General features: G+C 39.6%; 2 protein-coding genes and 1 long non-coding RNA gene across 5 annotated transcripts; 2 read left to right on the forward strand and 1 right to left on the reverse strand.

Moving 5' to 3' along the window:
- The first annotated feature begins 18,867 nt into the window (after positions 1 to 18,867).
- LOC105918830 (tubulin beta-4B chain) lies at positions 18,868 to 29,969 on the forward strand. The gene is made up of 5 exons (XM_012853990.3): positions 18,868 to 19,100; positions 27,333 to 27,441; positions 27,535 to 27,645; positions 28,495 to 28,739; positions 28,813 to 29,969. The coding sequence occupies exons 1-5, from the start codon at positions 19,044 to 19,046 to the stop codon at positions 29,623 to 29,625; spliced, it is 1,335 nt and encodes a 444-aa protein (XP_012709444.1). The 5' UTR covers positions 18,868 to 19,043; the 3' UTR covers positions 29,626 to 29,969.
- On the reverse strand, positions 22,799 to 25,927 carry LOC118563182. 2 transcript variants are annotated; one of them, XR_004931079.1, is made up of 3 exons: positions 24,943 to 25,927; positions 24,136 to 24,308; positions 22,799 to 23,971 (listed from the first exon to the last, which is right to left on the reverse strand). It is a non-coding gene; the product is annotated as an uncharacterized LOC118563182 (long non-coding RNA). The 2 variants fall into 2 exon arrangements; XR_004931078.1 differs by having other exon boundaries at positions 22,799 to 24,308.
- Positions 29,970 to 30,067: 98 nt separating the features above from the next.
- On the forward strand, positions 30,068 to 52,440 carry si:dkey-76b14.2 (DENN domain-containing protein 1B). 2 transcript variants are annotated; one of them, XM_021311409.2, is made up of 23 exons: positions 30,068 to 30,796; positions 31,163 to 31,227; positions 36,803 to 36,846; positions 37,366 to 37,415; positions 37,524 to 37,643; positions 38,518 to 38,587; positions 38,672 to 38,752; positions 38,847 to 38,912; positions 39,747 to 39,800; positions 40,660 to 40,770; positions 41,065 to 41,165; positions 43,447 to 43,492; positions 43,592 to 43,693; positions 43,852 to 43,977; positions 44,070 to 44,171; positions 44,905 to 44,995; positions 45,812 to 45,852; positions 45,929 to 45,979; positions 46,070 to 46,117; positions 46,199 to 46,306; positions 46,472 to 46,545; positions 49,754 to 49,973; positions 50,051 to 52,440. In XM_021311409.2, exons 1-23 carry the CDS (start codon positions 30,780 to 30,782, stop codon positions 51,011 to 51,013), a joined length of 2,751 nt encoding a protein of 916 aa, XP_021167084.2. In that variant the 5' UTR covers positions 30,068 to 30,779; the 3' UTR covers positions 51,014 to 52,440. The 2 variants fall into 2 exon arrangements, with proteins under 2 accessions (XP_021167084.2, XP_021167085.2); XM_021311410.2 differs by lacking the exon at positions 38,847 to 38,912.
- The last annotated feature ends 4,573 nt before the right edge of the window (positions 52,441 to 57,013 follow it).

The raw sequence follows: 57,013 nt of genomic DNA on the forward strand, positions 1-57,013 counted from the left end.
AATATTATTTGGTGTATGATTTTAATATCTAAATGGCGTACCACGCACGGAACATCACCATCTTATGAGCAACGCCCCTTGCCGCTAAGGTTGGGCAAACAGTGAGAGAGCGCACGTAGCAACCAGCCATTACACATGCAACAGATACAACTATATGACCGACTTTTCCGCTGCTAAACTTTCACAAGAGGATGTCCAGGCACCCATTTTACTGGTAGAACTGTGGAACAACATACCAGTGTTTCAGCTCAAACGATGGATTGAGTGTCGAGGGCTTAGAAAGCCTGGAAAACGGCCCGAGTTGATAGAAAGGTAAGTCGATGTTTTTCTTTTGCTCGGCGTTCATGGCGTCATCGGCCGTTTTTTTTTCTGTTTGTAGTCACCGTCCAGGAATCGGTATAAATTGTCCGGCCCGTCGAACAATTTAGTCCGGTCCGGTGGCCAAATGCATTATCATTATCCAACGGCTGTATCTCCTCGCTGCATCGACCGGTCTGCACCAGATTTGTTTTGAGTCATGGGGGAGCGCTTCCGAACGCATTCGTGTGAATCGCCTGGTGGACGGGCGAGGAAAATGCGTGACAGCATCTGTGGTGGCGGCCGGCCGGCAGTGCGCGAACCCCGCCGGCCGGCCGGCACCGCAGCGGTGGCCAATAGGCCGGAGCGCGCTTGGCTGCGAGGGCCAATCGACGCCGCTTGCGGCTTTAACATCCTTCATATGCGGCCTATCAGCGTACCTCGAGTCGCTGTTGCACGTTCCATAACAACAATGTTTAAAAACCATGGTTAGGAGACGTCTTAGACTTGGAAAAAGCAGTAGTTTTACAGAGTAAAACCAAGGGTAACTACAGCGAAAGAGTGGAGGAAAACGCATATTTGCCCTACATGTACCACGTGATATGACGTCACGTTCTAAAAATAGCTCGCTCGCGGAACGCCATTATTAGTGCAATGGAATGTTACTCCTTCATGTCATACATCACGTCACGGCATGTTCCTACAACGAACTTGGATCAGTAGTGACTCGACTCGGACTTGACTCGGATGAGTAGTGGACTCGACTCGGACTCGACTCAGATTTTTTTTTTAATGACTTGGACTTGACTCAGTTTTTTTTTTAATGACTTGGACTTGACTCGGACTTGAACACTGGAGACTCGAACCTGGACTCAGACTCGAGGTATAGTGACTTGACTACAACACTGGCGCAGAGTACACCTCGAGTACACGCAGATCTCCACGGAGTGAAGTACACCCGAGTATGTGGGGGCCTTTACATGAATGTACTTCTAGTTTCAACATTACAGTCAGGCAGTCTTGTAGACAGCTCAGGGGTCTGATCAGGTAATGACACAGTGTACTGTAATACTCCTAACATCCATTGAGCAGAGTGGCTTCGTTGCTAACCAAAGTCATACTTACACATTTTATCAGATTTTTGAGTGCATTGTACCACATAAAATTGTTCAGTAATCATATATAAGGTGCACAAGATTATAAGGCGCACCATCAATTTTTGACTTATAGTCCAAAAAATATGGCACCCTGATGTCACTGCAACTGCTCCTCCTGAGCTGCTTTATTGATTTTGCTTTATTGATTCTGATCCACCATAGCTTTTTTTCATTTTAACTTACTCCCCTGTGGTGTGGTTCAGTTTTGGGGTCCTCTGTGTAATTTGTGACAACGCATTTGTGTTTAGCCATTTGGAACCAACATGAGGAGAATTTGTCTTAGCTTTGGCATTGGAAGTCAAATTCCTTCCTTGTACCTACAATCTTGGTGAATAAAGTTGATTCTAAATTACACAACCTTAAAACAACACTTTTCCCTTTAAAGGTTTAACCTGCTTTATATTATCTAACGTATCCCCACTTCCCACCCTTGCTTTGGCAAATAATTAAACAAGGGGGATTACTGTGTGTTAAAAAGTTGAATTAATTGTGCTATTTCAGTGTACTGTATGTTGTTTCTACTTATATTAGTTAAATAGCTTCAGCAACAATTACTTACTTCACTTCTTTCAATTATCTCACAATGCCGACATTTAAAGTGTACCCCCCTTAAAGATTCAAAATTGTGCTTTGATCTGAGTTTTCAGCCTCAATACATTTTCTTGCTAAACAAAGGCGTACTATGCGCAAAAAAGGCCAGCTTAATCAATTCATATTAATCTCACAGGTGGACATGCATGCATACTTACCTGGGAGATGAGGATTCCCCCAACACATTGTCAGATCAAACCACAAAAACATTGCTGTCACGATTTAGGTTTTTGTTTGTTTATTTTGGACTTTTTTTGGATCAGCCTTCACCTCTAAGCCATCATCCAATCAGCTCAGTCTCCCTCTAGCCACCACTCTGCTTTAGATCAGCTCCACCTGTTTCCACTAATTACAGTTGACTATGCTCACCTGTTCACCTGCCTACATATACCCGCCTCAGCCAAATCACCCCTGCCAGAACGTGTCATCTTGTCTCGTGTGATGTGCTTTGACGCTACCAGTTCATGTGTGCTCAGCCAGCTGGACTCTTCTGTTCCCTTCAGAAGAGTCCAGCTGGCTGACTGAAGAAAGTTGCTTGCATGCTGTAGTTCTGCCTGTTTCTCCGTGGGTTCCAGCTGCTCGTTCTAGTGGTTTTCCAGTGCACATTGCTTGTTCTGGTCTGTCACCACCTGCATCTTCTGGTCTCCTGCTCATCCCTGCCTGCCTGCACCTTCAGCCAATACTCATTTGTCAAGTCTGGTTCTGCTTGCCTGGCTCACCTGCCACGAGTCATCCCCTGCAATAAACCTTTTAAATCGTAACTCTGTGTTGTGGAATATCGGGTTCACCAGTGTCATCCATTACAAAAGCCCATTATCATAATTATGGCCATTAGGAAGGTAACAAAACACAAAATTAACATTTAATTCATAACCAAGCTAAAGGCATGATGGAATTTACTGCATGATAAAATGTGCATTTAAGTCGTGTTTGTATTTAGTATGATCCCTGCTGCCTCTCATATATCCTTCCAACATCCACTGCTCCCAGCCTTTAGTTTTGTTATACTTTTTTTTCTTTATCTCAGAAACTGTAGACAAAGACTTTCAAAACATCCCCAGGCGTACAATGTGACTGTCTTCCATCAGATGCTGAGAAAACATCAGGAAATGAGATAATGTTCTTTGTCTTTTAAATTGTACACATGCACACACATCTGTCAGTCACAAACACCAATGCACATCCTTCAACATTTCAATGCTGAGACTTCAAAGTGGCATTCTTACATTATTCAGGCTCATGGACATTAATTATTCACTGTTATTAGTACCCCACAGTAATTTTAAACCAACTGGCTTAAAGCACCTCCAAAATAAGCCATTAAACACACTGTTTTTATTTATTATTTTTTTCTTTTTTTCTTTTTACATATCTAGAGTATTATTGATTTTAATCACCTGATTTTATTTTCCTTCTTAATATCTTCAAACTGCTAATTTTGCTCTCAATTTCTTCTTTGCTTCTTTTAGTGCCAAATATTAATGGCAGCCCTCCTTTTTTATGTTTTAATCTCTTAAACATTTTTCCACAGTGAAAACTGCAACTGATACTTTAAAGATGATGTCTGACTCGGTAGAATGCAGATAGGGGAACATTATAATCGTTATAATCTCAAAAAATGTGGGGTTTGGGCTTTCTTTTCGTGATTTTTTTCACAACTTCACTTTTACCCAAAAAGCTGAAGACACCAGTTTATTTAACTCAGGTCCATTCAGTTTAATTAATCATATTGAAGTGAATTAATATTGCCAACCCTTAGAAATACTTTGTAGGTGATTTTTTTTTATTGATAATTATATTTGTGCATTAGACCCCTGTCTATGTTTTTGGAATGCAATATCAAGAGATCAAAGGATATTAACATATTCACATGATATCGATTCAGGACAATTATTATTTATTTTTTTTAAGAATGTACAAACTGTTCTTAGCACCTTTTTTTTTTCCAAACCTGACCTTCAGGTTCAAATAGATGTTATTAAAGCAAGAGCATTTAAAAAAAAGATTGTAATAATTTAATGGATATATGACATGTCTGTTAGCTCAAAGAAAGTGATTTATTTTCTTTGTAATGAGCTTCTGTTAGCTGTAAAATTTGACATAAGATGTCCTGTATTAATAGATATTAGTATGCTACACTTCCCATATGTATGCAGTGAAGCAGTTAATGATCATATTTTTGCACAGAAAGGACTTGGGGAGAAACGTGCAGAAATACAGTCAATGCACCCCTTACTGAACAGAGAAGTTGTCTACTTAAATGCTCCTTTGTGTTTTTAACCTTTTGAGTTTTCCGCTAAATTTAACAGAAGTCTTAAGGCACCACATTTGAACCCAAAGAGGATAAAATTCTTCTCAACAGACGGCGAATTCTGCCATGGGCCAACCTCTCACCCACCCCAATGTACTCACAGGAGGTCCACCCTCGCTTAGCAGCCGCTCCAAACCGTTGTAAGAGATATCTCCTCATTCACGGGGCAAATGAATATAGGCCCGATTCAGTTTTCCAACTCCTCAGTAGGAAGGTAGCACTTTGCTATTTAAGAAGTTGCTAAAAGTCGTTAAGGAATAACATTTTTGTATTTTGCAATGCACATGACATTTTAATAGATACTGTGAGAAAGGGGTTCCTGTTGTTGGAGCGATAAAAAGGAAGTAAATAGAACCCTTAATACAAATAGGGTTTATCAATTCAATTTAGTTGAATTTAATTCAATTATATTCATATATCCCAAATTCACAACACATGTCATCTCAAGGCACTTTACAAAGTCTAATTCAATCAAATCCTACAGACAGATTGATCAAATGGTTTCCCATCTACGGAAACCCAGCAGATTGCATCGAATCTAGACAAGCATCTCCTCCAGAAAGAGCGTAGAGCCCCAGGGACAGTCGTCTGCATTGTTGATGGCTTTGCAGCAATCCCTCATACTGAGCATACATGTAGCGACAGTGGAGAAGAAAACCCCCCTTTAACAGGAAGGTAAAACCTCCTACAGAACCAGGCTCAGTGTGAATGGTCATCTGACTCAACAAACTGGCAGTTAGAGAAGACAAGAGACATAAATAAGGACAGAAGCACACGTTGATCCAGGAATCCTTTCTATGTTAGAGGGTAAAGGCAGATGATCTGACCTCGCCTGGATGGTGTCACAGCTAACAGAACACCAAACCAGGTGTACTTACTGTGAAGAAAAAAAAAAACACAAAGAGGACATAAAGTTAAAAGTTGAAATAACAACAAATAATGTGAAATTATAACAAATTATGTAAATATTTTACATTATTGTTACTTCAGGCTGTTGATAACACGGAATAATGAATGTCCCGTGTATGTGAGGTATTGCCTCCACAGATTTCAAAGGTGACCCTGAAGGGAGACTTTTGGGAAGATCTTAACTTCACAAAGTGTAAGATAATTGATTTATTTGCAGGCAATAGAGATTTGGAATGTGAAAGGGTTATCTCAATTTATTTTTTAGTTTCATAAATTACTTTCAGCAGATTTCCTGTTATTTTGCCAGAAAAGCTTCTTGATAACTTATTCCGTCCTATTGTTTTCTGTTGGTCCAATTGACACAACCACACAGAGTGGAAACTATGAAGGTTCCTGAAAGAAAATGAACACAGAAACTGCATAATTTTACACAGCTCAATAGTGGTGAGCTACTGATGTAGAAGTAGCAACCCCCATCCTCACACGAAGAAGCAACATGTCGTAGGTCCATGCTATCTAAATATATCACAAGTTTATAATTTTTTTAGAAAAAGGTGTAATAAAGATTATAAATACAGTTGAAGTTTGAAATATCTAGTTATATAGTGGAGAGTCCAGATATTTTTATTTGTCTAAGCCCTACATTAATCATTCAGAATATATTTATGCAATAATATATTGGACAGTGATGAGTAAATATTCACAGCCTGCAGGTTAATGCTGAGGAGGTAATGCAAAGTAACAACAGCGCTGGCAGAACATAAAGAAACATGGCAAATTTATCAGCTTGGCAAACCAGGCCAATGATGTGGAATCTGAGTCATTTTGTGAGTGTGTGCAGCAGTAAAGCTTGAGCTGACGGTCTGAAGTTGCTTTAAGGCATTTGCTCATCAAGCTTTAACATCTTACTTTGTGATTTTAAGCTTTTGGGTGCTTATATCTGTCCATGTTCTGTTTTGTTATGGGAAGTTAATGTCAAGAAGTTTCCTTTACGGGGTGATGAGTGGTAAAGTGGTGTCAAATATTTTAAATTGTAAATAGTTTTTATCTTGTGATATGATTGCCCTTAATGTGCATAGCAGTAAAAGTCCTGCACCTGTTCCTGTCACCCAGGACTGATCACCCAATAGAACATAATAGACAGTTACAATCATTTCTGTTTGCAATTTCCTTCACTCCTTGGAAGGTGTTTAGACTTTAAGAACCATTTTTCTGAACACACACTCTAATCTAAATAACCAGGTTTGAAAAAGTAGACTGAAGAGTTCCAAAAATTATTTTCTGCCATGGATAGAGGTAGCCTTGTCTTGTATCGATGTGTCCTTCAGCCAAAGAGATGTCAGAACGAGGAACCAATATCTGTGCTGAGATGGAGGCACATGCTGGATCCAACTGGCAGTTTCCCAAGTGTCCTTAGTTGATGCTGAAGTGAATGTGGGCAGATTATCTTATTAAAACAATATATTTTTCCTCTTCCAACTCCTCCATTTTTTCAGCAATTCTGCCTCTTTAAAATGACTGTTGGGTCACAAAACCAATACCATCAAAATAATCTTTGTCAGGACATGTGAGAGACATTTATTTGTCTTCTTTGGGACATTTTTTTTTTTTTTTCAAATAATTCAACTCACATCATTAATGTGAATTGAAAACATAATAAAACGTCTTTAATAAATTTCTGGAACTAAAAGGTTTAAAGAGAAAATGTTTAGTCTACAGAAACAAGAAATATTTCTGTCTAGTTAGGTGAGGTGGTCATAAAACTGGAAAAATATACATGCTTTGCAGATCTGTATTGCAATGCTTGAGTAACAAATATTGAGGGATATAGATGTGCTGTCAGTTTGAGATGTGTAACAATGTAGCGTTTTGAAGAGTTCCTCGTACCATTTCTTTTTTATTAAAATGCAAAGATTTAATAGAACACAAGAAATGTATTGTTATTATTATAAAATTATTATAACTTTTTCCTGAAATTCCGATTATTTGGGGTTAAAGCAATGGGTCCTTTCATGAATTAAAAGGATCAAGTGAATAGTTTAAATAGATATCATAAAATAATTGTTTAAATTTTTGCGTGTGTGTGTGTCCTGTCTGGAAATGTGGCAATAAAAATTGTTGTCTTAATGCCAAGAAGAGCCCAACAGTTTTTACTTTCATAAGTAGAGCCTTACTGCTTTCTCAATAGTGTTCCACTTGATTTATATATCCAAGAAGCTTTATTAGATTTTATGCTGGGTCTATTTTATGTTAAATGGACACAGAAATAGGGAGGCAGAATAAGAAAAAAAGATTAGATAAAATGCTAAAAGGGAGAAAAGGTGAAAAAGAAAGAGGATCGAAAAGGGAGAGAGCAATATAACATCCTCTGAGTCTGCTTTTACACCTGCAAAGAGAGATATAAAAAGAACAGCAAAACCAACTGACAAAGTATTACAGGAACAAGCAACCAATGCCTTGATACCATCACTGAAGAATGTACAGTAGTATTTAATATGAAATGTATAAAGTGACAGCTAAAGATAATAATAGGGGTTTTCTGTATAGAAGTATTTCTGTAAGTACCTGAATCCAAGCACATGTAAGTGTTGGTGAGAGTGTGCTTGTGTATGAGAGTGTGCTTGTGTATGTAACTCTATTTCTTTAATTCATGCTGGACCAAAGTTCTATTCATTTCCAGCCGTGCATAAAAAAAAAGTGTCCTAAAAGGGGTAACATTTATTTAAAATCAGGCTTGCGAAATAGTCCATGTGAAAAGAAAAATCAGATACCCCCATTTGTCTTAAACATGATTTTCATGCACTTTGATGGCGAGTGTTCATTTTAACTTTTGGTTGTGTCCTTTAAAAGTGTCTTCCTGATCAGGTCGTTGGGTTTTATGACTCACATTAATGGACCGGAACAAATCTGCCTTCTCTGGCATAAAGTGACAGAGTTCTGCTGTAGAAGTTCAGCTCGCTGTAATGTATTTATTACAAATAACCATGAAATTTATGAGGAGGATAAAACTTAGAGAATGGTGTAGGTTTTTGCCATTAAGCTCTGGGTAGAAAAAAACTCTCCAAGAAGGGCAGAGGAGGACTGCTAATATTGGTCACCATGGGAATGTGGGAGGAAAGCCTGAGGAAATAGGATAACCTTTACTGTAAATGGAGATTTGACGTGAGATTATTTAAATTAATTATCTCACAATAACTTCTTAAAAGGAGGGGGTCCTTCTTTTGCTGAATGTAGTTCTCTAAATAACAGCACCACAGATCTTGCTGTCAACGCAAGATCAGTGGTACTGATCATCAAGCTGTCAACACCATGTGACATTGTCTTATGGTACATTTAATAGTCAATAATGTTAAAACAAATTTAAAAGAACCGTAAGTTTTCATCATTTCACTACAGTAAACTGGTTGTTTTCTTTTGGTAGATATCTTCAAATATCTATAAAATTAAACGTTTCAGAGGGGAACCAGCGGCACTAAAGATACCTATCACCTCCTTGTGGTGAATAGATGTTACTACAGAAATGACAGATCCATTTAGCCTGCATTTGACCCGTACAGTTTAAGATGATTTGATTGGAGAACTAAAATAAAATGCTTTTATGAACATTAACACATAAAAGACAGGGAGCTGAGAACCATACAAACCTTTAGCTTAAAGTCAACGACAGCTGGTGGACAAAAGCTAAATCTACCATGCTTTTCTCATTACTGGATTTCAAATATTATTGAGAAATTGGTCTGTGGTCACCACCTGCAGAATTACTCCTTTATTGGGGGATGTCTTGCTAATTGCCTCCAGTTTCTACCTGTTGTCTGTTTCATTTGCCCAACAACAGGTGAAATTGATTGTCAGTCAGCGCTGCTTCTTAAGTGGGCAGTTTGATTTCACAGAAGTGTGATTGACTTGGAGTTACATTGTGTTGTTTAAGAGTTCCCTTTATATTTTTTGACCAGTATAGTTTGTGGACTGACGAGAGAAAAGTTGAACTGCCCCTGCAGCGTATGTTTGCTGAGGCGTTGCACACCCCCACCTATTGTATAAGAGTGTGTAACATCACAAATTTATTTCTCGGTCATATTCTATTCATTAATCCTGTATCTTTGAAAAATTTGAACAGTGCTTCTTGGGTTATGTTTTGCTTTTGGTATATCCTTCTAAACCAAGTATCCCTGATAAATCCCATGTGTGTATGGCAAGCCATTTTAACATAAATTCGGTTTCGTCTGACTATCCGTAATTACATTCCAGATATCTTAAAATGCATTTTGACTAGACAAAACTACATTTTGACTATCCGGAATGGTAATTTAAGATATCTTTATTTACATTCTGACTAGGAAGAACAATAATTCAAGATATCTTCAATTACATTTTGACTAGTCAAAATCCCTTTCAAGATATCTCAAATTACGTCACCGGATTCATCATTGAAAGCGTCACACATCCGTAGACGTAATTTAAGATATCTCGAACGTAATTATGACTAGTCAGAATTACAATTTAAGATATCTGAAATAAGACATTGCGTGTAAGCCCCTTATTGGCTGTAAGCTGCCCAAAGCTGCCTGAACATTCAATGGCGCTGGCTGTTTTCGACAAAATTGTAAGAAAATGCCACAATATAGAAAGAGCTTTTTAAGTATGGGATATGCAGAGAGGGCGAAAATAGTATACTTGAAGAATGCTTAAGAAATTTGCAAAGAATTTCGGATTTACTTGCTGCCGACGCACACAATGCACTGAAAAACGGCTAGCTGAAAGCGCTACTGTCGACTCATGTCCAGGCTGGAAATAAGGAATATTCCGCAGCCCGGACCAGTTCTGTTAATAACCAGATGCAGTTTTTATACTGTGGTAAAGCATCTGCCTCTTGGGAATTATGGTAAAGCCAGCTAGCTCTTGATTTTCACATGCGAGACGGCACAAAGCATTACAGCACCCTCCTTTAGCTTCTCTGAAAACAAAAGCGCACGCCTCCGGTTCCTGTGTGATGACATATGGCAAGCCGTTTCGTAATTCAAGATATCAGTAACGTCATTTTGACTAGTCAGAATGTCAATTTAAGATATCTTAAATGGAAAAGCTGAATAATTCAAGATATCTCTAATTCATTTAGAGATATCTTAAAAGGAATTTTGACTAGTCAAAATTACAATTCAAGATATCTTAAAAGGAATTTTGACTAGTCAAAATTACAATTCAAGATATCTTAAATTTATTTTTTACTAGTCAAAACTGCATTTCGCCTATCCAAAAATACATTTAAGATATCTTGAATTATGGTGGCATTTGAGATATCTTTAATTAGAATTATGACTAGTCAAAACTCAATTTAAGATATCTTGAATTGTAATTTTGACTAGTCGTAATTTAATTGTAGATATCTGAAATGGGTATTTCAGATAGTCAGTAATTCATTCGAGATATCTTGAATTGACGTCTCCATACAACTCAATGGAAAATCTGATGTCATTTCGACTAGTCAGAATGTAATTAGAGATATCTCGAATAGGTATTTTGACTAGTCAAAATACAATTAGAGATATCTTAAATTGCTAAAACGTCTAGTCATAAAACAATTTGAGATATCTCGAACGTAAGGGCGGTAAAACCGAATTTATGTTAAAACGGCTTGCCATAATGTGTGACCTACATCCCTAACTTTATCAAATATCCTTCTCCTTTCTTGAGAATATAATACACAATGTAATATATGTTCAGAGTTCTCTTTGATACCATACTTATAATTTTTTATCAGTGTTATTTTCCCCCTATTTTAAATAAGGTATTGTTAAGCCCAAAGTGATCTACTTTCATTCTCATTCCTTAGCAAGCAAAACCCCTGAGAGGATTAGGAATGTAGTCCCTTAAATTACGACCTATGTATCCCATCTGCACTTATCCAGTTCTCAAAGTGGATTGTCACTGAAAAGGTACATTTCAAATTCCCATCTCTTTTGATTTCAAGCCCTCTGACGTTGATTACGTTTCCTTCCCTGTATCTCCTTTTACATCTTCCATAGAAAGACTCAGTGGAATCCGTGAGATTATTCCTATCAGCTTTTCTAAGGCTCCAGAAACTTCTACAGGGCAGTTCAAAAAGCCTCTTTTTAAACTGCTTTTAATGCTGTCGTCTTGAGTATTTTTTGCTGTTGTTGTTTGCTGGTAGTGTGAATTAATACTTGTTTGTTATTTAGAAACAAATTCGGCTAATTTTTGCCTCAATTGCTTGAGTCAGTTTGATTGAATGATACAGTCCATCTTCCTGTTTACATTAAATTCTAACTTTCCAGTCTTGTGTTTCATCATTAGGCGAGCATTTGTCATGCATATTTCTTTTGGATTTTTTTTTTTTTTTTTTTTGCTGTTGCTAGCTCTACCAGCATCACTGTCTTCTAATCAGCTCATTGCTCTGGTAGCTTCATCTCTTTCTCACTCTTTTCTGTTTTGCTGATCCGGCTACCATCCAGTCCATCTCATTCTCAATCTGCTACTACGCACAGATGAGCATTTTCCTTCCAAATACGGCACCATGAACAGACTTTTAAATGGTACGTTTATTGCCAAGAAGCATCATCATAATGAAGAAATAATCAACAAAAGTTTAACTTTTTTGTGTGTGTGTGTGAGAGAGTCCTGTCTTGCAGAGCAGCACTAAGAATAGCTTTTTTGAGTGCCAAAGAGGCCCAACACATTTACTTGCGTTGATCTAAGGAAACATTTGCAAGTTGAGCATTACTAATCTTGCCTGCAAGCTTAATTCTCACAGTATTTGTGCGTTCACAAACACATGAAAATCCATCTTGTAAAATAAACATGGCAGAGCAAGGGGATGCACGAGTAGTTGCTGCTATCTGTGTTGTTAGAATCCAGGATTTCATCTTTGAAAGAAGAACAGCAAGAAGTACCAGGGTAACTTGTTGTAGGTTCTCATTGATACCGTGATTGGCTAAAACCAACATTTGGTAGGCGCACACTAGGTGTTGCCTCGTCCAATCAGCTTGGAGAGTTGTGCTGCATGTCCCTCCTTTCCCCTGTCCTCTGTGTTTTCTGAGGTCCAAGGTCAATGCAGCCATCTACCAGGAAGTTTTAGAGCACTCCATGCTCCCTGCTGCTGACCAACTTTATGGTGAAGTAGATTTCATTTTCCAACAGAACCTGGCACCTGCACATAGTGCTAAAGCCACCAGTACCTGGTTTAAGGACCATGGTATCCCTGTTTATTATTGGTCTGCAAACTTGTCTGACCTTAACCACATAGAAAATATATGGGTCATTGTGAAGAGGAAGATGTGATACACAGACCTAACAATGCAGAACAGCTGAAGGCCATTATCAGAGCAACCTGGCCTCTCAGAACACCTGAGCCGTGCCACAGACAGATCCACTCCATGCCATGCTGGATTGTTGCAATAATCCAGAGAAAAGGCCCAACTAAGTATTGAGTGTTGTACATGCTCATACTTTTCATGTTCATACCTTTCGGTTGGCCAACATTTCTGGAAATCCATTTTGTTTCCTAGATACTGAATTTGGGTTTTTTATTAGTTGTCAGTTATAATCATTGAAATTAAAAGAAATAAACCCTTGAAATACACCAGTCTGTGTGTAATGAATAAATACAATATACAAGTTTCACTTTTTAAATGGAATAACTGTAAAAAAAAAAATCAACTTTTTCATGATATTCTAACCAGCACCTGTATTTTAGTTGTTTTGAGGTTTTACTACCACCTAGTGGTAACTAAGAAAACTGTATCTGCTGTAGAAGTGAGATAATGGTTGTAATCGGAAGATGGGAAGTTCTCTATAGGAAATGGTATGCCCCATTGACTCAGAAGAAATTTGCAGTCGTACGGTAATTTCTTCAGTCCTGGTCTTGAAGTTCACAATACCAGTGTCATCCATAGGTTCATATACATTTAAGATGTATTAACAAAGTTTGCCACTTTTTAAGTTGAATCATTTTATTACAACTAGAAGTTTATTCTTTCAGCAGATGCCTAATTTCTGGTCATGTGACTGGCACTAGAGCAATGTTATCCTCTCAAAGTTTTATGATGAATGCCTTTATTGAGTTGTCACTCAAGATACATATTTTTTATTTGTATGCTTATTATTTTGTGCCTAAAAGTTCTAAACGATGTACTCTGTATGCCCTTTCTTTGTAGTTTTACACAATTATGTTTGTCCTTAAATCCTGCAAAACACAACACGCAGCCTGTTTACTGGAGGATGTGATGCTGTCAATAAAGAATGTTGAGCTAGCTGTGCTGCTGATAATTACATTTCCTGCAATAGAAGGAATTTTCCTCAAACTTTAGTGAGGACATCATGATTACAGATAATGAAGAGGTGTGAAACCTAATGTTTTTTTTTTTTGCTGTTATGCAAGTTTATTTGGATTTGAAGCTTTTGCTTGTCCTGATGGTTAGATTCATCCTGACGGTCCACAGCTTGGTGCTGGTCCAGATGAGAACATGGTGAACTCAAACACAAGGCAGAATTGCCACATACACCAGCCTGTCTTGCAGCAAAAAGCAATTATAATACGGTTTGTGAGCCAGCAATGAACTATGTTTTCTGTTTTTATTGAGCCACAGAGCTAACTTTATTTAAAATCTCAGTTCATAACAAAATTACCTCAATGCACCTGACAAAAAAAGAAAACAAACAAAAATTATTTAAAAAGGGTTTGAGCTTATGAAAACACTCCCCAATTGATTAAAATCACTTACCCATAAATTATTTAAGTATTCATACAATTTCAGTCTGTTTACATTTTCTCTTTGGTAAAAGTGACATTTTGGTGCCGTTGTACTGAACCAGTCTGATAGTAAAGAAAGCTGCAGTGTTCACATACTTTGATGTAAATGCTAGTGTATAGCATGAAAGTCTATTATTAGGCATAATTCGGCAGAAGGCTGAGAGCTAAATGATGACAAAGGGCTTTCGGTGCGCTGTTTGGTTTAAGGGGAATCTGGACCAACAGGCATTGGCTGGTTTCAGGCAAACTAAAAAGAATAGTCAACAAGGGCTTTAAGTGTAGTTTATTAGCTGTTTAGCTGTCACCACCTATGCCCAGGTAAACATTGAAGTTGAAGTAAGTTCAGACCAAAATACTCCCAATGTGCATAGCACTCTCAAGAGCTACTCTTACCTCACTCCCCATTTGCCCAGATCTTTCTTTCTGAACTGCTGCTAAGATCACCAGCTTTGATATGATATTACAGTCAATCTATTGTAACTGAACAATACATATTTTCTTTGTTATTTTGTAAGTGTTCTCAGTGAGTTCATGTATTTGAGTCAGAGAGCAAACCTTAGAATATGATGATAGGTACTATTTTGTTACATAAAGCCTCTTTCACCATGCTTGCATTTGTAGTAACACTAAAACATCCCAACAGTTGTCGTTCACTTCCTCCGCAATAAAATTAAACCTATTGTGAAACATATGAAAATGCCATGTTAACCTAGATTAGATCTTTAAAGATTATTTGAGAGGTAAAGAGGAAATATTTTGAGCTCCTTAATGCTAGCATGGAGGTTTACATAGAGTAAGATTACAATGCCTTTAAAAAAAAGCCTTAATGATGATCATGTACTTGCCTTGCTTACTTATAATTTTGCAGATCTTGAGACATTTGGTGTCTCACCTGTGGATGTTTTCAAACCATAGCGTCCATGTGTGATAGCATGTAAAATTCAAATAAATCAGAGAAAATAGAAAAAATTTCAACCTGCACAATTCTGGTTTATCCCTACAATTTTCAGAGGACTGTCTCATTCATGTGATCAAACAGTTACAACAATAGGAAGGGGATAGGTTCTGTGTCCGAGAGATGAACATGTTTGCGAAATGTGCATATCGATCCTAGAACAAAAGCAAAAGAATGTGGAAGCTGCTTGCTGAAGCCGTTGAGAGAGTGCCATTGCTCACAGTGAAACTAGTTCTGTACTGACATTGACTGAAAGGTAGAGGAAAAATCCATGATGCCAAAAGCAGCATGAAACCCCACATTACAGTTTGCAAATGCACTCAGGGATAAAAATCTGAATTTCTTTGGAGAAATGTCCTTTGATTAGATTAAACTAAAATTCTTTCACTCATAACTATCATTATATTTGGAGGAAAATAGGATAATCTTAAAAGCCCGAGAACACCATCCAACTTTAGAATACTGGTGTTTTGCCACAGAAGGGGTTGGTGCACTTCACAGCTTTATGTAGAAATATTTCAGTGAACTCTCACGACATCAGCCAGGATGTTAAAGGTTGGGGGCAAATAGGTCTTCCAAATAGACAATAACCTTAAAGATACCAGATTAGTTATAAAGTGGCTTTTAGAAAACAAAGTCAATGTTTTAGGGCTATACTTTCACAACGATCTTTGTCTACATTCTCTCTCTCTCTCTCTCTCTCTCTCTCTCTCTCTCTCTCTCTCTCTCTCTCTCTCTCTATCTCTCTCTCTCTCCTCTCTCCTCTCCTCTCTCTCTCTCTCATCTCTCTCTCTCTCTCTCTGTGTGTGTGTGTGTGTGTGTGTGTGTGTGTGTGTGTGTGTGTGTGTGTGTGTGTGTGTGTGTGTGTGTGTGTGTGTGTGTGTGTGTGTGTGAAATACAGTAATGCACACTTAGGCTTTCTGTTATTTGTTTCTGTCATTTATTTGCTACACAATTAAAGAAGAAAACATCTTCAAAGATGTAGGCTTGTACTGTAAATGAAACGGTGCAAACTCTCAAATAATCCATTTTATTTCCTGGTTTTGGGTCAACAAAACATGAAAAACGGCAACGAGGGTAAATACATTTGCAAACCATAGTATACAACAATTTTACAGCCAGGGCAAAAACTAACATTCATTTTAACACTAAGGTGGAGGTCTGGAGATGATGTAAGAAGATTAAATTACCGCAAATTATTATTTTTTTACTTGTTACAAGAGCTAAAACAATGACATTACATACATAACCACAAGATGTCCGTTAAAGTTATTTTTGTCGCTGTGTCTTTGTTAAATGATTATCTGTTACCTTCTCCAGCAATAGTTGCAGTTCCATGCAATGATCACAGTCACTTTGCAGGTCAGAAGATGAAACTTTGAGAACCACTGGAGTAACCAGTATTGCACCGTTAGATCTGTTCCACTGCTGCAGATTACAGCTTAATCCAGATTAGTATTGACTGTTTTATAGAATTACATAAACAGAACACTGTTAACACAGGCCAACATCAGTAAAGCTTTTCTAATTTGTTCAAGATCAGCAGTATGACCTTTAGTAACTTTAGTTAAGAATGAGTTAATATAAAGCTGTGAGATCATTCTGTGTTTAGTTGTCATATCAGTGCTGTGTTTTCATTTTAATAGTGACCAAAATGACAGACTTCGAGCCATTTAAGGAGAGCAAAACACCAATTCCCATTAGCTGGTGTTTGTTGCCCTGTTGGCAGTGTTTTAATAGTTTTCAGGCAGTTATTGAACTGTGGGTGTCATGAATTCAGGTCATTCGAGGGAAGGACAGACACCAACAATGCATATCAGCTATGCCCCAAACTGTGGTACAAAACCCACTATTCACACGTTACCTGCCTTAGTGATACTCAGAAGAAATTTTAAAAGAAATGTATTTTGCAATAAAATTTTAATGTTGATCACAAGCTACCCATTTACCAAGCTATCCAAGACTCAAATGAGTTGTTGCCCAAACAAGATGAGTTGTTTGAGCATACTGATCTTTCCTTCCTCTGAAATTTTGCAAGGGAAATGCCGTGAAGAAAGATTGGAGAACTTCATTAAGAATGCAAGTGGACAACAGTGAACCAGGAACACTAATAAAAACTGTGGTGCAATTCCCTCTGAGTTTAATTTATCTCTTGATACAGCAGGTCTTTAAACCAGCATTAAAATTGGTCCGGCTCTATGTTTCAAAGCCATTTTCCAAATTATATGTTCAGTGGCCAAGTTGACCAGTATGACTAGTACGTAACAAGCACACTACGATGTACTTCCATAGGCGGCACAATGGCCCAATTGTTAGCACTGTTGCATTGCAGCAGGCTTGTACCGGATTTGGATCCCAACAGGAACCTTTCCGCATGGGCATGTCATGTTCTCCCCATGCATGTGTGATGGGTACTCCTCTTGCTTGCATCACGCTCCAAAAATATGCCTGTCACGTTAAGTGGCCAACCAAAATCACCCTTCAGTGTTAGAGTCAGTGCTCAAAGCTGTGTCTCTTTGCTCCCTATAATAGACTATCCAGAGACACACGAGGACAAGCAGTCATGCCCTTGCACAATGACTCCTAAGGGCGATTTAGAGAGACGAGTTTTGCTCTCATGCTTGCATAGGGGAGAGTGTGCAAACTCTAAGCAGACAGACACCAAGGCAAGATTCAGATGCAGGGCCTTCGTGCTGCAGGGCAGCAGGCTGATGTGAAGCCCAGCTATGCTTATCTAAGTTCAAAATAAAGCTGTGGAAAGTAGAATGCCTCCTCTGTTGATTTTGTGGCTTTGATAACAGCTACAATTCCTCAGTTTCACAGTTTGTTCTTAGAATAACTTATAGAAATGTATACAAATTTTAAGTACTACATTAATGCATTTGGAGGTAACTGTTTCTAAATTTGTTAATGAAAGTTGATAAGTGTTGGGGTCCTATATATTTTGAATGCTTGCACATGAATATCACTGTCTGTATTTTATTGTACCCAAATATGAACCTGACTTGATAAAATCCATCATTTTATTTCTCGTACCTTGGCTAAACTGATTTTATTTGCATTTAAACGCATCCACAGATGTGCCTCCAGTTAACTCAGATCTTGTGAACTAATCAGTCAGAACCCTGGATGTCTGGAGCTTGACACCTGTGTTTTAAGGGGGTAATAAAATGCTCTAAAATGTTCTCTCTCGTTTTTCTGGCTTTAAGCACATAGAAATGATTCTGAGACTCCCGGATGATCTATAGGCCTAACAGGAAAATGTCACTCTGATTTAATGTAAGATTGTGAGATAAATAGTATACATTGGATGTAAATACCTGCTTGCAGCTACATGCTTGCTTGGCAAAGCGTTTACTTTTTCAGCGACGTTTGAATGTGCCTGTTGAAAACTGCATGCCTTTCCCACACGATCATCCCAACTTCCTCCTGTTGTCAAACATCCTGTCTCCAAGGGCAACAACTCAAACAGAAATAACAACCTTCACACGGGATAATGAAGAGCAGCAGCATCTTCACAGCCAAAGCTAACACCGAGAAGCACTGACGATACTCTGAGCACGTTATGCGCGTGTGTGCTCGGAGTGGTGCGAGAAGGCCCTTGTAAATCAACAAGAGCAGACATATTGCGGATTCTTCCACTGAAAGGTCATGCTCAAGCTCTAAAGAGGAAAGCTTTAATCTAGGAATTATGCAGCATAACACCATTGTTTTTTTTTTTTTTGTTTGTTTGTTTTGTTTTTTTTAACACGTTATTCCGAAGATTAGTCTCTCTGCTTTGCTGCTCTCTTCCAGCCGGCCGGTTTGGACAGGTCACTCGTACCGGCTGTGCTCCATTCCCGTTGCCATGGAGATGACGTAATTCTGCAGCACAGCGCAGCCGTGGTTGGATGGGGAGGGCGAAGACAAGGGAGCTTAAAACCCAGTTACAAACCCCTCCGCCATTCAGCCTGTCTGACCGCCTACTCAACAGAGCCGCTAAGCAAACCTTTGAGCCGGTTTTCTTCTCCCCAGCCCCGCAGTCAGCTTACTCCTCACAACCGCAGCAGCGACAACATGCGCGAAATTGTGCATCTTCAGGCCGGGCAGTGCGGGAACCAGATTGGAGCGAAGGTAAGCAGAGAGACGGAGCCTGCCGGCCGTGGGTGTTTTTATCTACCTCTTCATTTTTTTTTATTTTTTTTTTATTTTTTTTTTTACTTATGTAACTAAATGCAAGTAGGCTGCTGCTGATCGTGACGTGACGGCCGGCGAGAGACCACGCCGTCCTCCGATAAGGCTAAGTAGGTCAAACACTGTGGGCAGGAAAGTGACGCGTTTCACAGAGCCGAGAAAACAGTGCGTACAAAAGCATCCCTCAGGATGGGCGGTGGCAATCCGAGACATCCCCGCTGCTGTCACATGAAGTCCGCAGAATAGACGACTGTTGTACTCGACTGCAGCCGCACATCATGCGGAGGACGTGCTCGTGGGATTGGATTAGTGTTCATTTTCAAATAAAATTAAGGTAAAAATGAATGTGCGTAGGTGTGTGTGGTCGTGCGCACGCGTTCCAGACGGAGGGAGGGGTGTGGCTCAGACACCGAATGCACTGGAAAGACTCGAATCACAGATTCGTTCTCAATTAACTCGTACCATTTTTTTTAAATCAAATGTTGGTCATCGTCACTTTTATTTACCCAACAGTTACTAAATGAGATGTTTTAATTAGAGACGGGCTTACATAGCCTATAAGCAACATTTTCAAGCACATTTTTAAGAGTTGTATGGCAAAAACCAACGATTATATCTGAAGGAACTTTCAAACGATACGAAGATCATGGATGTAGTAGGGTGAAAAATTGGAAGTCTTTATTTCTTGGGGAAAACTGGGTCAGAAATGGAACTTGGTCTCTCTCTTAATACAAGCTTATTAGCTCTGAAGACTACACAAATCCCTTTTTTGTCTTGTAATGCTCAAAAACGTTTTTTTTTCAACATTGCCACATTTTTAAAACAATATATTAACAGTATAAAATGTCTTTGACCTGACACTCCTCCACAGTCGAAACAAAAGATCAAACTAAACACATATTATTCGTCCACACAGACATTCATAGCTGCATTATCTCAACACAGTGAAGCCATTGCTTTGAGGATTACCAAGAATACCTTGCTACCCATACTGCTGGTCCTGACCAAACTGCAAATGGTGCTGGTTTTTCCATTTTGCAGGATTTATAATGTCCCTATGAACCTTTTTTTAACTGTAACACCTGGACCAAAAAAAAGGCAATGCTGTTCTCATGTCCCACCTGTAATGCCTTTTACTTGCCCCACTATTTGAGAACCACTGGATGATACAAAAAACAATATTTTAAGGATGTTTAGTCTTTGGTTAGAATCAATTGGTTAGAATATATTTAGCTCATTGGACTTATAATTGTCTTTTTTTTAAGGCCTGAACACATCTGTAAATGTGAGCTGCCAAAACTACGTTCAGTTTGTACTCAAACTGAGTTGAACCGCAGCCTTCACTCAGCTATACAGTATTCTCTGAAACCCCCTATAGGGAGATAATGTGTAGGTTTGTACTCTACTCTGAAAATAAGAAGTAAAAAGCTGAAAAAAAAAAGGTGGGCTGCATCGGAAAAGGTCTAATTGCTAAGGACTCTTTAGCTAAAGCGGAAGTGCATCAGCGTTTGCCATAAGTGGTGTCCGAACAGTGCGATCACTGAGGAAGGAGATAGGAAAAGGAGCCTATCATAGTTCTTTTAGCATAGGGAGTTCCGTTGTCCCTTACTGGAACTAAGGAGCTAAAATAAATCCCACAATCCCTTGTGTGACATGACATATAAGCACAGCGCATGTCACAGAAATTGCCGAAAATGTCCATAGAGAAGAGAGCACACACTTTATAGTTCTTTTCAGGATGGCTGTAGGCCCAGATTTGACTAGAAACATCCATGTGCATTTCCGTGATGTCATGACACGAGTTAAAGGCTTTCCAAAATTGGCACAGCAGTGCCAAACTCCTTTCCTACCCATGACAGAGTTCTTACTGTTGACCTCATGAAAGGTCAAGGAGCAGGAGCTAGGACTTATAATTAGAATGTTTCGGATACAGTCCCGGAAATCAATGCAGTTTTGTGTCCTTGTTGTCCAAGAGAGAGTCCATCCTCATAAGGGGAAAAATGTAAAACTCTTGGAAAATTAGCCCCTTTTCCACAAAAGTCTTGGAATTTAAAGCGAAACTAAGTAATTTTTTGAGTGGTGCTCCCCTTACAGGACCTTTTTAAAATGGCTTTGTTGCTTATAATGAGCAGTCTTGGTAACGGTGTTGCTGCCGCGAGAACGAGAACAGAGATGAAAGTGTGCCTCCAGGGCCTCGTTTCAGAAAGAATGGCCAATCTACCCTGAGTAGAAAGCTGTTACTGCGTAGTTCTATTTCATGCTGCCATACTCAGTGTTTTCAGTTTCTCTTTGTCCTGTCAATCCTGAGTTAAGCAGGAGCATGAACATAGCCCTCATCAATTGAACCTAGCAACATCAGGAGATAAGAAGCCTGGAAGTGCGCATTTCCTACCAGTTGAATTAGACATGTTTAATGAAGGCATATGAAGAACATTAAACCATAATTAACAATTTTATGAAAATACAGTTTAGTCAGGTAAGTTTCAGTTATAAGTTCTAATGTTAAACCATTCTCAACTAAAGCATGAATTGGCTATAATCAACAATTGCAACTAATGATGAGATGTTATGAGTTATTGAAATAACTGATATGTTTTGGGGTTTTTGTGCCACCAGAATCTGGCGCCACCCATCCTTCTAAAATTGAATTGACACTGATTTTCTTGTTGTTGTATAATTTGTGCCAACCTCACTTTATATTAGTAATATAGTAATAATAGTAGTGATAGTAATATCATCTTTATTGTCAATGAAACTTACTTTGAAACATACATTACAACAAAATTTGTTCTCTGCTTTTAACCCATTACCCTAGGGGAGCAGTGGGCTGCCACTGTAGGGCGCCCGGGGAGCAATCTGGGGTTAAGGGTCTTGCTCAGGGACCCAGAGTGCAGGTGCTGGGGATCGAACCGGGTACTTGCATCCTTCTCTGAGTGCAAGCGCACTGCTCTAACCACTAGCCCACCACTCGCCCAAATATATAAATCTATAAATAGCCCATATTAATCATATAGGCTATTTATATTTTAAGTTCAAGTAAAGGTGGTGTTATTTAAGTGAAGAAATATGCTGTAGCCCCAATGGTGTTGGGAGAAAATTGAGTGGAAACTAAAATATATCAATGGACAATTAGAGCTGGAAGTCTCAAAATTTCATAGAATAAATGGATTTCATTCTTAGTTCTTTTATTAATCTTGTGGGTCTCTTGACTATGGAACACCTTTAATCTCAACTATAACTTAGTGCAACAGTAACATTAAAGAGTGACATAGAGTTGCCTCTGAAAGATTTTCTGCATCACCTACACAGCAAATCCAACATGCTCAAATCAACACTGTCAGATTTGATTTTAACACTCTTGAAGTGTCTATATGGGTCCACACCAGAGAGAGTTAATTTGACTCTTTTTGGAGAGTTGGTACAGTAACTCTTATTTAGTGTTAAATAATAAATCTTTCTGGAGTTGATAATTTAACACTCAATTACACCAACTAGGTGTTAGAATTGGAATATTAACACTCTCATGGAGTGTTTTCCTAACTACTTAAGAGTTATTCTGTAATACCCAATGCTGAAAATCTTAGTTTTCTGAACATATAAAAATCCCTTGAGAAAAATAAATAAATAAAGAAGCGATGTTAGTTTTTCTCAGCAAATATTTATTTCAAAAGTGCACCACAATTAGAAAATATTTTTCAAAACATGTAGCAATGTGGAACAATATACATGTTCTCACTTTTATTAGAATATTGCCTATCAAAAGGTCTGACATAGGTGAGCTTGCCGATGCAAATAATAACATGCTCATTATTTTTTTTCTTCAATACGGTATGTTCATCAAAGTACAAAGTGTTGGCAGTACAGCTTATTATGAATGCCTGCTGTTCATGTATTATAATATGGCAAGTTGTATTAAACACAGGTAGATCATTGAACATTGCAGTACATAAATACAGTCCAAACCTGGTATTCAGTGCCATAATTTCGTACCCAGTTTGTAGTTAAAATATTTCAGCATGAATCCAGATTTAAGGTGTTAGAAAGTAGATCTCCACCTTCCAGGCCATTGGCTGCTCTTGATTTTAAAGGACCATATTCAAATCTTTTGAAACAATAGTTTTGTGTAAAAACTAAAAACTGCAAAGAGCCTCATCATATGACAGGCTGAAGACAAAGTGTGCTTTGAATAGCCCATCAAAAGCAGCCACTGATGTTGGAGCATCACAGGGGATAGCTCTCTGATCCACAACAATGAAAAACCTCTGAATGTTCTTGCAGAGAAGGAATGGTTGTCTGGTGTCCACTTGCTTCAGGAAAGTAGTAAGGCTGACTCCTTCCTGAAATTTAAATGGCATATATCAGTCAAAAGTAAAATATTCTTTAAAACAGTTAGCTTGACATATGATGACTATGACTATATTCCATCCATCCATCCTCTTCCGCTTATTTGGGTTCAGCTCATAATGTGAGGACTACATTCCTTTTAAAAGACCTTACAGATTTTGTCTCTCCTGTTTTATAATTATAAATACAGCAATATTTAATGTAAAACACACCAAAGGTGACTGTATTAATGCCATCCTACATGTTTATATCTCATGGCATTTAATTTTTACAAACTAGTGTTGAATAAAGAAAAAAACAAAAATCATTAGTTCCAATAAGTGTTAAGGGTGCATACCTTGACAAACCTTAGGAGATGATTGGCTGCCTGTGCAGAGCTAATCTTTGCTGGGTTTTTTTGTGGCCTCTAGGTGTGGGGGGCAGCAGATGCAGCAACAGCAGAAGAGCTGCAATGTCACTATCCCAGCCTTAAAGACAAAAAAGCACATTGGAGACAAAATTCAGTTAAACAGATACAACTTTTTAAAGCTTATTCAAAAACCAAATATGCATAAATCACTTAAGATATATTTGCTTGCAGTTTACAGTACAGCAAGAGAAAAAGTGAAGAGAAAACACTGGCCAAATTTACCAAAGACAGATGGATGTTCCGGGTCAACAGAAGCTTGTAACTCGTCAACCCAGGGTCTTGATGAAAGACTTTGGCTTTCTGTGAACACTTTTTTGCTTGAAATATGAAAGCCACTTCGTGAGAAATCTTCCAGAAACTTCATCCCCAAACATCATCGAGAAATCCTGATCAATCTTTTAAAAAGAAAAAACAGAAACCAAATGGTGCTTACTAACATGTTATTTGCACTATTTATGCAATATATGGAAGCATTTTGTTCTTTTTGGATATGAAGGGCTTTTTTGAGAACCTAAACCCTGTGCCCAAAGAATACAGTCATTATTACAGTAACAAATTAAAAATATCTCCAATTTCCACTTCAATACTTTGCTTTGTAGCAAAATTCTGAAGAGAACTAAATTTAAACTAAAACTTATTTTCATGCACTGCAGAGAAGGTTCATTTCTCCATTTAAACCACCGTTTGCTGCATTGATTTTCACTGCAGACCAATTTTCACTGCATTGGTCATAAGATAGCTGGGGATTCACGTAGCACCATGCGTTCAACATTTCCCTAATCATTCTTTCAGCTGTATCGATGTTGATGAGTTTAGCCAACAAATACATAAAATATTCATCTAAAAACCTTTTTTCAACACTATAGTTACAAAGATTGCAAGTTAGCTAAACATAATTAGGATATCACCGAAGCAATGTAGCTAATGCAATGTAGCAAATGTCTATCATAGGCTTTCTCTCGACTGAAAAAACGGAATAGAGTTAGAAAGCAAATAAAATATTTAAACCATCTGAGAGAAATTACTTACCAGGCTGGGTAAACGGGTCTTTATAACAGCAAAATGGAGAGTAAAGTTTTCCTCAGCTTCGTTCGGTTCCTGTAGCATTGGAGGCGGAGTCTGTGAATGTACTCTTTGGGTGTCAAATCCACTATAGGAGTTCAGAGTTGATAAACAAAGAGTTGTTTTTTTCCATTTTAACACCCCCAGATTTGTTATGCAACATTATTTTTTAACACTCAATTTTAACTACTAAAATTTGACACCTCAGAGTTAAATTTGTATAATATAACTCTATTAAGAGCTAAATTAACACTGCCTTTGAGCAAAGTCTACTAACACCACATTATTTAACACTTTTGAATTTGCTGTGTACGATATCAAAAAGCTGCCGTTTTGCATAACAACAAAGAGTAGCACAAAGAAATTGTACAGAACTGAGAGCGTCCTCTCATTGTGCTTGAAAAGCGATGTGCGGGCTGAGAATATTGAGAGAAATCAATGACGGCGGTGAAAACGGTAACGCTTAAACGTTTTTTTTTTTTTGTTGTTTTTTTTTAAAAACCTGGACAATTTGTGTGCTTTTTGTTTCCAATGCTCTGACAGGCCATGGGGAATTAATTTAAATCTGCGTAATGATGTATGGAGAAGAAAACTGCACTACACCATCAGTCCAGCGGGTGGCAGTAATAAACTAAAGGCATCACCAGCTGTTCCCGTCTTTATCTCAGCTTAACTTCTGTAGCCTAGCTACCATGTCAGTGTGAAGCCATGAAAATAAAGCACAAACATTTATTCAATGCCTTAAGAAACTCCAATGGTTTTACCATCATGGCAGGCATGTGTTAAAGATGAGCGAATTACTCAATTCCAAATTTACGCTCCTGCTCTCCAGTAAGATTACTCAAATTGTCAGATTTTGAAGTAATAGTAAGAAGTAGTAATATCGTCTTTATTGTCATTGAAACATACATTACAACAAAATTTGTTTTCTGCTTTTAACCCATCCCCTTGGGGAGCAGTGGGCTGCCATGTGCGGCGCCCAGGGAGCAATCAGGGATTAAGGGTCTTGCTCAGGGACCCAGAGTGCAAGCGCTCCAACCACTAGGCCAACACTCCCCATTAATGCTCCCCAGCTCCCCATTGAAAGTCCCCAGCTCCCCATTGAATCTTAAAGCAGCACTGTGTAAGGTTTGACCCAAGTATTAGCTTAATTTAAGATGTGTTCAATCATTTTTCAGATCAATATACAGCACTTGGTGCTAGGGCTGGACGATAATTCAATAACAATATATATCGATCGATAGACGTGTGGCGCGATAGGAAAAAATAGGGTCGATAAAACTTCGATAGAGACAGTTTTCCTTCCTTCCTTTCAGCCTATCATATTAGTTGATGCTACACTCACTACTTCCTCTCGACCAATCGTAATCGCTGACCCAGGCACGCCGTCACAAAGCGCCGCCCTCTCAAACCACAACACAGAGCACGTGAATATGTTGCAGCAAGTAGCGGCGGAGGAAACGGTCCAAAAACGGGGTTTTACTAGTTCGCCAGTCTGACAGAAATAAACCACAGTGGTGAATTGCAGCCAAACTGCATGATTGCTCTCAGACGTTAAGAATAAAATTGAAATTTAAAGCTAGTAATATATGAGGTACGGTTTTCAGCAAATATTTAAGTAATTTTCCTAATATGCAAGTCCTTGAAAACAGCATCTTACAGACTTGTTCATATTTTTTTGAGCGGGAAGTCCGCACTTGTCCGGGGGACTCCAACCGGTCGTAGTCCTTTTTTTTTCTTTGAAACTTACCATCAACCTTATTTTTTTCTATAAATGTGTTTGTGCTCTGTAAAGTTTTGCATGAAATTCCTAAAAATTTTAAATGTATAAATCGGAAAGGAAGAAAGGCAGTATTGCAATGACCTACATACAGGTCAAAGGTCTCTTCAAGATGATCACAAAACCTGAAGGACAAAAGAATGGGATATAAATAATGCTGCTCATTTCAGTGTAACTTGTGCTCAGCCCTTAAACAAAATAATCTGTCTATTTTAGAGACTATTTAGTTGTCTTAAAAATAATAATTCCACTTGTCTCCAGGTAAGTCAGGCACAGTTTTATCTAACTCAATGTTTAACAAACTCCTGAATATGTTCATTGTTAGTTTATTTATGTTGTCAACATGGATTCTTGAACAAGTGGATAAAAAGCTGTTTTTATGGGTTAGTGGATCAATATATTAATACTAATACACCTATCAATATATTGAAGCAGCTGTACACTCACTGATGTATCATAGATACTTTCATTTGGCCGGGTGGGATGTACATTAATTTATTGCACATGCATTTCTTTAAGAATATTTTATTAACGTTTTTTTCTCGTTGTATGTAACCTCTCGCCGATCTGTCTGAAGTTCTGGGAGGTGATCAGTGATGAGCACGGTATTGATCCGACAGGAACCTACCATGGGGACAGCGATCTGCAGCTGGATAGGATCAATGTCTACTATAATGAAGCGTCAGGTTTGACTTGTCTCTGTTTTAAACATTCTAGTAAGAAACGTAATTTTTTTCCCCCTCAAAAAAAAATAAATAAATCACGTTTATTTGTTCCAGGTGGAAAATACGTACCAAGGGCCATCTTAGTGGATCTGGAGCCAGGCACTATGGACTCTGTCCGCTCTGGCCCTTTCGGACAGATCTTCAGGCCAGACAACTTTGTCTTTGGTACATGATTAGAAACAAGCATGTATAATTTACCACACTGTAGTAAAAAATATGTTTTTTTTATTTTTAAAGTTAATACAAGGATTTAATCTCTAAATCCTTATATTAAATTTATGTTTTCAAATCTGCTTTAACAGATGAAATCAGAACAATTTGTCATTTGTTTGCATAAAAAAGAATAGGGTGTACACAATCACAAAGTGTGTGTGTGTGTATGTATGCATGATATGAAAGCAGTATTAATGCTTGTCTAAATCTAACCTGGTCCTGTAGCATAATATTTTTTAAATACCTTTTTATTCTTTTCACAAAATACATTCTTTAACCTCTGTCCCATTTTGAGTTAAACTGAATTTTGACTCAAATATTCCAGAGTTTGGACCTTTAGCTTGTCAAATGCAGTAAAATTCATTTGAGTGCTACTAAGTTACTAATGAAATACTATGGCATAATCAGGCACTTAGGACAATTTACAAGATGGAGGCTTACTCTACAACTGTTGCCTGTCTTTATTAGCAGACTTTCTCAACATAGTAAGACCAACTAAGGAACTACTTTATATGATCAAGGAAAAAGAGTCTCAAACATAGATACTGGATACCAAACTGAGAGCAGTCCCCCTCACATCCATGGCTAATAATAATATGGTAGACTTGCTTTGCTAGATGAAGTAAGACAAAGATGCCAATTGTATAGTGCATTGTGAAAAAGGCAACTACTTGTCAAAAGGAATATTGTGCTATTATAATGTTGCAGGATGTTGTTCCTCAAGAGCTTGTTATACCCCTATCGCAAAGTGTGAAATCAAAGCAGCAGTTCAGCATCCTAAAACTAATCCTGCCATTACAGGCCAGAGTGGAGCTGGTAACAACTGGGCAAAGGGCCACTACACAGAGGGGGCCGAATTGGTGGACTCCGTCATGGATGTTGTGAGGAAGGAGGCTGAGAGCTGCGACTGCCTCCAGGGCTTTCAGCTCACACATTCCCTTGGTGGTGGGACCGGCTCCGGCATGGGAACCCTGCTCATCAGCAAGATCCGTGAGGAGTACCCCGATCGTATCATGAACACCTTCAGTGTGGTGCCTTCTCCCAAGGTACGACAATCTAGTCACTTTTCTTCTTGGTATATTTTAGTTTTTACCCTGAACTTGAGTACTGTTTGCGCAGGTGTCTGACACTGTGGTGGAGCCCTACAATGCCACCCTCTCCGTGCACCAGCTGGTTGAGAACACTGACGAGACCTACTGCATTGACAACGAGGCCCTATATGACATCTGCTTCCGTACCCTCAAACTCACCACGCCCACTTACGGAGACCTCAACCATCTGGTCTCGGCCACCATGAGTGGGGTGACGACCTGCCTGCGGTTCCCCGGCCAGCTCAACGCCGACCTCCGCAAACTTGCCGTCAACATGGTCCCCTTCCCCCGTCTGCACTTTTTCATGCCAGGCTTCGCGCCGCTCACCAGCAGGGGCAGCCAGCAGTACAGAGCTCTCTCTGTGCCCGAACTCACACAGCAGATGTTCGATGCCAAGAACATGATGGCGGCTTGCGACCCGCGCCACGGCCGCTACCTGACCGTGGCCGCCGTCTTCCGAGGCCGCATGTCCATGAAGGAGGTGGACGAGCAGATGCTGAATGTGCAGAACAAAAACAGCAGCTACTTTGTGGAGTGGATCCCCAACAACGTCAAGACAGCCGTTTGCGACATCCCGCCCCGCGGGCTCAAAATGGCCGCCACCTTCATAGGCAACAGCACGGCCATCCAGGAGCTGTTCAAGCGCATCTCCGAGCAGTTCACTGCCATGTTCCGCCGCAAGGCCTTCCTCCACTGGTACACCGGAGAGGGCATGGATGAGATGGAGTTCACCGAGGCGGAGAGCAACATGAACGACTTGGTGTCCGAGTACCAGCAGTACCAGGATGCCACAGCCGAGGAGGGAGAGTTCGAGGAGGAAGGAGAGGAGGAAGTTGCCTGAGGCAAAATTCGCTCATCATTTCTTATCGGCACTCATCCATCCGTTTATCCAAATCCTACTCTGCTCTTTGCTTATTTCTAGTTAGTACTTTCCTTCATGCGTTGTCCTTTCCTTTCTCTCATTCATGTCATCTCTTCCGTTTGTCGTCTTTCTTCTTCTGTCAGAGTAGGATTCACACACTAAAGACATAGTTGACCCTTGTAGACGTAACAAAGACCTGTGTGCGAGCGGTCTTTTGTCTATAGCTTTTTGTTCATTTTTCATCATCATATTCTTTCATACTGGGCCCAGTTTGAAAACGTGTCCGATATAGCGTTGGTTGAAATAAATATATTGTAAAAGAAGGCTCTCTGTCTATGTGTGATCACTTTTATAGCTTAAAGTTACAGTTTGTGGATTTTTCTGTTTTTTGATGCATTGTTTGGGAAGGGGAGGGGGGCTCCCTTTTGCCTTTGAAGACCATTTCAGCTTTCATCCTGGATAAAACTAATCAAAATGGAGACCTGTAGTTTTCAGAGGAGCCCAAGTGACACAAGGGGGCAGCAAAGGGACTGTGCCTTGTTGATCAGGATATGGATATTTCCTTAGTTCCAGCATTGAGAGCTTTAGCTACTGATACACTGTGATGTGGATCTAACTTCTGTTTATTTGAGCAATAGCAAGTCAACTCTGACTCGTCTCAATATGATGCATAAACAAACTTAAGCATGCATGATTGCATAAATCAAGTTGGACCGGATTCTTCATGAAGTTAAAACTGTATAAATTTGCTATCTCTAAGATATTCTTTTATTTAGCGATTCACCAAATAATCTCTGGGAAAGCTTTTATTTACTAAACTGATAATTTATTTTGGGAAGGATTAAGATCTGATGGGCCCTTGAAATGTAGACACGAGGACAAAGTGAATTGGGAGAAGTGCATAGCTCTAGGCTGTCTCTCAATGCACGTCATTCACACATTGACAAGAACATATTCAGATAGATCAGGAAGTGTTCTGTCACTCTAGTGCTGACTGAGCAGACTGCTGCTGCTGCCGGCTGTCTGCCTTCATATGTAACGGTGCTCGATCAGAGTTATGGCAGTCGTCTAACAAACCAAGGGCCTATCTCTCCTCCAGGACAAACACATGGAAACCATCGCATTCAGACAGGATGGGCTCTAGACTGAAGTAAGTTGGTGTATGATTTCTGTCGACCTCCATCATTGTAACTCTGCCTCTCACTCAGTTCTTGTGGTTTTTATTAACTTCCTCTCACAAAACTGCACAGGAAGTTTCCTGCAGCAACGCTGCTGGCCCTGTATCTACTGCCATACAAATAACTGGACTTGCTCTCATTCAAACGGCTGTACTGACAACACCTCTCCCTTAATAACAGATATGTTTTGGTTTCATACAGGTTAATCTAGTTGCTAGTTGCTTGCTTGTTGTAAATGTTTAAGATTTTTCTTTTTTTTTTTTTACTTCAGCAGTAGCGAACATGTGTTAAATAACAGACTAATCTCACACATTTGGTGTTGATGTCTTTCCTGTCAGACAAAACCCTGAGCGAACTTTCAACTGGTTTTTCGAAGCAACATGTCCTGTAGCCAGAGACAAAGGTGAGGACGCGCATTTCTTTCAGAGCAGCACACACACCCAGCCAGAATGATCAGTTTGCTGTTTTCGCTGCACATTTCTGGCTCTGTTCTGAAAACTGCCTATGCTTATCATATAGATGTACCCTTTGAGGTAGTCCGTTTTGGATCTTTTTGGTCATTTTCACTTTCAATCATATTTATGATCCCTATTGTTGTGTATTCAGTTTGCAGTGTGGATTATTTCATATCAAATGTTTTTTTTTTTTTCTGTACAGCTTTTTGATTTAACTCACATTGTTTCAAATTGTTCTTTTTATAAACTGAGGCCGATATTTTGTCTGCTACAACAAAGTTACTCCTCCAATGTTTCCTTGTCGCTCTGTGCAACTTTTACTTGTCATATTCCAACATGACTCAATGGGTTGCACAAACTAAGTTGCGCACAATCAGTGACTCACAACTCAAACACAAACAATTACAACGGCAATTGAAAGCGGCCTCAAACATGCAATATTGATTTATGTGCATCAGGGACACAATAAAATAAAATATATAAACTGTACGTGTGAAGCTCTTTTTGCTGTACTGACAGACACACATTCTTCCTGTCATGTGATCAGAAGAAACCACAACACCTCTTTTTAGTCAGAAGTAAATGCAAAGAGAGCATCCTGTTAACATTCTGTGTAATCTGAAGGACCCGGTACTGACCTAATGAGAATTCAAATTTAATATTCCTTAATTATTTAAAAATATATACATTTCACTTGTCCTGCTAATCTTGCATGATTAAAAGTTTTATATATTGCAAAGTTTCACTTCTAAAAGTGAAACTTTTATGTATATTCATTACACACACAATGAAATATTACCTCCAAGCGCTCTTTTGCCTTTGCGCCTCAACATATTGGAGCAGCTGGGCTTGTAAAAAAGCAAAAAGCGTCTGAACCATTTGTAATGTTTAACATTACAAATGCCTGTCCAACAAGACAGGAAATGCTGTGTGGTTGCTGGAGTAACGTCAGTTGGAAATAAACGATCGGAGTCCAGTTTAATATTGATTAGACACACATTGTAAACAGTCAACCACAGCACCAACGTAAAAATCAGCGCCTCTGATAGCATTCAATTTGCCCCAATTGGCCAACTCAATAGCAAGGGCCGCACATGTGATGTCAGCAGTGCATTATATGTAGCAGGCTAACAGAACAGTTTGAAACCTAAAAGATGCAGGACAGTCATTCCTGACGACCAAGGTTTAAGGCTCTTGGTCTCCACAATCAAGGGTAAGACTGCTGACTTGACATTGTCTAGGCTGTCTTTGACGACCACCATGAACGGTGTGAGGAAATTGTCATTGCTACAGAAGCTTGCTGTTCGTATAGTGCTGTGTTTATGTGGAAGGAAAACCTGGTATAAAAAGGTGCATAAGCGACAATAATGAGACGATGGTAAAGAAAAGCACATTCAATAGTTTTGGGGATTGTTTGGTCTGCAGTGCTTCAAGAGCTGCCAAATACAGGTGTGTGCAAGACAAGGACTGCACCTGCTGCATTTTCTTGTGCTAAGCCACTCCAGAACCAGTGTGGGAAATATCTTACATGAGCTGAAGAGAAAAATAATAAAATATTGCTCAGTGGTCCATACTCTTCTCGTTTAGACGAAAGCAAACATTGCATTTAAGTTAGAAATAAAGGTCCCAGAGTCTGGAGGAGATGTTAAAATACAAGCTACCTGATGTTCACTGAGAAGTTTTCACATTTGGTTCGCTGTCAGACAATAGAATTGTGTTTAATCTTGTTTCCTTTTTTTGTAATGTAAATTTAGTAAATTTACTAAAATCAATCAATCAAATCAAGTCAAACGTCAGCACAGTCATCTACCAGGAAATATTGGAGAAATTCATGCTTTCCTCTGCTGACAAGCAGTATATAAATGCTAATTTTAGTGCAAGGCAAGTTTTTCTTTCCTTTTATTTTTGTAAAGGACTATTTGTTCATAGGATAATAAAAATGGTTTACGGGAGAAAAAACAAACAAAGGAACAGAGTTTAAACAAAATTACTCAAGACACAATCCTATAAAAAAAACATTAAAAGTAAAAAGTAAAGAAGCTGAGATATGATATGAAAGAAATGAAGAAATCTCTAACCATTATGGTAAATGGCAGTAAAAGTAATATTTTGAGTCTTATTTCAAGGGAGTCTAGAGTCTCTGCACATCTCAGGTTTTCACAGAGTTTATTCCAGAGATGAGGAGCAGGGAGACACAAATCCTGCCTCGCCTTGTTTGGTTCTAGTACTAGAAAGTAAAGGGGCGACGTGGCACAGAGGTTAGGGGGTTCATCTTGCATTTGGTGGGTTGCCGGTTCGATCCCCTGCACTGACTCTGTCTCTGTCATTGTGTCCTTGGGCAAGACACTTCACCTGCATTGCCTGCTGGCGGTGGTCAGAGGGCCCGGTGGCGCTGGTTCATGGCAGCCTCACCTCTGTCAGTCTGCCCCAGGGCAGCTGTACAGTAGCTACTAACATAGCTCACCACCATCAGGGTGTGAATGTGTGTGTGAATGACTGTAGTGTGAAGCGCTTTGGAGGTCGTCAAGACTAGTTAAAGTGCTATACAAGTACAAGCCATTTACCATTTAAACACGTCCCTGATAACCTAAGGTGTCTACATTGATTCATATCTGACCAGCAACTCTAAAATGTGCTTTATAGACCATCAACAATACCTCAATCATTTTACAACAGGACGCAGTGCAGTCCTTTAAGGACTGGCGTGATTGTGACCCTTGTTCCTGGTATTGGTCAGGATTCTCGTTGTAGCATTTTGGATGAGCTACAGCTACCTGATTGATTTTTTTGTTTGTTTTTTACAAAGAACAGTACAGACACCACTACAATCATCTAACCTATTTGAAATAAAAGCATGCGGCAAGTATTCTGGATCCTGTTTAGACTGGAAACCTTTTATTCTGGCCACTTTGTAGGGCGATAGTTATTTGATTTTAAAATAGACTTCAGTAGGCTGTTAAAAGTCAGGTCTCAGCCGATGATCAAACTTTTTTTTCTTGCTCTGTGGTCTTCAGTTCCATTTTGACCTTGCATTTTTTTTAAGACTAAAAATAAGCAGATGTGACAAGCCAACACCACTGATGCAAACACGTTGATGACAAATTTAAAAACAACCCAGGCTTCCTGAACACCTCAGCAGGGCCGCAGACTGATCGCCCTGATGTAACTCTGCATTCATGCAGCGGCTCATATAAAAGGACCACTCACTAAATATTGACTGTATGTACTCCACAAGTACATATACATACTTTTTTTTCTTTTAAAGAAGATTAACATTTCTGGTTAAATAAATACTTTTCATTTATGTAATATTCTGATTATCAGTAATCATCAAAACTAGATAAAAATACGGTGGCCCTGAGGTGCAAAGCGCTACAACTTTAAGGAAAGCACCCCAACATTAATGAAAGCGCTACAACAATAAGGAAAGCGCTACAACATTTAGGAAAGCGCTACAACAATAAGGAAAGCACTCCAACATTAACAAAAATATTACAACATTAACAAAAGCACTTCAACATTAATGAAAGCACTCCAACAATAACGAAAGCGCTGCAACATTTAGGAAAGCGCTGCAACATTAACAAACCGGAAGAGGTACGTCCCAGTGGGAGACCTAAGAAATCGCTGATTGGACTACAGCTCGTTTTTACTTTTGAACCGAAAGTTATTCTGGCTTTACTGTGTTTTTTAAAACCATGAATGTTCTCGGTGATCCAAACCGTAAGATGCAGTCTAAAACGCCACTTAGTCTGTTTATAAGTTTCGCTTTTATTAATTATGCCTTTTTTTTTTACTACGTGCGCTGTGTTTCTGTACCTCAACACTCTGGTCTGCTCCTCTCCCCTTCCTCCCCTCGGACCCAGGGGCTTTTATCAGCGGCAGCCTTATCACTACGTTTAATGTCTCTCCACTCCTACCAAAATGTCCTAATTAAAATCAGTAGGAGAGTCCGTAGCTGTGTTTCATGCTATTTTCTTTTTGACGACACAGAACCAGTGGCGCTTCGGTGGGCGTGCTGCCTTGGCTTGAATTCAGGTGCGCAAAATTACGTTACATATAATTTAGGTGTGCACTTTTAAGGGTCATTTCAACAAGCTTGTAACATCAGGAGCTTCAGTTCAGACCCAATATTCATTCTCTTCCCTCTAAAGGAGCCCTATACAGTCTTTATTTATGCTTTTCCCCCACTGTTATCCCTCGCGCGCAGCGCACCAGGGTAAAATAGAGCAGCTGCGGATCATGCGTAAAGACGCCCACCCCCCCAGAAGCAAATTGTATGTTATCGTAGTTGATAATGAAACTACAGCTTATCATTAATCTATCCATGTTGGTCACATTTGTGAATGAGGCGGAGTTTGATCAAGCCTAAAAGGTCCAACATTTTCCCCTCAGCTTTAACCCTTAAAGCATACAGGGCTGCGTCGTTCACGCTGTGTCTTTACGCATGATCCGCAGCTGCTCTATTTTACCCTGGTGCGCTGCGCGCGAGGGATAACAGTGGGGGGAAAGCATAAATAAAGACTCTATAGGGCTCCTTTAGAGGGAAGAGAATGAATATTGGGTCTGAACTGAAGCTCCTGATGTTACAAGCTTGTTGAAATGACCCTTAAAAGTGCACACCTAAATTATATGTAACGTAATTTTGCGCACCTGAATTCAAGCCAAGGCAGCACGCCCACCGAAGCGGCACTGGTTCTGTGTCGTCAAAAAGAAAATAGCATGAAACACAGCTACGGACTCTCCTATTGATTTTAATTAGGACATTTTGGTAGGAGTGGAGAGACATTAAACATAGTGATAAGGCTGCCGCTGATAAAAGCCCCTGGGTCCGAGGGGAGGGAGGGGAGAGGAGCAGACCAGAGTGTTGAGGTACAGAAACACAGCGCACGTAGTTAAAAAAAAGGCATAATTAATAAAAGCGAAACTTATAAACAGACTAAGTGGCGTTTTAGACTGCATCTTACGGTTTGGATCACCGAGAACATTCATGGTTTTAAAAAACACAGTAAAGTCAGAATAACTTTCGGTTCAAAAGTAAAAACGAGCTGTAGTCCAATCAGCGATTTCTTAGGTCTCCCACTGGGACGTACCTTTTCCGGTTTGTTAATGTTGCAGCGCTTTCCTAAATGTTGTAGCGCTTTCGTTATTGTTGGAGTGCTTTCGTTAATGTTGAAGTGCTTTTGTTAATGTTGAAGTGATTTTGTTAATGTTGTAATATTTTTGTTAATGTTGGAGTGCTTTCCTTAAAGTTGGAGTGCTTTTCTTATTGTTGTAGCGCTTTCATTAATGTTGGAGTGCTTTCCTTAAAGTTGTAGCACTTTGCACCTCAGGGCCACCGTATTAAAACCCATCTATCACTCTGTCTCAACGTCAGGTTCATTTACTGAATTGAATCACTGAAAAATACATTAGGTTTTTGATAAAATTCTAACCTATTGAGATGTACTTGAGTGATTTAGTCATTTTATTATGTTTGTTGATTATTGTCACTTATTGAATTATGTTGTTTTAATGTTGCAGATCCTGGAGTAAGGTTTCAGTTTCCAGAAGACTACGGGGATGAGGTAGCTTCATGTTGTTATGAATGTTTTTAAACTATCATAGTAGCTTGATTTTAAATCACCTGACCATTCAAACAGTCAAATAATTAATTGGCAACATGAAATTGCCCTCCAAGCACTGCAGTTCAATGGACATTTTTTGCATGGCTCTTCCAGGATAGCCAGTCCTTGTCTTTATTTAGCTCAGGGGATATATAATTTTAACTTTACCCCACAGGTGTTGTACGGATTTAATCTAAAAACGATGCTGAAAGTCTGGCTTGTTAAGTCCATTGATTCATTCATTATTAAACCAACAATGTTACAACCAAGTTTTGACTTGTAGACATGTTTTTTGCCTTTCATTTTTTAATCAAATGTTCTTGTTTAGATGGAGTATAGTTTTATACTTTGCTCAGGGTGAAACATCATAAACCTGACATAGCTTTTGAAGTTGGATTGAGCACATGACCTTGTTGCGCAGAGCTTTTTTATTTGTCTCTCAGTTTTTTTAACGTTATTCCTTCATTGTCCTTTTTGTAGGAGTCTAGTCAAACGTTGCCCCGGTTCTGCTTCCCATATGACGTTCAAAGGTGAGAATGAAGTAGCAAATATTAGGATTTTATGTTCACACCTGGTTACATCTTCTTCCTGTTTGATTTTAACGAAATGTCCACTTCTCATCACGCTCATCTGCTCAGACCGAGGGATAATGTCGCCGTGCAGCACTTTACTTTTGTTTTGACTGACCTTGAAGGATGCCAGCGCTTTGGTTTCTGCCGTCTCACCAACAGCACACAGACGTGCCTTTGCATTCTCAGGTATGCTTATGTCTGCATAATTAACCTGTTGACATTCTTTTGCTCTCTGCCCCACCTCTGTCTGCTGGACACAAAACATTAGGGGTTGGAAGCAATGCTAAATCTGATCAATTTTATGATAAGCAGTAAAAAGGTTGCCAAAATGGTGATTTTATTTTCCAATCTGTATTATTGAAATTTGTATATTTACACTACCTGGAGAAATATTTTCACTTTATGGAAAATAATAAAACAGGACAGTTTAGATTTTTGTTTTCTTATCGGTTAAAAAATTATTTTTGGATGAAAACTTAAATAAGCTGGAGGTGATAGGTACTCTATTTTGTTTAAATTACATATTAAAGTCGTTTCCCACAATATTCAAAACCTGGCCATTTGCCACAACCCAGTAATTCGTGGCAGATGACCGTTCAAACTGAGCCTGGTACTTCTGGAGGTTTTCCTTCCTGTTTACGGGGAGTTTTCCTCTCCACTGTTGCTTCATGCATACTCAGTTTGAGGGATCGCTGCAATGCCATCAATGCAGATGATTGTCCCTGTGGCTCTACGCTCTTTCAGGAGGAGTAAAAGCTGCTTGTCAAGATGTGATAGAATCTGCTGGGTTTTTCCTTAGATAGGAAACTTTTGGACCAATCTGTCTATATGATTTGATTGCATTTAACTTTGTAAAGTTCCTTGAGGTGACGTGTTATGAACTGGCCCTAAATAAATAAAACTGAATTAAAGTGGCAGATTATTATGCAATTAGCATCATCACAGCCAAAGTTATCCAAAAACTAAACTTGATAAAAGGTAAAAGGACCTGGAAGGGTTAAACTTAATTCAATTTTCAATACATTTTCACAACAATTTAATTTCTTACAATTTCTTACAGTTATCTCCCATGGTTTGAGGTATTTTACAAACTTCTCAACACTTTGGCAGATTACCTCTCCAAAGGACAGGTGAGTTCTAGTTTGCAATCTCCTCTCTCTTCAATTCAGAAAGGCTTGCATGAGCATCACATTGATACAGCACCTCTTTAACAGATCAATGAGACTAAAGCGCTCCTGGCGGCGCTCTACAAGCAGTCCATACCGCTGGCTGCCGGATCTGTCACCCTGCAGATGGTAAGTCTCTTGAGTAGCCAATGAGAACCCCGGGAGTCACACTTGAGTTTGAATGTACTCTGTCAGTGGTTTGCGTATTTTGTTTTTTCCTGAGGGAGAGCAGCTTTTGGTGAGCACAGAGGTGTCCTGTCTTGTTGGACACACAGAGGGACAAGAGGCGGTGAGTCCTACAGGAGTTAGGCAGATCCAGCCGGGCCTGTGCAGACTTACTCCCTCCTGCTGGGAAAACGCTGGCTGTCTGTGCTTGATGACTTAAGCTTTTATGTGTGAACTAAACTCCGTTGACTCACCCCTCTGAAAGGTTATGTGTCTGTGCTGAACTTAACACAGTTAACTCTAGCTAGCTTTCGTCCTGGTCTTTGGATCGGATATGATAGTCTGCTAAAAACCCATGACTAATACCTCATAATGAAAGTGATTTGTCTGAGAACTTACTCCACATGGCTCTAAACTACAGCTTTTTGTATCATATACGGTTTTACATTTGAGTTTCATTCCAAAATGACGAAGCCATCTGCACCAGAAATACATTTGTGTTTCTAATTGATTTTCATACAAATTAACCCCTGATTGAAACTATAACTCTTTCCCACGTATCTATCTTAGGGCATGCAAATTTATTTTTCATGCAGTTGTTGTCCTTGCCTAAATAAGGTTTAGGCAGTCTGAATGCAGACTGTACGACCAAGGATTAGAAGTTTAATGAAATCCACAGGATGAACACTGTTTACTAAAAGGCTTTTTCAAAGGGTGGTGTAAATGGTTAAAAAAACAGGATATTTGTGAAACAGAAAGCAGTTCAGTGGCAGCTCATTTTGCACGTGAAAGCAGAATTTTGGCCTGATAATTTTGGAATGAAAAGGTTAAATGTTTTCTAACCACTTTTTATTCACATGCGTTCAAAGATTTGAGACTACACCATGATCCTACATAAAGTACTTTGTCTCTGTTTTTGCCTTCTTTCACTGTGGCTTCATTCTGTTTTTTTGGGCAGATTCCATATTTTATTGCTCCAGATCCAAGAAGTCTTCCTTCTATTCCTGAAAATGTAAGTATGGTTGGATAAATTGATTAGTTATTTGGTAAACAGACTCCACCAGTGTATACAGTTGTGTTGTTATAAACACCCCTGTTCTTTGAGGACCTCAGAGGTTTACCAGGAAACAGTCATTCAAACGGCATCATGAAGACATAGGAGCAAGCGTGTGATTCTCCGGTCAAGCGAGACAAAAAAGTAACATTTCGGCCCACTTCCAAAACACTAGGTGTGCTGCAGAGCAAAAATTGCAAAATCCCATGGACACATCATCCCCACAGGTAAACATGATGGTGGCGCCATCATGCTGGGGGGCAGGGAAGCTAGATAGAAGTTGTTGGAAAGGTGGATGGAGCTAAATACGGGGGGATCCTTGTAGAAAGCCTGTTAGGGGCTGCAAAGGACTTGAAGATAGAGTGGAGGTTTTACCTTCCTGGAAGACAGCAACCTAAAAATAGAGTCAGAGCCAAAAAAAGCATTGTTCAAAGCATATTGACGTGTTAGAATGGCCCAGTCAAAGCCCAGATACAAATCCCATTGAGAATCTGCTGCCCGATTTGAAATTTTATCTTGAGAGACATTGTCATCTAATTTAGGCTTTAATACTAATTTGGAAAACATTTTAGATTTTAGCAAAGCTGGTTGAGACATGAAAGAGTTGGCGGTTCTGTGGGTCTTCAATCAGGAAGGCTAAAAATAAATGTACACCACACCTTTTAGATTTTTATTCAGAATTATGCACTACTTTGTCTTGGGTTTGTGCATAAAATACTAATGAAACGTACCAAAGTTTCCTATGGTAATGTGACAAAATGTGAAATATTTCCTTGTATTCAAGGCACCTATGTGTCCTTTTTTTTGGCTTTATTAGAGAAACCTGACTGAGCTAATAGTAGCAGTAGATGTCGGGAATCTTCTTCAGCTCTATGCCAGCATGCTGTTCGAGAGGCGAATCCTCATCTTCGCAAGCAAACTCAGCACCGTAAGACACACTTTTGTTTCCGCATTTTTGTAGTATAACATTTAAAGATCTACAGCAGCCTGTTCAGATTTTGAATGCTTCCCTCAATTGATTAAAGTATAGCCCTCAGAATTACTTTTAAAATGTGGTTAGTCCATTTCTAAACCACTAATAAACCAAGATTAGGCTGTTATCACTTTATTTTTTTAAAAACACATGCAACTGAATTATTGTCTTCTTGTTGATAACATTTTGATCAGATAAGCACACAGTATGGGTTGCTGTATTTTAATGTCCTTCATGTTGTGTGTGCAGCTAACATCTTGTGTACATGCACTCAGCGCTGTGTTATACCCAATGTACTGGCAGCACATCTTCATACCTGTCCTGCCACCGCATCTACTTGACTACTGCTGGTGAGTCCATCCATCCATCCATCCATCCATCCATCCATCCATCCATCCATCCATCCATCCATCCATCCATCCATCCATCCATCCATCCATCCATCCATCCAGTCTACGCTGGTGTCTAAGGAGCTGCAGAGCTCCACAGCTGAGACCGGACGATCCGTCCGCCCGTCCGTCCGTCATCTTCCGCTTATCCGGGGTCGGGTCGCGGGGGTAGCAGCTTCAGTAGGGAGGCCCAGACGTTCCTCTCCCCGGCCACTTGGGCCAGCTCCTCCGGAGGAATCCCAAGGCGTTCCCAGGCCAGCCGGGAGACATAGTCCCTCCAGCGTGTCCTGGGTCTTCCCCTGGGCCTCCTCCCGGTGGGACGTGCCCGGAACACCTCACCAGGGAGGCGTCCAGGAGGCATCCTGACCAGATGCCCGAGCCACCTCAACTGGCTCCTCTCGACGTGGAGGAGCAGCGGCTCTACTCTGAGTCTTCCCCGGATGACTGAGCTCCTCACCCTATCTCTAAGGGAGAGCCCAGACACACTACAGAAAACTCATTTCAGTCGCTTATATCCGGTATCTCGTTCTTTCGGTCATGACCCAAAGCTCGTGACCATAGATGAGGGTAGGAACGTAGATCAACCGGTAAATCGAGAGCTTCGCCTTTTGGCTCAGCTCTCTCTTCACCACAACGGATCGGTACAGCGCCCGCTTCACAGCAGACGCCGCACCAATCCGCCTGTCGATCTCCCGCTCCATCTTCCCCTCATTCGTGAAGAAGACCCCAATATACTTGAACTCCTCCACTAGGGGCAGGACATCCTCCCCAACCCGGAGGAGGCACTTTACCCTTTTCCGGTTCAAGACCATGGTCTCAGATTTGGAGGCACTGATTTTCATCCCGGCCGCTTCGCACTCGGCTGCGAACTGCTCCAGTGAGAGCTGTAGATCCTGATGAAGCCAATAGGACCACGTCATCCGCGAATAGCAGAGACGCAATCCTAAGGCCACCAAAACGGATCCCCTCAACACCTTGGCTACGCCTAGAAATTCTGTCCATAAAAGTTATGAACAGAATCGGTGACAAAGGGCAACCTTGGCGGAGTCCAACTCTCACTGGAAACAAGTCCGACTTACTGCCGGCAATGCGGACCAGACTCTGACACCGGTCGTACAGAGACCTGACAGCCCTTATTAAAGGGTCCGGTACTCCATATTCCCGAAGTACCCCCCACAAGATCCCTTGGGGGACACGGTTGAATGCCTTCTCCAGATCCACAAAGCACATGTAGACTGGTTGGGCAAACTCCCATACCCCCTCCAGAATCCTGCTGAGGGTATAGAGCTGGTCCAGTGTTCCACGGCCAGGACGAAAACCACACTGCTCTTCCTGAATCCGAGATTCAACTATCCGATCTGTGGTCCAATGGACGGTCTGTCCATTGGACTACAATATGCCATACTCTCTAGAGCTGGGCTTTGTGGAAGAGTGGCCCGGAAAAAGTCATCTCATAGTGTTATAAACAAGAAGGCACATTTTGAGTTTGCCAAAAGGCACATGGGCAACTTCCCAAATGTATAGGGAAAGCTGCTGTGCTCAAATGAGACCAAGTTTGAACTTTGTGGCCACCATAGAAAACGCTACACCTGGTGAAAACCCCAACACGTCCCATCACCTCAAGAACAGCATCCCCACAGTGAAACATGGTGGTGGCAGCATCATGCTGTGGGCATGTTTTTCAGCATCAGAGGCTGGGAAACTGATCCAACTCGAGGGAAAGATAGCTGGTCCTAAATACACGGATGTTCTAGAGCAAATACTTGCATCAGTCTGTCTGTGATTTGAGACTGGTACGGAGGTTCACCTTCCAGGAGGACAATGGCCTGAAGCATCTGCTATAGCAACATTCGAGCGGTTTAAATGGAAACATTTGAATATGTTGGAATGGCCTAGTGAAAGTCCAGACCTCAATCCAATTGAGAATCTGTGGTCAGACTTAAAAATCCATATTCATTCAACATGAAGGAGCTGGAGCAGCATTGCCTTGAGAAAAGCTGCAGCTGGAACTGATGCAAAAGGTGGAGCAACAAAGTACTTCCTGATTCTTTTTTTGCCATGGAGGGTGGTATGTTCTGTAAATAAAATGATGCAAATTTCAAACAATTAATTTTAATTCCAGGTTGCAATGCAACAAAACTGGAGAAATTCCGGGGGTGTGGGGTTATTTAAAACTTGAGCGAGGCGCTGTACCTACCTACCTTTCTGACAACAGATTAACTTTATTTTCCTCTGGTTACAGTGCACCCATGCCTTATCTGATTGGAGTCCACACCAGTCTTACGGAGGTACCTCACTAACTGTATTACTACAATTTCACCAGCTTATGAACTGATCGAGTTTACTCTTATTGACTGATGTCTGAACCATGTATTTCCATCCATTAGAGGGTGAAGAGTCGTGGGTTGGAGGAGGTTGTTATTCTGAACGTAGATACTAACACACTGGAAACTCCCTTTGATGACCTTAAAAGGATACCATCAGATGTGGTAAAAAAAACAAACAGAAAAACTTTATTTAGATCTGCATAATTTAAGCATTTTGTTCTGCGTTAGTTGAAAGGAAATTGTTACTATATTATGTCTGTTAAGTCATCGGCATCTCCAGGAAGCAGCCTCTCATGAATTTCGTGTTTTTCCATAATCAGATGTCCGGCCTTAAGGTCTGTTTAAAGCGGCAGGCGGTTTCTCCCGGCTGTGGTGTCTCTCGAGCTTTCCTGAAAGCTCAAGCTCTGCTATTTGGAGGCTACAGGGATGCTCTCCAGAACGACAAGGTTTGTCAGTCACTTGGACGTATGGTAGACTAACATCAATGTTCTCACACGTTTTTGTGCTTGCTGCTGACTCTCTACACCTCTCTTCACAGGAAGGTGAAATTTATTTCTGTGAAGAGTTGTTTTTGGATCACAAGTCTGCCAGTATGAAGCAGTTCCTGCAAAGCGCCATTCATTTGCAATTCTTCAAACAGGTAAACAGCGACATCTACTGGACATATATGGCCACGTTTGTCTAGACTCTAGACAGACTGAAAGTGAAGAATAGAGCGAAATATTGCAGTTGGTTCATCAATGAGACTATCAGACTCTGATTTGAGATTTAATTGAAAAGCTTTTACAGATGTGCTAACAGGTCTCTCTTGTAAATGAGAATTTATAAGACTACCGGTATGAATAGAGGTTTCATTTTCATGTTTAAAGTTTTAGAAATAGTTGTTAAACCCTTTTTTGCATTGTTTTCAGTACAGTGGATAAGCAGTTTCCTTGGTCACGGATGGGTTTTGATGGCATATAAGTTACTAAATTGGACTCTATGGCAAATCCCTACACACTGCCACCCACTGGACATGCAGTGGAATTTCACGAGCAATGCCATCAAACTCGTGTCACAGGTTGCAGAACACGTTGGGAATGTGATCCACTTATAATAGATTTATAGGTTGAGAAAACATAGTAAAACTAGTTAATGACTGGCCTTTGAGGGTGAAAAGTCTCCTCGCAGTGCCCCTAATTTTTAGTTCCCTTGACAGATTCTCTTAAATTCAAGTCGGGACTCTGGCTGGGCCACTCCAAAACATTAATATTACACATAATCTTGCCAACTAACAAAGTTAAAAGTGCTAAATAATAAAAAAAATGGTTCAGAAAATTCTAAAAAAAGTAAAACCTTGGTTTAAAAGCTGTTTCTCCTCTTGTTTGTTTCAGTTCATTGATGGTCGCCTGGATATTCTTAACAAAGGGAATGGGCAAGATGACCTGTTTGAGGAAGAGATAACAAAATGTGAAATGACAGCAGGTGTGTATCTGGATGTTTTCAGGATGTCCCAATACAGATTATGTATTTATTTATTGCAAATACCAAGTCATTTAAAACTAGTAATCTGCGGATTGCAGGCCCAATCTGATACTTTAATAAAATCATTGCATGTGTTTGCTTATGCAGTAAAATGACAGGGTATAATTGATTATTTTGAAATCACTCACTACTAATACTCTGAATGCTGGGGTTTTTATTGGCAGATATTTTTTTCCCATCTGGGTTTCTATAAAATAGCCTGATTTTTATTAACCAACTGACATAACATAAGCAGCAGTTTTAGTAAATTCAAGTTATGTTCCTGCTAAAAATGCAGGTATGTTACCTGTGTTTTGATATGACATGTTGATAAATTGATTTGTTTTACATTTAAAAGAGGTGCCAGTAAAAGTGAGCAAAAAAGTTGCTCTGCTTCATAACCTTTAAGTATATATATATAAAAAAGATCTAATAATTTTTTAGCTGACCACCACACAGCTCTACGCTGACTGACAGGGAGCTGCAACAACCAATACAATCACCCTGTCAATGTGGAAACAATTAAAAAGCTTCTAAAACACTTCATTGTTTTAAATCTGGCTTTACAGTCACAACAAACCCACAGACAGAACAACAGGGATTAAAAGCTATGGCAAGATTATTCTGATTCTGATCATTTAATATTTCCATGAATTAAATACTGACCTCATGTCTCATATCAGATCGGGACATCCTTTGTATATGTGTGTGTAAATTTTTTTCAGATTGGTGAATTACAACTCTTTCGGGTTTCTTTCTTTTGAATCTAATTTATAGGAAGAGGCAAATCTTATCAGCAGTTAGTTGGAAATTTAAAGGTAAGTTTACTTGACAATTTCTGTATTCCTTATTGGCCCGAAAGGTCCAACATTAATGGTCTTGTACTTTAAACAGAGAGGCGGTGGAGCTCTGATTTTAAATATGAAGACCAAAGCAAATAGGAAGGTGAGTGCATAAAGACATTATTTGACTGGGGTTTAGGGAGGACAGCTCTGTATTGCAGGTTCCACCTAACTATTTATTGTTGTTGAACAGACCAAAGGTCTCACCAGGTCCGGTTTTAAAAACCTGCTGATTAACAAGGTAGGCTCATATTCATGTAGGTGGCTCCTTTGATTTATTCCAATGCTCTTGGCATCCAGTACTTTGCTACGTGTTATGCAGGTCCACCACGAGGATCACAACCTTCAGAGGGGTGGATCGATGTCACACCGCCGTGCCCAGTCTGACAGCTTACAAAGCCGCCTGCCAATCACGCAGCACTTCGGAAAAGTTAGCATGCAGTTTTTTTTTTTTTTTCACGTGCCAAATTTGATTCAATTTACATGCTGCTAAATATATATCATAGACAGTCTCTTATTTGTACTGTTTCTTTGTATTGTCTTCCAACTGTTTTAATCACATTTATTTTGGTGTCTTCACCTCCTGTTCCATCAGTCACGACCCCGTCGACCTGTTCAGAAACTCAGAGGCAAGGATATCTCAAAGGACCCTGAAGACCTCTGGGACAGGTGGGAAGTCCACGTTCATACTCAAGCATGTTTACTTTAATATTGTTTCACATTTCTTTTCACCTCTTTGCAATAGTACTTCGATTCAAAGATTCAAAATACTGTCTTTAAATGAGAAAATTCCTTAAAAATATCTCTAGCCTGAGCTCTAAACACCCTGTAGCGACATGAAAAACTTGCAAGCCACATGGGTTAATTCTGGATTGTTTTAAAAAGATGCACCCTCCTAAAGAAGACCACAAGATTAAAAAGAACACAGGTGTGATAACAAAATTTCTGAACTATTTTATGTCTACATTTATATTGCTCAAACAACCTCCTACCATCGCAAAAGCACCATATTAGTCTGTTCTTTATGGTAAACTAAGCTCCAAGGAAAGCGTTTCCGAGAGCATAGTTAACGTTTGAGACTCAGAAAAAGTTTAGTTTGTCTGTTTAGAGCAAGTAAAATATCATTTAAGTTATTAGTCGTATTTGTAAATTGGAAAGCAACATTTGTAGGCTTTTTTTTTTATTTCAAGTCTTATAAATTCCCACTTTGCTTTCCTAAGTATACTACCGCTCAAAAGTTTGAGGTCACTTAGAAATGTACTTACATTTTTAATGAAAAGCACATTTTTTTTTTGTCAAAATAACATTAAAGGAGACTTATCATGCTTCGTAATGTCTTTCTTTTCACATTTGAATAATTCAGTTGTGGTTTATATGACGTTGAACTTGGGATTGGTATCTTTCACATTTCAAAGACGATACCCGGTACTCAATACCGGTACTTAACGGTACCTATTTTCAGTACCTTTGTGTATGTGTAGCTTGCGGATGAGGCAGCAGCAGTTGCCTGTCTGTGAGATAGTGCTTGGGGAAGTGGGAACAGGCTCACAGCAGCACTCGCCGCTCTCGCAAGACAATAACTCCAGAACGATTAGTACTTTCACGGGAAGTCACCAATAACAGAAGAAAGGCGCTAGATTTTTCACTAGTCGCTTTTTTGAAAAAGAAAAAGTCGCTGGATGAGTCTGTAAAGTCTCTAAATATAGCAAAAAATGTGTTAAATTGCTAGCAGTGACCAGGTGCTTCCTCAGATTAGAAGTATTCCCACCGCTGGCCTTGTACTTCGCCTCACAAATATTGCAGTGAGCACTTCCTTTCAGCCATGCTTGCTTTGCTCACTAGACCAGTGCCTACTGACATCATTCCGCTCTTGTAAGTGTAAAGCTGTGTCCATGTCCGGCATGGAAAATCGCCTACTCTTCTACTCCCCCAGTGTCACAGTGATGCGTTCATGTACCAAAACATGGTACCTTTTGATTTTATGTGAATTGTTACTCGGTAGTATCCACGGGATTTGTTCGGTATCTATAAAAGTGCCAAATCCGGTACCCATCCCTACGTGCAATGCTTGGTCTGAATTGCTCTTTATTGTTGGCCCACTGCCCCTCTTACCCCTGTTCTGAGGTTCGTCTGAGAGAAACTTGTTTTGCTGTGGTCTCTTTAAATGCAAAAGTGACACATCACACCCCAGCCCCCTGCAGGTCTTAGCCATTTTTGTAGTATGCTGGGGGACGGTGTAATGAAATATGTAGGTTAGTACACCCAACAACCGAACATTTTCACCTATCCACTTGTAGCTTCTGCATCCATCAACTTGCACTTCAAAATGGAGGCAAAAAAAAAAATGCGGATTTACAAAATTAGAAAGCCGGAAGTTTATGACCTTCTTTAGAAGCTATGTAGCAAATACTGTGACATTATTGTTCAAAAACCATAACAGAGAAAGCTGAACAGCTTGAAAAATATGACCCAGCCAGATTATTAAGATATCTACATACATAGAATATGAAGAAACTACATTAAAATTTTGCTCACTTATAAAGACTCCACATACACAGCAAAATGTATTGAAGGGCTCAAAAAGTGGATTTTGCACGATGTGTCCCTTTTAAATTAATCGGAAATACAGTCTAGATTTTGTGAAGGTGGTATTCTGTCTATCATGGAGTGGGCATCAGTCACCAGATCTCAACCCTGTTGTGGGAGAAGCTCGAAAAGCTTGTGGCAGGAGCTTCCGTAAGCTTCGGGGTGCCATTTCCTCTGATTACTTCAACAAACTGACAGATTGAACGCCAAAGGTCTGCAAGGCTGTAATCACTGCAAATGAAGGATTCTTTGATGAAAGCAAAGTTTGCAGGACAAAATTATTTCAAGTACAATTCATTATTTCTAACCTATATTTTCTATTTATTTAGCGACTCATTTCATGAATAAAATGTGAGGGTTTTTTTTTGGAAAACATGACATTTTTTTGGGTGACCCAACCCTTTTGAGTGGTAGTGTAATTTCGACCCCATTGGATCTATGCTCACTGCTGTGGATCTCCACAGATTAACTGATTATAATGCCCAAGGTAGTAAAAGTCACAAAGAGAAATGAAACCACAGACAAGAAAGAGAAGAGGGACTTATCGCAACTGATGTGACAAAGAATGTTTTCATTTACCAGAAATGTCAGAATTACACCGTTTCAGAGTACATGCAGTCTTTCTTCGTATCTTGACTTGGTAAAAAGGCTGCTCAAGTATTGAGTTACTGATCATAGCATTTTATATTTAAAATTATGTCATCAAACAAAAAGATAAAGTTGTGTGCAAATAAGAGATGTTTTTTTTTTTTTTTTTCAAATAAATGTATACACTGATATAGTGCACATGTATTGATGGCAATCCATTCCTCTAAATGGGAGTGGACAAAATAGGCCAAAACATGATCACATGAGAAATAAATAGCACGGCCACGTGAACGCCAACTGCTGACATCTCTGACATATGCAGAGGGAAACTTATTTTAATCTCTTCCCTTTTTAAGGTTTTGTTTCCACTTTATGATCTCAATGTATGACAGTTTATAGTTCTGTAAAATGAAACCTGACATAGAATAACCTAGAACACAATCTCCTGAAAAATCAATAATAGCAAAAAATTACTGATTAACTTAGTAATAACTAAACTGCTTTTCTTTCTGGCTACAAATGTATTGTACCATCTAAACAGTTCTTATAAGTCCTTTCTAATCATATTTGCCTGTTTAATACTCATGTAAAGTTATCAAACTGAGGTGCCATGGCTTGTTCTGCACAAATTGAGCTTTTTGTCTTACAATCTTACTATTTATGACTTTTCTTTCATATTATTGATGTGGCTTTTTGTTCTCAGTGAGGTGTCGGGACCTGCTGGACAGCCTGACTCTGAGCTCCCGAAGGAAGAAGATGACGAAGAAGAAGAAGATTCACCGTTATGTGACTCAGAAGAGATGGATCTCCTCGGTGAGATCTTTGACACGCTTAGTTCACGCAGCTCCCATGACCGAGGCCTGTTGTATGGCACTCGCAGCCTGGATTTGTTTGGACCAGACAGCCATGATTACATCATAAAGGTAAAAGAATGAGGTAATAAACAAAACTCCCGAACTACATGGAAATTCTGTCTAATTCTCCCTCGTTTGTTTGTCAGCATGGTCCAGCCAACCCCAGTCAGGAGAGCCTGTCCCTGTCCATCAGCGGCAGCGGCAGCTTGCACAGCTGGAATCTGGAGACCACCGAGGAGCTTTCAGATCGGACCGAGGACTCAGACTGGCATTGCCTGGACACCAGCTTGCCAGAGGAGGCGGGGGCAGAATGTCTTCTGTTGGAAACTGATGTCGCAGAGCATGAAGCAAGACAGAGAGAGGTCAGAGAAAAAGAGAAAGACACAGATGGAGAAATAAATGACAAGAAGGATATCCAACATAACATAAATAACTTTAAGGAAGTCAAGGTAGAAGAGGAGGGAGGTAAAGAAGATCAAGAAGACAAGGCAAGCTTTGAGGAAATCAGTGCAAAAGAAATGACTGAAGGAACGGAAGACGAAAGCGTAAAGGATACAAGGAAAGATGATGAAATCAAGAGTGAGGAGGTGGCTGTGGTACAAGATGGGGAAAAGGAAAAAAATGGCATGCAAGACAATGAGACAAAGGAAGCAATGAAAGAAACCTACGAAGGAAACAATAATGATTCTAAAGAAGGATTGAACTTAAAGTGTATAAACAGGGATGGCCCACTTTCGAACTCAGTGGATGAACAAAGTGAAGCTACAGTCATGCCAGGGCCTGATAACATTGCTGCTGACCCTAAACTACCTGCATCTCAAGAAAAAGAGAGCGATAAAACCCCAAGGAAAGACGAGCAGTGGGTGCGCCTGACCACAACTCCTCCCAAAGTGCTTTCTGCTGTGGCACGCTTCCAGGATCAGCCATACAGCCAGCAAGGCTTTCAGCTGAGGTCCACCTCCAAGAACCCTGCGGAGGCTGTGTTTCGATGCAGGCAAAAGGTACAGAATCTGTGTGACTCGGACACAAACAAAAACTCAGAGGCACCCGAGGAGGAAGAACGCCCACCAGTCAAAGTGTCCGAACTGAAGAAGAGATTTGAAGCTTAATAAATGGAACAGCTCAGTTTTCATCCAGCCATGATTTTGTATAGGTAATCAGGCGATAGAGGTTAAAAATCCAGAAGCAAACCCAAACATCCCTCTCCAACTCTGAGGGATTCCTAAGACCGATGGGACATATAGTCCCATCAGTAAGTTCTGGTTCTGCCCCAGGGTCTTCTTCCAGATGGGCATGATTGGGAAAACTCCAAAGAGAGGCATCCAGGAGACATCCTGACCAGATGCTGAAGCATTTTAGCTTTTCCTTACGTCAAAATAAATCCCCAATGGACTCTGTCCTAAGCCAAGATGTAAGTCTGATTGCTCTATTGAAGGTGAACAAACAGTAAATATATATATATATATTTAAAGGCTCAGGATTAAGCTACAGCAACCACCATTGACTCAAAAAACAAAAACAATATTTCATTCTCTGGGTTCAAGTTTCTGGTTTTGGTGACCCCCCCCCCCCCCCTCCAATATTAATATTAAGTTTTAATGCAAAGTTAGCTCATGTGGCTAAAAACTAGCCTGGCCAGTCAGACTGATTTTCACAGAGCACAAGTCAGTCTGGTAAGACTCCATTCACTCCGACCCAAAACAGACCGAACCAATCACAGCGCGGGAGGCGGCACTTTATGAGTCACTCTCAGTGGCAGAATTACCCATAATGCAGCAATGCTTCTCTGCTACCATAACAGGATAAAAAAATTGTTTACTGGAGAGTGTGCTCCTTGGCTTGTCATGTTTTACGGACTACAAATTGAAAAAGCAGAGCGCGTCGCTTGGAGTTTTCAGCGTCACATCCATAGTTATTAGTTCTAACATGTTGACATTGACCCTGTTAGTCCCGCCTTTGAAATCGGGCTCTACCAGCTCCTTACCAGACTGATATGCAGTGAATACAGCATGTCAGTTTGGCTGGCCAGAGTAGCTAAAAACAAGATGCAGCACAAACAAAAACAAAAAAGCACTTTGAAGCAGACGAGATTTGCTTTCAAGCCATTTCTCAGCTCTTCAACATGCATCACTGAATGACCAATCGGCATGACCGGATAAGCAGTAACTTTGAGATACTGTATCTTTAAGTACGCTCTTCAGGATAGGGATCTGTGTTACTGTAACTCAGATGTTGTTCAGCTGAGAAAATGGTGACAAAACCAGTCCCAGTGCCCTACTGCAGATAAGGGATAGATTAGTGACAACTTCACAAAATCTCACTTTAAAAAAACCAACCTATTGCTTGAAAAGGCAATAAGGTTTTTTTTTTACCTTAGATGGGAAGATCCCATTTATTATTTGTTCTTAAAGTGTATTCATGTTGATTTGCAGCTCATTCGTTTCTTTCTTGCACAAACTGACATTTCAAATACATGAGCTTTGCGATTTTGTGGAATGTGCTAACAGAATATAAATAAAAGGCTTTAACAAACTAAGCTTGTCTATTGAAACTTTTTCTGTCTTGCAAAAAAAAAGAAAAGAGCGGGAATTCTTCATTAGCACACAGTGATTTTAATCAGACTCCTTACCTGCCATGTGCGCGCATATCCTGGAATTAAACCTTTTAAACACCATAAATAACAAGTGCATTCCGGTTAGTGTTTTAGGTCAACATCTTTAACATGCATACAAAAATTACATATTTTAATGGGCATTTCTATACAAAATACAGTTCAGTAAATAGTTATGTAGAAAAAGTGATTTAAATAGAAAAACAGAGCAAGCCATCCACACTGACGTTTTTTTTTCCTCTGGTGGATTGACTAATAGATCAATCCATTTGTTGCCACAGAATAAAAAAAAAGTAACAGCACAAAAACAGTTTAGATTTGAAAACATTTTGGTGCTCATTTGTGACCCTGATAAATGCAGCATGGTAACATCAAGCGCATTCAATGTCTCTTTATATAAGGCGCTCTTCTTTGGGCAACGGCAGAGGCAGGCTGGGCCTCTCGGGTGCGGTTGCTCTTGATTGTTTCTTCTCCTCTGCACTGGGCCTGTACTTTCCCTCCATCCTTCTTTTCTTCCGTATGACGCACAGCAGGAGCAGGAGGGACAAGGTGAGCAGGGAAAACCAGCTGAAGACAGACACCGACATTGCGGGTGGGACCGACGCCTGAATTGCGTAACACCTGGGAAAGGAAATCACACGAAGGTCAAGTTGTCATGTGGGCAAAACAAAAGAGGACCTTCTAACTTAAAAGCAGTGTTCAATTTCACAACTCTGTGCAAGTTTTGTGGGTAAAAGCACTCAGCCAAACAGAAGAAGCCACAATCAGTCCTTTACTCAGCAAATCTGAGTTCATAAAAGTGTTTAAGCTTGTGTTGCAGTTAATCTTAAAGTAGGATTACATGCTGGTCATTTAACCACCTCATCAATTTGCACTTTGCTAGTTTTTGTCATTTCAGACCCATACTTTCGGTACAGATAAGGAGCTTTTGAACACAGAACCTTTTGTAAAAGGTAAATGGCCTCTACTTGTATAGCACTTTAATTAGTCCGACGACCCGAAGCGGTTTACACTACAGTCATTCATCATTCACACCCTGACGGTGGTGAGATATGTTAGTAGCCACAGCTGCCCTGGGGCAGACTGACGGAGGCGATTTTTGGATAATTTTGCTTATGCTGACAGGTAATTCCCTAAATTTTCCTCAATGTATAGTACAGAAACGTGTTTATATATTGAGTGGCAACATTAATAGGTACACATTGCTAGTGCTGGATTTGAGATCATTAGAGCCACAGAACTGCCTTCATTTCTAAGGCCATAAATTCATCAAAGCTTTAGAAATGTTGGGTCCAAATTGATACAATAGTATCACATAGATGCTCCAGACTTGTCACATCCATATTGTGAATTTCCTGTTCCACTACATCCTAAATGTTTTGTTTTTTGGGATTGAGACCTTGTGATTGAGACCAATGAACTAGTTATGTCCAAGAAACCAGTGCCAGACTTTTGTACTGTGCATTGGTGCGTTACCGTGTTAAAGAAATTTGAACATGGGTACATTGTGGTCATAAGGGATGGACATGGTCTGCAAAAGTATTCAGGCAGGCTGTTATCTTTAAAAATGCTCAGTTGGCACTAAGGGAGCCAAAATGTGCAAAGACAATATCGGCCACACCTTTACAACACCAGCAGAAGCAGTAGCATGCCTCAATTGTTGATTCAAGTAAAGATGGGCCCATCCTTTTGTGTCTAACCAAATTTTACATCTGAATTAGGCAGCTGAACTCAAGACTCATCATACCAGTCAGCATTGTTTCCAATCCAATTAAGATGTATTGCTGTCCCAGTTTCCCGTTCTTAGTTGACAGGTGTTGCACTCAGCATGGTCTGCAACTCCTGCAGCTCATTTTCTTTAAAGTTGAATCTGTTGTACATTCAGAGATTGCATTCCTCATAACACGGTTGTAACTAGTGTTTGTTTGAGCTACTGTTGTTCAACTTGTGGATCTGGGAGTCCATAGTGCAGCAACACATTTTTATTTTCCTCAGTAAGATCAATCAATCTGAAAGTAAATATTATGAAAAGCTTTTATCATGTGATATAATGTCAGACAACAATGGGAGGTAAAACCAATCTAGCTCCCTATCGATCTGACATTTTACATATAAAAAGGACATAGATCTGCTACTTGTCATTAATGAAACTTAGAAATGCCTGCTTCTGAAAATGACTAAAGGGCGGATGAGAGCAGATCCTTTGATTCTAAGGGGCTTTCATGATCAATTTAACCGTAGGCTGCATCCAAAAACATATTTTGGGTTAGGACTCTTTAGCCGAAGCGGAAATGTGTTGGCGGTCACCATGATAAGTGCTGTCCGAATAGTGCAGTCAGTAAGGAAGGAGGTAGGAAATGGAGCTGGTTTGCTTCCTCTCACAGCTACTTTAGTATAGTACTTAGAAATGTCACTTATCTGAGCTAAGGGGAAACGGAACTAGACTGTTGCTCAACGGTCCAATGTCCTGTTTTCTGATCAAAGCAACTTCTGCATTTCATCTGGAAATAAAGGTCCCAGAGTCTGGAGGAAGAGTGGATAGGCACAGAATCCACGTTGCTTGAATTGCAGATTGAAGTTTCCACAGTCAGTGATGGTTTGGGGAGCGATGTCATCTGCTGGTGTTGGTCCACTGTGGTTTCTGAGGTCCATAGTCAATGAATCCATCTACCAGGAAGTTTTAGAGCACTTCATGCTTCCCTCTCTTGACAAGCTTTAGGGAAATGCTGATTTTATTTTCCAGCTGGTTCAATGACCATGGTGTTCCTGTTCTTGATTGGCCAGCAAACTCCCCTCAACTGAATCCCATCGAGAATATATGGGCTGTTGTCAAGAGGAAGACCAGAGACACCAGACCCAACAAGCCAGATGACCTGAAGGCTGCTAACGAAGCAATCTGGGCTACTACTACATTATGTAGGCCCACAGGCCGATCGCCTCAACGGCATGGTGCATTGATGCAGTAATTCCTGCAATAGGAGACCCAATCAAGTATTGAGTACATAGAAATGAAGGTCCTTTTAAGAAGCCTGACATTTGTGCTTAAAACATGCCTTTTTCACAGGTTCAATGTAAAATTCTCATTTTCTGAGACAATGAATTTTGGATTTTCTATAAGTCTTAATCATTGTGATGTAGGTAAATAAATAACTCTGCTTTTGTGTTGATCACCAGCTAATTATTTGCACGTAGTTTCCTGGAGGCCTCATATCTCAATTGAAAAAAATTAGACAAGTTATCTGGTACTGGTGCAGGTTACATGAGCAGGCAATGTTTAACTCGTCGCCACACACGTCTACATTCCTGATGATAAATAAACATTCACTGCTTGGGGAACAAAAGTCAAGTCTGGTCTTACAACTACGGCTGGACAATTAATCGCATTTGCAATATAATTGCAACTTAAAAAAAAAAGCAATTTCCAAATCGCAGAGGTCTGTAATTTTTGGCTATAACAATTGATGAATAAGACATGTAATTTAGGTGTGGATGTGTTTAAAGTGGGTTTGCCTCCACAAGGAAGGGGAGAGAATTGCAGCAGGGAAATAATCTAATTTTATAATGTGTTTTAGAGTTTATATAATCATACTTTTTTTTGAAACAGAAACTTTCAGGAATCTTACCTTAGCATTAAGTACTGCTCAAAAGGTTTAATACATAGACTGGCTTATTGGTTGCACTTTATGTTCAACAAAGATTGATGTCCAACTCATTATTTGAGCTATTTTCTTGAATGATATTCTGATTATTAAAAACAGTTAAATCTCTTGTTTTAAATAGTCCTTGTTTACAAACATCTTTTTCTACACGGTATTTTTGTTGCTGGTGGTTAATGCAGAAAAAAAGTCTAAATTAAATCGCAATTATGGTTGAAATATATCACAATTTTAATTTTTGGAAAGAAAAAAAAAATCGTACAGCACTACTTCCTACCCAGGACTATATCACATTAATTAAAAGCAGGTTCAGCTCACCTTACTGGAAAACAGAAAGTATTTATCAAGCGTGGGCTGCCTTTAATCTTACATCTGGACCAAAACTGCATCGGTAGATCACTTAAGAGTGGAACACCTGAAGGTACCGAAAAAAAACAACAAGATTAATTTGTTAATTAGTTTGTTGAGCGAAAAAAACAAACAACAAAGCTTAGTGTGATTGTGTTAATATAAAAAACGACCAGAAACCTTCATGACTTGTGATTGTAATAATAAAGAAAAAATGTCATAATAGTTGATTAAATGTTAATGGAAATTTTCCATGCTGAATTCCAAGTAATACTTGATATGACAGAAAATCAAGCTTGATTTGTAAAGCACGTTTGGGCTTGTAAAATTGAACCTAGCTTTCAAAAACATAAAACAAAATAAAAAAATAGAGTTTACTCAATTAATATATAATTTAACAAGGGAGTAATTACTTTTTTAAAAACAAGCCCATGTTTGTTTGGATAGTTCTTTTTCCTTTTGCTTGACAAATGAAATCAGTGTTTGGGAACAGC

The sequence above is a fragment of the Fundulus heteroclitus genome, chromosome 5 (genome assembly GCF_011125445.2).
Source record: "Fundulus heteroclitus isolate FHET01 chromosome 5, MU-UCD_Fhet_4.1, whole genome shotgun sequence".
NCBI lineage: Eukaryota > Metazoa > Chordata > Actinopteri > Cyprinodontiformes > Fundulidae > Fundulus > Fundulus heteroclitus.

What these genes read in the sequence shown, in the direction of transcription:
- LOC105918830 (XM_012853990.3), top strand. Translation starts at nt 19,044, where the DNA reads ATGCGCGAAATTGTGCATCTTCAGGCCGGGCAGTGCGGGAACCAGATT. An exon ending in GGAACCAGATTGGAGCGAAG is followed by an intron (nt 19,101 to 27,332) that starts GTAAGCAGAGAG and finishes ATCTGTCTGAAG; the next exon opens with TTCTGGGAGGTGATCAGTGA. An exon ending in GCCAGACAACTTTGTCTTTG is followed by an intron (nt 27,646 to 28,494) that starts GTACATGATTAG and finishes CTGCCATTACAG; the next exon opens with GCCAGAGTGGAGCTGGTAAC.
- si:dkey-76b14.2 (XM_021311409.2), top strand. An exon ending in TTCCCATATGACGTTCAAAG is followed by an intron (nt 37,416 to 37,523) that starts GTGAGAATGAAG and finishes TCATCTGCTCAG; the next exon opens with ACCGAGGGATAATGTCGCCG. An exon ending in ACGTGCCTTTGCATTCTCAG is followed by an intron (nt 37,644 to 38,517) that starts GTATGCTTATGT and finishes AATTTCTTACAG; the next exon opens with TTATCTCCCATGGTTTGAGG.